The sequence below is a fragment of the Erpetoichthys calabaricus genome, chromosome 12 (genome assembly GCF_900747795.2).
Source record: "Erpetoichthys calabaricus chromosome 12, fErpCal1.3, whole genome shotgun sequence".
Classification (NCBI taxonomy): domain Eukaryota; kingdom Metazoa; phylum Chordata; class Cladistia; order Polypteriformes; family Polypteridae; genus Erpetoichthys; species Erpetoichthys calabaricus.
Genome location: NC_041405.2, coordinates 63,516,773 through 63,588,861, shown reverse-complemented (window position 1 = coordinate 63,588,861; position 72,089 = coordinate 63,516,773).

The following is a 72,089-nucleotide window of genomic DNA, read 5'->3' as shown; positions in this document are numbered from 1 at the left end:
GAGCAATGCATACTGTCTGTGTGGTTGTGAGAGCCCGACGTCGCCGAGTTTGACCTCGAATATAAGGTCGTAATACATTTTTGAGGTACAATATTCCCCCTCGGCTAAAGTGGTATCTTTCGAAAAGAATTTCCTCTGGGAGCAATAAAGGATCTTGCCGATTGCGCAAACCCCTCTCTATATGAAATTCTCTTCTTATAATTTGCGTACCGATATCAATTGGTCGCTCATTCATGAACGGTGAAGCCATGACTGAATGAATTCCATGCACGGACACTGATTAAGTGTGTGAGCTAATCCTTGTTTACATAGAACAAACCTGCTCCGAGCAGGTTTGAGGATTAGGATGTGTTGCTATGACAACACTTCCACCAAGAGTTTCCAGGATCATGCCAAATCGTCAACAATTACATCTGGCTAAACGAGTAATCCACATACAAAAAACACCCCCGAGGTTTAGATAGGGAACAACAACAACAATATTTATTTATATAGCACATTTTCATACAAATGATGTAGCTCAAAGTGCTTTACAGGATGAAGAAAGACAAAATATAAAAAATAAAATAAGGCAATGCTAATTAACATAGGATAAAAGTAAGGTCAGATGGCCAGGGAGGACAGAAAAAAAAAAAAAACTCCAGACGGCTGGAGAAAAAAAATTAAATCTACAGGGGTTCCAAGGCCACAAGACCACCCAGCCCCCTCTAGAATTTCTACTTAACATAAATGACTTCAATCAGTCATGGTATTCAGGCTTCACGTGGAAGAACTTGATGATGATAGTCATGTGGACTCCACCAATGTAGGAACATCACGGTGCTTTGATTGGGTGGTGGTGGCACAGATCTGTTACTCTTTTCATTATATATAAATAATCTTGATACGAATGTAATTACCAACTGGTTAAATTTGCTGGTGAACTAGGCAAAGTGGTGCATACTGTAGAATCAGACAAATCATTGCAGAAGGACATGGAGAGATTATAGGGTTGGGCAAAATTTGTGGAAGTTGAAATGTAACGTAAATGAATATAAAGTGTACAATTAACCAGAGAAAACCCAATGGTAGGTTTAAAACTTGAAAGTGCATCTCATGAAAAGGACCTAAGAGTTGAAGTGGTCATGTTCATATCAACATTCAGACAGTTCACAGAAGTGAATAAAGTAATAGTAGGAATCCATTGTACTAACTCCCCTCATAGTTTGAAACAATTCAATCATATCACCACTTAATCTTCTTTTGCCAAATTAAAAAGTTTCAGCTCCTTCCAGTTTTCTTCATACTTCATACTTTGTAGTCTTACAATCAGTCTAGACACACGTCTCTCTACTCCAGACCTCATTAGTTTATCATATTGACTGAGCTGTGTAACAAGCAAAAGTTTTCATTTTGTTTTATAAAGCATTTATAGCTACACCATTTATATGAATATGTCCTATAGATATTACATGGGATAAATGTTGGTATTGTTATTAAGTGCAGCCTTCCCTGATTTGAACTCCACATGTGGGTCTATTGAACGTAATATGCCATTGGTTTTCTTAAAATCAGTTCTTTAACAAAAACATAGAGACCCAGAAGAAACTTTGTTAAGAGTAGATTTTTAACCAGTTTTTCATCACACTGAGACCACAGGCACATGGAGTAAATGATCTAGTAGTGTGGCCTAGATTGTAGGACTTAAGGGCTTTCAAAATTTGACTTAATATCATTTTTAAGAAATTGGGTGAATAGGATTGATGACCTTATTGGGTTGAATGTCATTTTAATTGTGATTTGTGCATCCAGAAACTGTAGCATTAAAACAAATGAGCAAATAATAAACTGAAATGACAGTATAGTTTTATAATGTACTGAACTTTCAAAAAGTGGGTTCACTGTGTATAGTTGCACACTAAAGGAGTAAAATACAGAATGAAATAATAACAGAAAATCAAAGGACACTTTCAACACCAATAATTCACATTATTACTTTGGGATTATTTACGTATGTTGAAATATGTCTAGTTGGTCACCTAGCCATGTAACTTGTCTGATTGCACAGGATATACTAGTAAAACAGCACAGATGTGAGAGGAGCTTAATTTTCTAAACTCACTTACATGATTTCAAGGGTTGTGAAGCCAGACCCTCCCCAAAAACAATCAGGCATGAGGCAGGGAACAACCATGAATAGCATTCCAGCCCATTGAGGGGCATACTCAAACACACCTGCCCTCATTTATGCAGAACCAAGATTGAATTGTCGGTTAACTTGAATTGCACATGTTAGGAATTTGGGGTTAATATAGTATATCCAAAAAAAAAACTGCAACACAGGAAAATGTAAATTACTATGAGAAGAATGTGTAATACCAGCTGTTAAAATTGTACATATGACAGTACACAATCCAGACATTTTTAATTTATTATCTTCCATTGAACTAATTAACTGCTTTATGGATAATAGTAACAGGGGTAAATACTGCACAACTGCATGGCTTTGTGACACCAATTTAAAAAGATGCAATGATGTACAATAGAACAGCAAATAGCTGTACATCTAAAAATACTTTAATCCACAAATTGATATGGAGATACATAATAAGATGCTGCCATTTATCAGTAATGAAATGCTTGAAGGTATAATCAAGTAGTCTGATCATTTTATAAGAATGACATTGGAATTCTGTTTGATATCATTTATTTGAGTTGTGCTCCTGCCTTTTTTTGTCTCAACCAAACATTTTTGTAGACACATATACTACCTTGCACTCTAATGGACACCTAATCTTATAAGTTTAACATGGCTAGACCTGGTAAGATCTTGGATGGAGCACTCTGTTTAGACAGATGGCTGGGGAGGATGACTTTGAAAGCACTCTATGCTGTATAAAGGCTTTATTAGGAATATAATACATATTTATTAGGGATATAATATATGTATGTATATATATATAAATATATATATAAATATAAATATATATATATATATATCACACTCACACACACATGTTTGGGAGACAACTTCAGGCCTTCATGATTTGCAATTTCACCCCAAGTTGGTGTACTCTGTGAAACTGTATGTTATAGTAATTCAGCTTATATTAGTGTGGTCATGAAAGAAAATACAACTGGAATCTGTAAATGGCAAAAGCAGCCCGGAATCATTAGAATTAAGTGATTGTTGACAGTGCTCATATCTCAAAAACGTACAAGAAAATAAAGAATTAACCTGAGATATAATAAATAAATAAATATTTATTTATTTATTTAATTTATTTATTTATTGACCAGAGTAAGGGCACCAGCTATAGTTGCACTCCCAGGCACACATCTGCATGACTGATAACAAAACTCTTATTTTACTTACAGATATCTTCTAGATTCTTATCCTCTCTTTCTTCAAATGTTGCTTTCCAATAAAACACACGTGTCCTTCTCATTTTTCAAGTACTCACTTTCTTAATCAACTCCATTCTTATATTTGCTTCCATTTATATCAAACTATGTGACCCTGAAGCAATAGTGGGTATTAGGAAGTCACTGCACACCAGGAAAATTCCAAAAGACTGGAAAATGGCAATTATTATCCTACTGTTGAAAAAGGGTGAACGGGCAGATCCAAGCAACTATAGGCTGATAAGCTTAATGTGCATCACATGAAGCATTTGATAATGTGCCACGTGAGAGATTGGGCATCATACTAAAAGAAGTGGGAGTTCAGGGTGATGTTTTTAGATGGGTGTAAAACTAGTTCAGACACAGGAAGCAGAGGGTGATGGTACAAGGAACCTCATCAGAATAGCCGATGTTAAGAGTGGTGTTCCACAGGGGTCAGTGCTATTTTTAATACATATAAATGATTTAGATAGGAATACAAGTAACAAGCTGGTTAAGTTTGCAGATGATACCAAGATAGGTGGATTGGCAGATAATCTAGAGTCCGTTAAATCATTACAGAAAGACACAGACAACATTCAGCCTTGGGCAGATTTGTGACAGATGAAGTTTAATGTCAGTAAATGTAAAGTATTACACATAAGAAATAAAAATGTTAAGTTTGAATACACAATGGGTCTGAAAATCAAGAGTACACCTTTTGAGAAGGATTTAGGAGTCTTAGTGGACTCTAAGCTATCAGCTTCCAGACAGTACTCAGAAGCCTTTAAGTAGAAAAGCAGAATGTTAGGTTATATAGCATGATGTGTGGAGTACAAGTCCAAGGAGGTTATGCTCAAGCTTTATAATGTACTGGTGAGGCCTCATCTGGAGTGCTGTGTTTAGTTTTGGTCTCCAAGCTACAAAAAGGACATAGCAGTGCTAGAAAAGGTCCAAGGAAGAGCAACTAGGCTGATTCCAGGGCTACAGGGGTTGAAGTAAGTTTACACAGGGAATACTTGGAATAAGCTACCAAGTAGTGTGGTAGACAGTAAGACTTTAGCGATTTTCAAAGCTAGACTTGATAATTTTTTAAAAGAATTTATTGGATAGGAAGGGCAAACTTTGTTGGGCCGAATGGTGTCTTCTAGCTTGTTCTAATGTTCTAATGTAATATGCATAAGGCAGGAACCACAGCATGAATGAGGCACAAGATCACAACAAAGTGCATTAAAAGACAGGCACATAATTTGGATATATGACTAGAACTAGGTACACATTTTCAGATTACAGGAGAAAGCAATTGCTGTATGGTGACAATATGATAACTTGATATACTGTTCCACTCCTTTGCATGCCCATCAGGTTTTAATTATCTGTTTTTTATAATAAACAGTGGCACAACACTTCTGAGAAATACATAACAGAGAAAACACAGAAAGATCAGATAATACTCTGATTTTCAATTCAAGAAAGCATTATTATTTGTTTAATAAAATTTAGCTTTTGGTTATAATCAATGCAACCTGTTATGTCACATCCTGAACCATTTCCATCTTCATCTTTTATGTTCTTGTTTGCAAACATTCCATTTTTTAAACATTTTATTAATTTTATTAAAATCAAATAACATTCCATACAAGCAAGTCAAGTTTAACAAAACTAGGTTCGAAACAAATCAACTCCAACCCATGAGAAGAAGAGCTAGGCGATTTTTTAACAATTTATACTGGAAAAAAGAACAAACAAAGCATCAAAAACAGAAGAGGTGCCTTGGGCTACTCTGTTTAATGACGACTTTAAAAAATTCTGTTTGTAAGAGACAGAACTCAGGTAGTGTCAATACACATGTGTATAGTCCCTCTACCTGACTGATAATGATAGATATAACAGGTAATGATCTGTTATTTAGCTGTTTATATAGCAGAAGAGTTGGGAGGTGAGGGTGATATTTGACAATGATTGGTTGGCATCTTCCAACTGGTTGGGGTCTTCTCATTTGAGGGCTTAAGCAAAAAACAGTTAAGTTGCAGTGCAACCCTCCAATTCTTACCAAAATTCCCTTTTACATTACATTCTGAACAAAACAAATGCACATGCATGTGGGTACCCATTTTATTTAATTACTATTGATCTTATGACCTGCAATTATGAATTATAGTAAAATTGTTATCTTTGAAAAACACAGCGTGGATGAATTATTGTCTGAGTGTGGTACTTTTGCCAGTCTAAAACAGAACCAAGAATAAATATTCAAGCAAGTGGAGAACCACAAAATTCTATTATATTCAAAAAATTTTCAACTGAAGAGGGGAGAAGTTAACCACTATGTGCCAGCAAATAGATAGATAGATAGATAGATAGATAGATAGATAGATAGATAGATAGATAGATAGATAGATAGATAGATAGATAGATAGATAGATAGATAGATAGATAGATAGATAGATAGATAGATAGATAGATAGATAGATAGATAGATAGATAGATAGATAGATACTTTATTAATCCCAAGGGGAAATTCACAGAATACATAATTAGTGTGAGCACAGCACTGAAAGTTTAAGCAAATATGCATTTAAAGCTGCAATAACTTTACAAGGCTTAACAGTTGAGACCCCCACACACTAGAGACCAACTCTTGAAAATTTCTTTAACAATTATCTTGCCTCTGTGGATTCTGGACTCCTTCCTGTATGTTGTAGCATATGGTACTCTGTACACATGTGGAACATTTGCCACTTCATTCAATGAAACATGTCCTTCATCTTCTTATAATTAATCAAATACATTTTTTCCTTAAATTTGCTTTTCTTCACACCAATTTTACTTACACCTGGGTCCTTGGCTTTTAAGTTTTGACTGTATACCAAGGCCTATACTTGAAAACAAAATAAAATTTTGGCAACTAGGTTACCCTGATCAGTTGCACTCAACTAGGTAGCCTGTGGATGACTTAGATGTTAATATCCATAAATACTTAAACCTTGACTCATCACAACTAATTCTTAAAAATTTAATTCATGTGCCTTTGAGGGCTAATATTCCAAATTTAAAGATATTTTTTGCATGTATTGAGATTCTAATTAGACTGTCTTCTATTATGAAGTCCATCTAAATCACCATACATATTCAAGGTGAAAAGCAGACTGCTGTGTAGGGCCTGAAAATCCTAGATATGTACTTTCTCACATCTTGCTTCTCGTATTCTTGCTGGAGACAATAAGCCCACAATCTTTGAAAAGGGAGGAATTAAATGGTTAAACTGGAAATTTATCAAACCTTTTGTAAACTGAAAAATCTCAAACTACTGTATTTGAGTCAAGGAAGAATATAAAATATTAGCCAAGGTTGTCTGTTTTCATGCTTTGTAAGTATTGAGAACACTTATCAAGGTTACTTGCTCATAATTTTTAACTTAGTTGGATAAAAGATTCTTAAATTCAGCTCTAAATGACGAGTGTGTCACTGAACATCATCAGATAAGGAATACAATTGTGCTTGATTCTGCTTTAGCATCTAACATTAGAATCTCACAATTCTAAATAACTTAGAATTTTTTTAATTATTTGCAATTCACCACAAAGCTTGACACCTTGACTGTTACAAATGATTGGTGATAGAAAGAGTCCATATTACTAGACTGAGATTCTGTAAATAAAGATACCACACAGTAAGATATCAGCATGGTATGCTTTATCCAGTGGAGGACTAGAGGCTAGCCCAGCAGTATTCAGCACTATGCGCAAACCACCCCTGGATCGCTGAGGAAACCATTGCAGGCCCTAGTCACACATGGTCAGTTTAGCATTGATAATTAACCTTACATGCATGTTATTGGGATGTGGGTAAATAAAAATAAACAGATTAAATGGGTTCATTGATTAAAATTTCAGTATTTACATAATATAAATATTTTAGCAAACCACATTTTCCATGTGTTTGATATAGTTTATGCCTAATAAATTAATAAAAAAGGAAAATTACTAAAACTGCTTTTCATATCTATGGGTTGTCTACAATTTGCATTTATAAACTTTCAGTTTTATAAATGCATCTTTTCAGTGATTTGGGATAACAGTTAAAAGAAAACAATCAATGGAATTTTATACAACTTTATGCACAAGTTAATACCACAGTACTGTTCTTTAGGGAGTGTGCAATATCGTCTGAAGAACCTGGAATCCTAAAATATACCATTACAACATTTAAACTCAGTTTTAATTATTTATTTTAATGTGGAATGCGAAGAAGTCACAAACATTTCAAGCTACATGGTCCTGGTATGTTCACTTTATGTTCTAGCAACATGTGCTGCTTCCTTGAAGCTCTAGCCATAAAATTCTCTAAATAGGGTTAGGAAAATTCTGTGAGACTGCTCCGATGGTGTATGCTGTTGAATGTCGGTCAGATACTGCACTGCAAGTGGGCTAATTAGACCTATGTACCTAAACTAGATATCGACTTAACAGCCCTCAATGCTTCATCAATTGCATGAAACATGTAATGGAGGTTGATTTGAGTATTCAGAAAGTAATACTAGAGCCATGACAAAAAACAATTGTCCATATTTCAAAAGAAAGGTTAAGAGCATTCAGAGGATTAACGCCACAATAAGGATATTCAAAAAGTAAGCAAAGATATGTAAACAAGAAAAACCCAGGCACATTTCTTTAAACTATTACACAAAAAAGAAGTGAAAACTTTGCTCAGTAATCAGTAACAGAGTTCTGTTCTAAAGCACAAGCTGAAGCCCTGATTAAAATTTCTCAAAGATTTTATGATGCTGTTTGCCCAGGCTTAATGTTTACTCCAATCATCTTAAAACAATTAAATGACAATTTCCATTATACCTGGTCTGTATGTTTGTTGAGTCACTAATTTCAAGCTTAAATAATAAAATGCGAAAAAAAAAATACCTTTGAAACTGAGATGCTGTCCTGATGTGCCAGATCTGCAATTTTTTAAATAATAGGTGCCTATATTTTCATTGTTTTGCTCAAACAAAAAAGAGGACCTGAAATACAAGACACTTGTATGGGTAATTGACAAAGCATCTTCTTTTCCTGAGTTGTACCAGTAATCAATCACCTTAAAACACCTGTGTAAATGAAGCAGAAGACCAGAAAATACTTTATAACCTGCAAACAGATGGACGCCATAGGAGCTGTAATAACCAAATTAGTTTAGAGCTTGAGAACAGAAAGAGTTCTGAGGTATTTAAAAGATCAAAAACCATGAGCAGAGACATCCATGATACAGACAGCCAGCCAATCAAATTCGTGTAATATCACATGTCACAAAGCCTCATTCCCTCCTTTAACCGCCACCTTATCGTGGTGGAGGGGTTTGCATGTCCCAATGATCCTAGGAGCTCTGTTGTCCGGGGCTTTATGCCCCTGGTAGGGCCACCCAAGGCAAACTGGTCCTAGATGAGGGATGAGATAAAGAGTGGTTAAACAAACCTCTTATGATGAATGAAAACTTTGGACGGTGTTTTCCCTTGCCCGGACGCGGGTCACCGGGCCCCCCCCTCTGGAGCCAGGCCTGGAGGCGGAGCTCGATGGCGAGCGCCTGGTGGCCGGGCCTGCACCCATGGGGCTTGGCCGGGCACAGCCCGAAGAGGCAACATGGGTACCCCTTCCCATGGGCTCACCACCTATGGGAGGGGCTAAGGAGGTCGGGTGCAGTGTGAGTTGGGTGGTGGCCGAAGGCCGGGACCTTGGCGGTCCGATCCTCGGCTACAGAAGCTGGCTCTTGGGATGTGGAATGTCACCTCTCTGAAGGGGAAGGAGCCTGAGCTAGTGCGCGAGGTTGAGAGGTTCCGGCTAGATATAGTCGGACTCACCTCGACGCACAGCTTGGACTCTGGAACCACTCTCCTTGAGAGGGGCTGGACTCTCTACCACTCTGGAGTTGCCCCCGGTGAGAAGTGCCGAGCAGGTGTGGGTATACTTATTGCCCCCCGACTTGGAGCCTGTTCATTGGGGTTTACCCCGATGGACGAGAGGGTAGCCTCCCTCTGCCTTCGGGTGGGGGGACGGATCCTAACTGTTGCTTGTGCGTATGCACCGAACAGCAGTTCAGAGTACCCACCCTTTTTAAAGTCCCTGGAGAGGGTGCTAAAGGGCATACCTTCTGGGGACTCCCTCATTCTGCTGGGAGACTTCAATGCTCACGTGGGCAATGACAGTGAGACCTGGAAGTTCGTGATTGGGAGGAATGGCCCCCCCGATCTGAACCCGAGCGGTATTTTGTTATTGGACTTCTGTGCTCGTCACGGATTGTCCATAACGAACACCATGTTCAAGCATAGGGGTATTCATATGTGCACTTGGCACCAGGACACCCTAGGCCTCAGTTCGATGATCGACTTTGTGGTCGTGTCATCGGACTTGCGGCCACATGTCTTGGACACTCGGGTGAAGAGGGGGCGGAGCTGTCAACTGATCACCACATGGTGGTGAGTTGGCTTCGATGGTGGGGGAGGATGCCGGTCAGGCCTGGTAGGCCCAAACGTGTTGTGAGGGTCTGCTGGGAACGTCTGGCAGAGCATCCTGTCAGAAGTAGCATCAACTCCCACATCCGGCAGAACTGGGGTCACTGGGGTGGGGGACATTGAGTCCGAATGGGCCATGTTCCGTGCCTCTATTGTTGAGGCAGCTGACCGGAGCTGTGGCCGTAAGGTGGTCGGTGCCTGTCGTGGCGGCAATCCCCGAACCCGTTGGTGGACACCGGCAGTGAGGGATGCCGTCAAGCTGAAGAAGGAGTCCTACAGGACCCTTTTGTCCTGTGGGACTCTGGAGGCAGCTGATAGGTACCGGCAGGCCAAGCGGAATGCGGCTTTGGTGGTTGCTGAGGCAAAAACTCGGGCATGGGAGGTGTTTGGGGAGGCCATGGAGAATGACTTTCGGACGGCTTCAAGGAGATTCTGGTCCACCATCCGGCGTCTCAGGAAGGGGAAGCAGTGCAGTGTCAACACTGTATATGGTGGGGATGGTGCGCTGCTGACCTCGACTCGGGACGTTGTGGGTCGGTGGGGGGAGTACTTCGAAGACCTCCTCAATCCCACTAAAATGCCTTCCAATGAGGAAGCAGAGCCTGGGGACTCAGAGGTGGGCTCCCCCATCTCTGGGACTGAGGTCACCGAGGTGGTCAAAAAACTCCTTGGTGGCAGGGCCCCGGGGATGGATGAGATACGCCCAGAGTTCCTCAAGGCTCTGGATGTTGTAGGACTGTCTTGGTTAACACACCTCTGCAACATCGCATGGACATCAGGGACAGTGCCTCTGGATTGGCAGACCGGGGTGGTGGTCCCCCTCTTTAAGAAAAGGGACCGAAGGGTGTGTTCCAGCTACAGAGGGATCACACTCCTCAGCCTCCCTGGAAAAGTCTATTCGGGGGTCCTGGAGAGGAGGGTCCGTCAGATAGTCGAGCCTCGGATTCAGGAGGAACAGTGTGGTTTTCGTCCTGGTCGCGGAACAGTGGACCAGCTCTACACCCTTAGCAGGGTCCTGGAGGGTGCATGGGAGTTTGCCCAACCAGTCTACATGTGTTTTGTGGACTTGGAAAAGGCATTCGACCGTGTCCCTCGGGGAATCCTGTGGGGGATACTCTGAGAGTATGGGGTACCGGACCCCCTGATAAGGGCTGTTTGGTCCCTGTGCGATCGGTGCCAGAGCTTGGTCCGCATTGCTGGCAGTAAGTCGAACCCGTTTCCAGTGAGAGTTGGACTCCGCCAGGGCTGCCCTTTGTCACCGATTCTGTTCATAACTTTTATGGACAAAATTTCTAGGCGCAGCCAGGGCGTTGAGGGGGTCCAGTTTGGTGGACTCAGGATTGGGTCACTGCTTTTTGCAGATGATGCTGTCCTGTTTGCTTCATCAGGCTGTGATCTTCAGCTCTGTCTGGATCGGTTTGCAGCTGAGTGTGAAGCGGCTGGGATGGGAATCAGCACCTCCAAATCCGAGACCATGGTCCTCAGCCGGAAAAGGGTGGAGTGCCCTTTCAGGGTTGGTAGCGAGATTCTGCCCCAAGTGGAGGAGTTCAAGTATCTCGGGGTCTTGTTCACGAGTGAGAGAAGAATGGAGCGTGAGATCGACAGGCGCATCGGTGCGACATCCGCAGTAATGCGGGCTCTGCATCGGACTATCGTGGTGAAAAAGGAGCTGAGCCACAAGGCGAAGCTCTCAATTTACCAGTCGATCTATGTTCCTACCCTCACCTATGGTCATGAGCTATGGGTAGTGACCGAAAGAACGAGATCGCGAATACAAACGGCTGAAATGAGTTTCCTCCGCAGGGTGTCTGGGCTTTCCCTTAAAGATAGGGTGAGAAGCTCAGTCATCCGGGAGGGGCTCAGAGTAGAGCCGGTGTTCCTCCGCATCGAGAGGAATCAGATGAGGTGGCTCGGGCATCTGATCAGGATGCCTCCTGGACGCCTCCCTGGTGAGGTGTTCCGGGCATGTCTAAACAGGAGGAGGCCCCGTGGAAGACCCAGGACATGCTGGAGGGACTATGTCTCTCGGCTGGCCTGGGAACACCTTGGGATTCTCCCGGAAAAGCTAGAAGAAGTGGCCGGGGAGAGGGAAGTCTGGGCATCTCTGCTCAAGCTGCTGCCCCTGCGACCCGACCTCGGATAAGCGGAAGAGGATGGATGGATGGATGGATGGATGGATGGATGGATGGATGGATGGATGGATGGACAAAGCCTCATGAGGAATCTTAAAATAAATATGGCTTGACTGATGGACCAAAATGGAAGGGAAGAAGAAACAGCAACAACTAAAAAGGACGTCAGAAGAGGGCAAAGGCGAAATCAGAAAAGGAGACTGAGAAACATGTGACTGTTTCATCTGATTGTCTCAGAAGCATTTTATGAATAACATTGATTGCTAGATCAAGAGCTGCCCTGGGACAAAGTTCAAATTCTTGACATTCTTGGTAAGCCTTTTCTAAAGACTATATATATCAAGGCTTTGCTATCTATATTTTCTTTTATACTTTGTTCTACTGGTATTATTTTTCTTTAATAAATACCATGTTACTTTTAAATTTCTATACTTTGTCTTTATATCCACAGTGACTGAAGTAATAAAGGTAATATTAGAGCTCCTGGAGCAGCTGGAAGTTGCCATACACTCCAAAGGTTTATCAGGCTGAGGAGAGGAGCTCCTTCCAACAGAAGGGACAATACAGGAAAGTAAGAGATAATAGGTTGATAAATGGCCTATAGCTAAGGATGTTAAGCCTTTGTATGTTTAAATATCTTCTTAGAGACCAAAGTAATATTTAGGTCTGAGATATATCTTAGATATTGTATGTTGTTTGTGCTAATGATAAGCAAGTCTCTTGAAGTGCTAGGGAGTGACCAGTCAGTGCATGTGTCATTCATATACCACTTATGTGGTTAAAGTGCTAGAGAGAGACAGCAGTGCATGCATCATTCATATGGCACTTATGCGGTTAGTATCTGTTTGTATGTGTATATCTATGTATGTTTGTGTTAATCGTAAAGTGTAAGAGTAGACCAATCCAGTAACAAGCTTTGGTAGTTCAAGGATAATAGTTCGATCACACACATGCAAATTGTTAATCAAAATTAAAAAAAAAACAACTTTAAAATGAATCTCAATGAAACTAACACATGTTATTTTACTAAACTAACATCTTTTGTATTTCAGTGATCGTTGACAACAATTTTAGATATCAAAGTTGAAACAATCTGACTGGGTTACAAAAAATCAATCAAATGATGAAGCTCTTCAGAATAGGTAGTGTGTGCAAAAAATTATGTTACAATTTATCTTTGAGAAATAATTTGATCATGAGGAGATGGGGGTTCAATTGAGCTATTCAAATTGTGCACAGATGTAATCTGACTTTGTACTTTTGGAATCTGTCCAAAATGACAAGCCAAAATAAAACCATTAAGAAGGAGAACTCATCATATTTAGTACAAATTCAATATTTTTCTGTTATTAAGAATGATGATGGTTTTTCGGTTATTAACTTCAATGGCAGAGAGGAAAAGTGCCTTGCAAACAGAATGTCCTTTAAGAAAAGTTTTGACATCACCAATTCTTAATTTCCTGTGTGGTATTTTACATTACCAGGATAAAGCTTTTAATAGAAATGATCTCACAAGTTAATCTTCTATGCATCACACGACGTCGTGATGGAAACCACAAACACACAAGCATGGTCTCAGGTTCAAATAAATGTTGGTTTAGTAACCAGAATACCTCAAATATGTCACAACAAGCACAAAACACAGATCTTCTCTCCTACTATACTTCTTTCAAAAACCGCACTGCCCTCCTCCAGTCAAGTGGTTGCCTTGGCTCATGGCCCCCAGTGACTCCAACAGGTCTGTTCTGCCAGATTACATCTCCCAGCATGCCTTGCTGGTTTCTTACCGGGCACCGACATCCAGGGTTGCTGTCATTTAGCTTGCTGAGGAAATAAAAAGCCTCCAGCAATGTCTTTCTTTCACGGTGGGCTGTCCATCCATCCCTTTTGGTCCTCCCTTCCATGTCTGATCCCTTCTTCTTCCCCAGGCAGGATGCTTATCTGCTTATTAGGAGTCTCCCGTCTGGGTAAGGAACCTTCCCTTCTCCTGGCCGAGATGTCCATCCAGCCCATGCAGCATCTACAACGTACACATTAAAAATGCATAACTCCCAATATTTGAGGCATCAACCTAAGCTTTCACAGGATGTTTAAGTTGCCAAAAGAGCAAAAATGAAGTTAGCATTAAAAATATCAAAATTATCTTAACCTGCAAGTTTCCTTTCAGAATAATGCAGCGACATTTAAGTAAAAGTAGAAATAAGGTACTAATGTTTCTAAAAATCTTAATAAACTTTTATACTTGTTGGATAACATTTACACCTATTTCATTGATATGGGAATAGGACTGTGTTTTTAACCATGCATTTTTTGCTGGAATTCATTGTTACGCCATTGTAATACTGATCTGATTGTGAAGTGAAACATAAGTTATCCGTCTCTCTTTCCCAGGCTAAGGGATATAGGGCAATGGTGACTGTAGGGCCCCTGAGATTCTTCCTACACTTTGAAATCTCTGGTACTAGCACCTGGTGTTGAGATTTTAATAGGTTTGGTTACCAGATGCAGGCCATTGTCTCACAGACCTGTATGCAACAGCCCTAACCCTGTTTAACCTTTCAATGAAACCCCTAGGTTGACCACCCCAACCAAACATCTAAGACTAGAAAAATATAAGAATCTACACCAAAGTAATATTAAAAGAATTTAGCTTATTTATTAACGCACAAAAAATTTAATCGTCTCTATTTTCTAGATGATCTAGATGTCTTTCAGATTTCATTGGGCTCATATCAGAAATTGTTTTCCAAAAATGTCCAGTAACTCCTACTTCTGGCTCTCCCAGGACTGACATTAAATTTACATTTATTTGCTTAGTAGACACTTTTATCCAAAGCAACTTACAAAAGAGGTAAACAATGAAGTAACATTAGGCTAGGGCCTGTTTGTTGGGCAAGTATAATAGGGGTTAGTTTGCTCTAGCACAGCGTAGCTGGTTGACCACCCTCAATAGAGCCGTCTTAGTCAAGTGGTTCCTCATTAAGCTGGACTGGTTGGTATCACGCAATTCATTCTGTACAAGTAAATGGATGAGATCTGGTTAGAAACAGCATATTAAAGTGTTTTGAAAAGAAAGGAAGGAGAGTGACAGACCTGTAGCTGTTAACTTGGGATCGAGCTTTGGTTTTTTGATAAGTAGTGTTATCAGAGAGTGTCTGAAGATGTTAGGGAATGATCCCGAGCTAAGTAAGGTGTTAATGATTTGTGTAATTGCGATGTGAGTGAATAGGATCAAGTGGACAGGTAGTAGAGTGATTGGAGAGGAGATCGGAAACATCAGTGGCAGACAGTGGAGAATGTTGGGTGTTGCTTGGAAGGAGGCATAATGGGTGACAGTGAGGGTGAGAACTGACTGCTGATTGCAGCCTCCCTATCCTGGAAAAACGTAGCAAAGTCATCAGCAGACAAGGAGGGTATGGGAGGAAGTGGAAGAGAGATAAGAAAGGAAGTGAAAGTGCAGAACAGCGTGTGTCAATGGTGCTGTTAATTCTGGTGTGGAAGAACCTTACCTTAGCATTGATGGTGGAAGAAGAAAACTGTAGAGGGAGAAATATGAAAATCTCTTACTGTTTTTGTACCAAATCATGACATCACCTGTTTGAAATCACATCATTATTTCATTATTTTACATCATTACTGGCCCTAATTTGGCCCCATCCCAACTTTTTGGAATATGTTGTAGGGCTGAAATGCAGGAGTGGCTGTATATTAACAAAGCAGACCAGACAAAACATGAACTATCTTGGGTTCATACTCTATGCAATAAAGTAAAAGTCAAAGTAAATTAAAGAATCACTGCATTTTTTTTTAATTCTGATTTGGGGTTATAGATTTTGACACAAAAATCCCCTTCATTTAAAAGCTCAGACCATTGAAAAGATCTTGTCAGGAAAACTGAAAAAAACCTTTTATTTCAAAAGTTCAGACTTTCAAGAAGACCTTCACAGAAAAAAATGTTTTAACTGAATTTTACATGCCTGTTCAGCTTAATCCTTAATTTTAACATTTTTCAAGCTAACAGCCACATTTTCAAAAGCCAATTTCAATAGTTTTGCACCTGAGTCTCTCCAGTCCGTTTCAGGCCCAATTCAGTTCTTATACCAAGCCTTTACTAATATGCCTGGAAAGTCTATTTTCTTAACACCATATTAGGGCATTTGACATCACAGACACAAAACTATGTAATAACAATACAAAAACAATCAATAATTGGTATGTCATTGTCAATTAATGTGTAAGATGGTTGAGTAGATATATACATGATTTTTTTTTTAATTTCTATATTTTATGCATAGATTTTGCCTACATAGATACACAAAGCTATATATAAGTATTTTACCTTGTATTTGAAATATAATACTCTGTATGAGTTGCAGAACAAGGTCCCTTTGATATGCAAGCCTCGAGTGAATGCTAGAAAAAAAACAAAGAGCTGAAGGCCAGATGCAAATTACTAGAACTCTTGGTTGCAAAGGGAATGGTAGAAGCATTTATGGAATTGTATAATTTATTGGGTAGCTGTTTGGAAGTAAAATTTGAATGAGATGATGAAAAAGGGGGCAGTTATGGAACCATGCTGGTTAAATGTAACAATGGTTTAACATCTAGGTGCTGCCTTGTTGAAGGTTATCAAGCTTTCCCAGCTCAGAACCTTTTTCCCAAATCAAGTAGCCTAGTCATAGTTGAAGAGTCAACCTCACATAAAAAACTTGCCCCCGATCATGTTGTTCCAACTCATGTTTGATTACAAAAACAGAGACAAAGCCAGAATCATAGTCAAAGGAGAAGATCAGGAGGTTCTGATCTTTATGGATGTGCCTTTTAGCTTTGACTAACACTGAAAAAGAAAGTTAAAGGGTTTTCCTTCCCCAAAGAGAGAAATGCATGGATGCCAGGAGCTGTGTGCCACCATCTTTTATTGGTGGAGCATGAAGCCGCCTTGTGACCTCCACGTCATTGCCAGACAATGGGTATAGTGACAGTAATCAATATGACTATACTCATGCAGAAATACTCGCAAAATGGCAGCAACCGTCTTGCAAACAGAACACATGATCTTCTGATGACGGCAGATACTGGTTCACCTTCACTACTTATCCTCCTTGACCTGACAGCTGCTTTTGACACAATAGACCATAACATCCTTCTTCACCGCCTGCAATACACTATTGGACTCTCACGAATTGTTCTAAATTGGTTTACATCATACCTGACTGGCAGAACTGAGCATGTCGCCCTTGGCAGCGCAAAGTCCCACACCCACAACGTCACCTGTGGTGTTCCACAGGGCTCTGTGCTGGGCCCTATCCTTTTTACTATCTACATGCTCCCCCTTGGAACTGTCATTGGCAGACATGGTTTATCGTTCCATCAGCTTTGCCTCAGGACTACTCCCACCTCCTCTACTGCTCCTCTGCCAACATCTACATTGTCTACCTGCCTGGAGGAGATAGAGGCATGGATGAGGCTCAATTTTCTTCAGTTGAACAGATCCAAAACAGAAGCCATCTTAGTTGGTACATCACATCATCTTCGCTCTTCTACCATCACCAGTATTACTTTCTCTGGCTAAAATATTCCTCTTTCCACATCTGTTACTAATTTGGGTGTTAGAATGGACTCCCAACTTACTTTTGACACCCACATCAAATATCTCTGTAAGTCATCTTTTTTCCATCTCAAGAACATCGCCAAACTCCGCCCATTACTCACCCTGGCAGATGCAGAGAAACTCGTCCATGCCTTTGTCTCTTCCAGGCTGGATTACTGTAATGCACTCCTCATTGGGATTCCTGGCAAGAGTATCCAGAGACTCCAGTATATTCAGAACAGCGCTGCCAGGATCCTGATGAGGGTGCGAAAGTATGATCACATCACCCCAATCCTGAAAACCCTTCACTGGCTCCCTGTTTCATTCAGAATAGAGTACAAGGTCTCCCTTCTTACCCATCAGTGCATTTATGGACATGCCCATCTTTATCTACAGGAACTCCTTACCCCTCATAACTCCTTACGTTCCCTCCGCTCTGTACACACTAACACTCTTCAAGTCCCCAGAACTAAGCTCAGCAGCATGGGTGACAGGGCGTTTTGCATCGGGGGCGCCGAGGCTGTGGAATGCCCTCCCTGATTACCTGAGAGCCCCACAGTCGACTGAGGCCTTTAAGCAAAACCTAAAAACTCATCTTTTTAGAAAGTCATTTTGTTAAAGTATTTTATAGACTCTGTTTTTTTTATTTTATTATTCTATTTTTACTCTGTAACACTTTGGGATTGCTAAAATATAAAGTGTAATATAAATAAAATTTATTATTATTATTATTATTATTACATAAACCATTGTTAGAATAAAGATAAAAAATAAAATAAAAGTGTACATAAAACCAAACAGCAGTTGAAGTGCTTTTTTAACAGTTTTTTTACCAGTAAATAAAGCATTATAAGCCAAGTTCAGCATTATTTTTCTCTGATATTTGAGTGTTTTATCCTCTAACTCCTGTTTTGTGGTGATTGTGAGTGTGTTTCTTTAGGTAACTCTTTAAGAATTGAACCAAATTTTTTTACAGCTCAATTTATTTTTAGATATGACTGAAGTTTGTGTATACTGTATATCTCATCAACGTGGCTTAATATTTTTTTGTTGCAAACAATAATGTGATTAATATAAATTACAGCAAACACCAATAATGTTCTACTATTACTGGCAACTGTCTGAAAAGTTGCAAATGTATTGGCTAAATTGAATGAATGTATACTCTCTTTGAGCTGTAATAAATGCAGTAGTAAAAATTTTCCCCTTAATTTAACTGAAATTAAATTGCATACTCTTCTTAAGAATAAATTAGTAGGAAAAAGACTTGCCTGTATTTCTTACTCCCATGAGGAAGTAATTGAAAGTGTTGATTATTTTTTCCTTTTTGTGGTTTAATTTCAGGCCCTGTAATCAATACATGGTCTCAAAGAGTCAACTTTTTTGTCCACAAAGAAAAATTTTGCTTGCTTAGGAAAATTAAAAACTCTTATGAAACCATTTTCTAGATTTCATACAATGTACTTTTACATTGCCTTACTCTCACGAACAAATAGCTCATTCACACTCCCTTTAGGCATTTGACTACCAGGCAGCAGATCAATAAGACAGTCAAATCTTCTACCTGGAGGTAAAGAAGGTTTCTACTTAATAATACATCTGAAAAATAGAATAGCAAGCAGACAGACCTTCTGAGATAAGCTGTACATTACCAATTAGTGGTATTTTTTTTTTAAATCCCCCTAAGAAACAGTTTCCTTACATTCCCAGTAAAATGCAGTATTGTGCTTAATGTAACCAAGGAAATGCTAATATGATTGAATGTACTGAGGATTCAGCTGTATAACAACTAACAAAATGTAAAATGCCCAAATGTAATAGAGTAGACTCATTCTGTGACACTTAAACACAGTGATTTACCGTACGTGGAATGATATCAGGCACTTTTTACGCAAAACAGAGTTGTTGTTTACTGCAAAAATACTTTTGTGTGATTTGAATGATTTCTTGCCCATTTTAAATTCTATGTAAATAATTAATATTAATTATATCGAGCAATTACTGATATGTCTCGAGATCCATTGATGCGTGTTGTTTTTTTGCTCTTCACATTCTTTGAAAACTGAAGCTGGGTGCTCCTGATTTTCATTGGTGCCTCCTAACTAGCTGTGTAAGTCTTGAAAATAACAAGGTGAAGGTGATAATGGGCTCTTTCTACAACCACATTTTACGTAGAAAGACCAATTTGTTTTCTTCATGCACAATTTGGTTTTTGGTACCCTCCTGTGCAAGTTAAAGGTCAAGAAAAAAAATAAATCAAAGTAAGTGAAAACAATCATGCAAAATAAAGGTATGCAAATTTTTTTATGACCACAAAAATATTTTACTATGCAAGGCTCAAGTGAATACAACCCCTCAGTCTCACAAATATCCTTTTATATTGTAAAAGACAACTCTTAAAAAGGCAGGAAAACAGATAAAATAAAATGATACAAAAATGAAAACAATAAACAAATCCAGCTAGAAAAGAAAAAATAAATGCAAGTCTTTGGTTATATAATGAATATATAATCTCCTTTGGCAGAGCAGACTTCGTCACATAGCGCTTTATTCATGAACCACAGTTCCCGACTCTGTGATTAATTTTTGACACTAAATACATTAATAAGAAAGTTGAGCTAAACAACTACACTCTTGCTAGAGCAAAACTTTGAATGCCTTCTCTATGCTAACATATTTTGAATGGGTGCCCAGCTAGCAAGAGTTTCCTTGCAAGGGTCAACTGCACCACCAAGATGTCACATAACAGGAAACAGTTGAGAAGAAAATCACAACAAAAGAGAAAAAAACTCACTAGTAGTGGAAAGAGGGCATCCTTTGTAACATATACTTAGCCTTATGTTGATGTGTGCACTCACTCAGCCTCTTAAAATCTAAGTGGACCAGTGCAGGCCCGACATGGGTTCAAAAAATGTTTTAAAACACCATTTGCTGCATCATTCAGATGAACTACGCCACACACAGACTCAAACAATACCTTGTTTGAAAGCCATGGGTGTCTACTACACACTCCTAGTGATCACATAATTACAGCATGTACAGTTTACATTTAATCTGGCATGAAATCATACATCATCACCAACAAAAATTTAAACTAGCCTAGTAATTTTCCTAAACAAGGAATACACGCAATGCTAATACATCAATCAAAAGGTCTCAACCATCAGATTTCAAACAATGCCTTCAGCAGTCACTTCAACTGAACACACAGCTGCCGCAGGCCAAAAAACTGGAAAAATGTCACACCATTCTCCTGCTTTTCACATGTTTGTGTATATAAATCCACAAAACAGTGCAAAAATATAAAATAAAAACATATAGGTACTTACAGTAGGTTCTGTAGAATAAAACAAGCCCTTGCACATGTGTCTGTGTTGAAGGACTGCCAAGTAATCAGACATAAAGCCACGACAAGGTGGAAGTGGTTGGACCTACCATCTGGCGTTTCTGGTGGAGCAGGCAAATTTTGCTCAGTCAGTCGTTCTATTTCAGACTTCACACCTTTGGATAGCTGAGACTGTGACATTTCCAATGACACCTAATATGGCCATGTTTGAACAAAAGTTGCCGCCCTGACATACAAATCATCTTCTCATGCCCATGTGGGAGACACAATTTTTGTGTGTTGTTGCATATAATTTCACAAAGCAACAGAGAATATAGACATGTTATATATCAAAATTTACAGCATTTTTTGCTGAATAAAACTGGAGCAATCACTTCACCATGTGACAAAGCATTAGTGAGATATTCAACATATAATTTCCGATCGGATCGCTCTGGCTCAGTGGGTCGTGCCATCACAAGCTTTATACCATTTTATAGCTGTTATTGAGACGTTTCCAATAATATATAACATACCAATGTTAAAAAAAAAAAGAATGTGCTAAAGGTTAACAAAATAAACGAAAATGTGAATTATTGTTTTGTTTGGGTGTGGGGTGTTTGTGTGTCTGTGCCCATACGACAGATATATGTGTGTGTATATATATATATGCATATGAGGAATTATTTATATTTTATATAAATATATTATTTTATATAAATTTTATATTATTTATATTTTGGGTATCCCTACCTGTAAATGTTGTGGAGGTGGGTGGGGTGCCCATGGTGCTAAATGCTGAAACTATGTATTTCTTTGTATTATCAACATGAAACTTTTCACAGGAACATTTGACATGTCTAGGATCACCTCAGTGGTGAAAAGACTCACCTGGCATTGCTTGAATTACAAATATACTATATATTGTAACAACATTTTGGAAAAATCACAATGTCCACCTATGATGTTCTGCTATTTTGGCATCATTTTTTGAGTAAAGGAAGGTTTAAATATGACACAAACACTATACTTGTATCACATTTAAAAAGTTATATGTCAAGTTTTAGCAAAACAATAATTGTCCTTCCTTTACTGCATAATAAGACTTTATTTTGGTGTTTCACCCCTCAGGTGGAAATTGCCTGAAAAATGCCCTCAGGGTGTAACGAGGGGAGTGTGAATATCAGAATAATTTTATGGAAAAATTCCTGTCTATATATTTTTAAAGACATCTTAATATATACCGTATCTTCCTTTTATGTGATTGAATATAAAAATATCTTATCTGAAAGTAATTTAAATTTAAGATATGTAAAAAAGTATATCAAATTCGAAAAATGTAAGTAAATTTCAAGATGTGTTTCAAGAAATATTAATAAAATCATTAATTGCATTTCAAGATATTTAAAAAGGGAGTTGGGAGACCTGGGGATCTGGGTTCGCTTCCCGGGTCCTCCATGTGTGGAGTTTGCATGTTCTCCCCGTGTCTGCGTGGGTTTCCTCCGGGCGCTCCGGTTTCCTCCCACAGTCCAAAGACATGCAGGTTAGGTGGATTGGCGATTCTAAATTGGCCCTAGTGTGTGCTTGGTGTGTGGGTGTGTTTGTGTGTGTCCTGCGGTGGGTTGGCACCCTGCCCGGGATTGGTTCCTGCCTTGTGCCCTGTGTTGGCTGGGATTGGCTCCAGCAGACCCCCGTGACCCTGTGTTCGGATTCAGCGGGTTGGATAATGGATGGATGGATGGATATTTAACAATTAAAATCTATTTTGGAAATTTCCTAATTAAGAGTTCAGAAGTTGATTTCTGCCTCGGACCCACTGTTGCCTGGAACAAGGTTAATTGGTAAGATATCTTTACATAAACCCTTAATTTCTTCTCCATCTCAAGATATTTCAACTGCATCTTAAAATTTCAGAAATAAAAAAGCAACAGGGAGGGTTTTTTCAGAAAATCCCACAAGTCATTCATAATATCTTAAAAGAAACTGAATTTTATTTTGGGATACCTTAAGATGTACATGCTATAACATACATTACTTTTTGAGATATCCTCCAATAAAGAGGCATGGTGGCACTATGTAATGGCAGATGGATTAATGTTTGGCTTCACATGAGTATGAGAGTGCCCTGGAGTAGATTGGCACCATCTATGTTGGTATGCTAAATGAATCGTAGATTTACACATGTTTCCAGTGACTGACTAATAGAAGTTCAGGTAGTGGATGTATAAATGGATGCCTGAATTATCTACTAAATATCAAAATATGCAAAGCATTCCAAGTCTTCTCTGCCTACAGAATATTATACAATCTATAAATTTCATGTCCATTTAAAATGATCCATTGTAATAAATGTTGGTAGGATAAGAAATATGAGATAAAAATAAAAAAAATGTTTATATTCACAGAGAAGCATTTAATGCCTTTTAGTATTTTACCTTGGATAATCAACATTTTCAAATCTGATGAAAACCGATGATCCAATCAAGGCCATTGGAGAAAATATATTAGGAATTTATTATCAGAGACATAAATAGATAACAAATAGGTCTAAGAATCTCAGGTGTAATATATGTTTCCTGCATTTTAAGTGGAAGTGAATATTGCAACTAAGGACAAAGTGTTAAAAGCGTAAAACAACAAGTGTAATTGCAGTAAGTAAAGATCTCAATTAAAAGCACAGAAGGGTCTCTGATTATGAAAGCAGTTGCAGTGAAAACCTCGGCCAGTGTGGCCTTGCGGCTTCAGGGTTGCCTACTGCTCATTTAGCATGCATACCTTTTTTCATTTTGGTCATTTGTTTAAGTTTAATTTTGCTTTCAGTGAAACACAAAATATCTAATTGCTTTTACTTTGTCAGGCTACAATTAACCCCTTTCTTTTATCTTTCCTGCCTTGAAAATTAGTACTAGATGGGTTTTAGCATGGAGAAGAATTTGGTGCATCAGCTTCTGATTTTTTAAAGTGGATTTCATTATACTGCACATGTCATTTATACACAAACAGAGACTGGTCATCTAATGGCTGCCATGACAAAACGGTCTTCATGAGGTGATAGGGAAACACTGATTCAGAAGACTGCATTGAAAGCCAGTGGGTAATTATAAGCAGGTGGGCATCACAAGGGTCTGATAGGGTCAAGAGCACACTGTGAGCAAGAAGTAGATGCAACGAGTGATACAGAGGAAAGAAACGGGAAACAATATTGTCTGTGTCCAAAAATGAGCAGTGTGGAAAGTAAAAATGTGAGAAAGAGATATTGTATTGGTTTTTCGTGTCTTAGTGATCATTTTTTCTGTTTATGAGAGCTTGGAAACACAGGAGAAACTGTCAGCTTTTTTTGATTCATTTTAAGTAACATGACACTGCCTTTTTAATGTTTTTCCCAATGCTTAGTGTTTTGTTTCACTTGTTTCTGGGTGCTAGTTATTTTTTATGCACTTTTAAACTGTATACATGATCTCTTATAAAAATGTTCCAAGAGGCAAATGGTATTGCATATACCTATAACTAGACCAGTTGCTGCAGGGCAATTGACCCCTCAGGTACCCTTCAGATGCACGATTCTCCACAGATGAAAAGAGATCTCAGAGGACTGGCAGAAGGCTGGAACACCTCCAAGTAAGCATACAGAAGTGCATACTCTCAGGCTGAAAAAATGGAATGTTCTTGTTCATTCAAAAGTTAAGTCAAGTAGGTTGGCAGTGTGTGGTTGCTCAACCAAAACAACAATAAACTTATTGCCATTTTAAGTAAGTCAGCTTAAAGGCTGCCTATAATAATTGGTCATTTAAGGTTTATGGAAAGCTCAGGGGTGCAGTGATCTTTGAGACTTCATGTACACACCGTTTCCTGGTAGACCAAAACTTTTATAGACCCATCCCTTACCCCATAGCTTAGCCAAAAGTGAGTCTGGGAAGATACCATGATTCAAGAACTAAATTACAAAGAAAGGAGCTAAATTCCTAAAAACTCCAATAAAAGGTGTCATTTTGCTTGGCTCTTCTATAAAAACTCCTCAAAAGTCTAATGCATGATAATTCCAAAAAGGCCTAAAAGTTAAAGACCAAAAGAGGTAAGGGGAACCATTAAAAACATTTGCCATAAAAAACAAAACTAGTGTTTAAAAATACTTTCATTTACTGCAAGAGTATAATACTGTCCCTGGTAAGTAAAGCCTGTTATTGACCTGAGCTCCTAATGCTACATTTTCTTAGCCTCCACTCCATCAAGACAATCCTGCTTTACAAATCAGCTGTTAGGCTTAAACATCTGTCTTGTTAGAAAATGAATCTGTCTCCATATATAGCTGATTAGAGTCAATTAACAGCTGTTACTCAGTGAGGGCCTGGTGACAGGCGGTAAGCCTTAGGTGAAGAAATGGAAGCACAAGCAGGAGAAGCAGACACTGGAGCTGACTGAATATAAAATGTTCTTTTGAGTCAGAGCTCGAAAGAGATGGATCATAAGGAAGAAAGAGAGCAGAAGAGCTGTTAGAAGGCTGTACTTAGGAATAAAGACAAAATAAAAAATTGGAAGAAAACCCACTGCGGTGGGTTGGCACCCTGCCCTGGATTGTTCCTGCCTTGTGCCCTGTGTTTGCTGGGATTGGCTACAGCAGACCCCCGTGACCCTGTGTTCGGATTCAGGGAGTTGGAAAATGGATGGATGGATGGAAGAAAACCCAAAATGTGAGCAAACACTCAGATTATGCTTTTTTTACTCATACCCATTTGAATGCCATTTTTTTTCATACAATTTTAAAGTGTGCCTGTTTCAACTCCAACACTTAGTAAACAATTTTCTGTACTTACCCTGTTCGTTTTGTTTATTCACATTGCTATAATAATCCATTCTGTTGTTTTGAAGTTTATAAGTCTCAAGGAAAAAAACAGAAAGATAAAGGAGTGCAGACAACCATATGGTATACAAACAAGACATCGGAATTTCAAATTCTTCCCCTTTAGTTCAATTTAAATTGAAGTCAATTTTGATAATGTGTTCAAAATGTATATCTGTATCTTTTATTTTTCTTTTTATTGTATATTGTAATTTATGTACTTTATGTAATTAATACATAGCATTTGTAGCAGGAAAACTACTTGAAAACACCATTTTTGCCTGAGTTACTCTTGTTCCTAACTTCTTATTGTTACGCGTTCAAATTCTACTCAGCATGGTGATGTGCAGTACTAGATATGTCAAAAGGTATTTTAACTGAATTACCATACATTTTGCTGGTTGTTTGTGAAATGTCCTTGAGTACTTTCAGTCAAAGTGCTTTGAACACGACTTTAAATTAATGAGCTTTCTGCTAAATTTTGTAGTGGGACCTGGTCATAGAAAATAGGTTGTTGTCTTTCACTTTCACATTTGGCCTATTCATCCTAATCACACTGTTGAAATTTATTGATCCAAAAATCAAACTGTTTCTGCCAAAGTCACACAGAGTAAAATAAATAGATCTTTGGTCTTTCTATTAATTTTTTTTCAATAAGTGTCAGATTTTTTATTCCTAATACACCCAAACACATTTCCTCTTGCTATCCCAATGATTGTATTTATTTCCCTAAATATATTTTCATAATGCAATATTTTTCTCTTAAATTATCTTTACATTTTCAAAACAAAATACAGCATATTGTGATTTTTACAATTGTAGTCTATTAAGACCTGACATATGCAAAGAAAGTGTATAAAATGAATAAAGTGTTTTAACTGTATATCAATATACGGTTGTCAGGACTATTTCAGTACATTTTTATAAAATCGGTCTCTTTGGTCCAGACCCTAGTTCATTTCTACAGTACTTTAGATTGATTTTGCATAAACTGAAAACATGCAATTTTTCTTCCAATTTTAAATCTGTCTATTATAAGGCTTCTCAATTGCTTTAAACCTCTGTCCTTCTTTGATTTTATTTTATGGTTTTTCATTTATTACTCAGTTATGATGTCAATCAAAGCTTGATATTTTACATTTCTCTTTAATTTACGAAAGCCTATTTTTCTTCACCAAAGTGTAGTCAATTCATACATATCTGAGTAAATTGTTATCCTCAACAGTTGTGTAACTCTTGTCAAATGAAACAAGCTTGCGAATGTTCAACCATATAGCATAACTAAATATTCAAACTGAAATCAGGACAGAAACTCCTTGCACAGTTTTCATACAGTTCACTACCTTAACACTCATTCATGCCAAACTTTCCACATACTTTTTATGGTTATGATATGCAAACTCAACTATATTATAATTTAACATTCTCTCTGTGCTCTTTAGACAAACTTTATCACTGGTTTACTATTTCTAGTCAATGTCACCCAACTGGATTAGTTGTCGGCTCTAGTTGTTTGAGAATATGATGTAGCGCTCTCTTTGCAACATGTTAGGTCTCAATAATCCTGTCTTATAGCTGGATTTGCACAGTACAATGTCATAGCCATCACTTTGGACAAGCCATTAAACTTTCAATTTCCATCTGTTTTCTTTTCCCCTCTAAGCTAAAACTGAGATAACAATTATATCCCTTGGACATTATGGCCCAACATGAATGAAACAGGTTATAGAGAAAAAGGTGCAATGTGAGTAAAAGACCTATTTACTGTATTGTCCAGAATAGAGCATCATGCATATGTCATTACTATCAGTCAAAACTCCAATGGCTAGCAAAACAAGAGTTTGTTCTTCCTGGCATTGAGTGTTATGTGCTGGATGGTGAACTGTTGTTTAGGAGACTGTAGCTAGCATTGTGTTTCATAAAAGAAGGAAGTGCGCAAATGTGATACAGACATTCCTGATACATTATAGCTGTGCATAGTTGGATCATTATACATGGAAAGCCATATCACCATATCGTGAGACTGTCAAGCTGCCCCAAAATAGCAGTGGGGTCTGTTCTGAAAACATGCCTTTTGAAAGTACTCTACAGAAGTTTACTTCATTGGCAAATACATTGTTTGTGTGTCATGAGAACCCAATAATAATCTTGCATGTTTCTTTACTCCCCAATGTCAAAATCGTATGTATGGTTGGTTCCTGCCTTGTTCCCAGTTCATATGAGATACCCTCCAGCTTTTGTGACCCTGGGTTCGATTAAGTATGTTTATGAATTTTATATTCCTTCCAGGAGCCCTATAAAAAGGAGCCGCCTCACTCCATAAGTGGCCAGAGTCGGAAGGAGAGGACAAAGCCTGAGGAGGTGTGGAGGGAGAAGGACTGGCAGCAAGAAGGGACTGAAGCGTATTGGAGTGTTGTGTTGAGTGGTATTTTGGGCACGTCAAAGCTGTAAATAAACATGTGTAGTGTGGCAAAACCTTTCTCCTGCCTGTCTGTGTCTGGGTTAGTGTGGCAGTATGCCCCCTAGTTGCTCACACTTCTTTAAAATAAAAATAATTGTGGCTAAGGCATTAAACCTTCTCTCTCTGCATATGTCCTGCAAGACCCAACTCCTTCACTTTATTCATGTCAACTATAAAATATATCCTGATTTCTTCTTTGCAGTGGCAAGAGGTCTTCCTTGCCTTGCTTTGCTATTTTTTGCTTCTTCTCCTGTTTTGTTTCTCCATTATTGATACACACAAGTCTGTGAGGTTTTTTTTCTCTTATTTTTTAAGGCCAGTTCTCAGTTCTCTGTAATTCTGCTTATACTCTTTGAAGGCTAAGGACAGTTTTTGTGCTGTATGAACTATGTAGGTTGTTATCATTGCTTTATCTTCACTAGATCTGCTTCTAAAGGGTAGACTCTGTGCTTTTCTTATTAAAAGTTGTTTATTGGCTGCTGCCCCTCTGGTCAGCAATTTGAAAATTACACGTAAGAAGACTCTGTACTTTTCATTTTGCTTAAATTGTCTAAAACAATTTAGTTGGATTGTCTGACTGTTTAAAACCATTGTCCCAGGCTGTTACTTTTTTAACATTTTTATTAATTTCAATTATAAACAGATAACATTCCATAAAGTCAAGATAAATTTAACAAATCAAAGCAGAGAAAAGCCAAGCAAAATGACACCTTTTATTGGCTAACTAAAAAGATTACAATATGCAAGCTTTGAAGGCAACTCAGGCCCCTTCTTCAGGCAAGATGTGATTACATCTTGCCTGAAGAAGGGGCCTGAGTTGCCTCGAAAGCTTGCATATTGTAATCTTTTTAGTTAGCCAATAAAAGGTGTCATTTTGCTTGGCTTTTCTCTACATTCATAATGGCTAACGTGGTACAACACCCTAGTACTACAAATCAAAGCAAAATTTCATCCCCACCCAAGAGAAAAGATCAAGAAAAGAAGGATACCCTTTTCTCCAAAATGCAAGCTTATTCTAAAATGTTATTGATTATGTCCTGCCAAATTTTTAAAAAGTTTTAAACAGATCCTCTAAGTGAGAATTTGATTTTTTCCAATTTGAAGTGGTATAGGACATTGCTTACCCACTGACTTAAGACTGGTGGGGTGGGATTCTTCCAGTTAAGGAAGATAAGTCTACATGCTATTAGTGTAGTAAAGGATATTAAAGTTTGTCTGTCCCTGTGGCACCCCGTGTAGTGGGAATTGGGAAATACCAGCCTACACTCTAGGTGTCTAGTATGTGGGACCGAGCGTGACCAGGATGATGGTATAAGACAGGGAGACACAAACACAATAGGGTTGGGTTTTTGAAAAAATAAAGTGAGATTTTATTTAGAGGTGCACTTAAAGAAAAACAAAAATAATGTCCTGCAGAAAATATATAGATCAATACACAGTCCAATACCACAAATGACACACAAAACAGAAATTAAATGGACCCCAAAAATGGTGACTATATAAAGTATTTACAGTGCTGACTGAAAGTCCCAAATGAAAAGAAAACTGCATACAAACTAATGAAACCCATATATACACAAAAATAAGCTGTCTTCCTCCACAGAAATCCAAGGCAGGAAGCTGCTCCTCCAAATAATGTATAATACAGGATTTACAAAGAAAAATACTCAAAAAGAAAAAGTGTATATACAAAAATAAACAGTGCACCATTAACCACAACCCAATAAATACCTCCACCAAAGTTACCAAAATATATATACAAGAAAAAAAGTATTTACAATAATAAAGGAACAAGCAGTAATGCTTGGTAAATTCAAGATGATATTCTACCAAGTACCTTTCTCTCAGCAAGATCTATCCAGAAGATCCCCTCTAGAGGCCATAATTCCCTTTTGTATTTGACCAATTAAACTGCTCTACGTCATCCCTCTGCGGGCACGCGATGACATGAATGCGTCTGCGAAAAGTGCCATCTCCTGCCCCGCTCAATTACTCTTAAAATTTGAGCAGCCAGTGCTCGTGCACATAGCTGTGCTGGCCTTTGAGATGTGGACTGTGGTTCTCCCAAAAGTGAAAGCAAGCACTTTTTTTTCCTTCCCTGAGCTACTGCCCAGACAACTGCTCATACTGGATCTCTTTTCTAAATCACGGCAAGCCAATGTTAATATGCTTTGCAGTTTCTTTTACTCTTTTAGCATTATGAAGTCACAGGAGGCACGCGTACGAGTGGAAGACAGACAATGCCATTGCAGCCGGTCAATGGCAGGGCCGCCTTTCCACTCTACGCGAGACCTGCCGTGATGCTCCCCAAAAGACACTCATATCGTCAGTGAAGAGGTCTCTCTGCACTATCTAAAAGAAAAGAAAAAGGCAAATTTCATTTCTTTATACTTTTTGTCCTTTTTTTTCCAAACAAATGCCTCTCTCATAACCATGCAGAGGACACAAAACTAACTTTTTTTAATTGCTGGTAATGCCAGTGAGGCACATTACCACAGTCCTACTCTGCTTTAAAGCCATCTGGGATTACACCAAACACAGATATTAATGGGTTAGGAGTGATTGTGACCCTAAGGCTGTCCAAAATGTTCATAATATGGTGCACGCCCAGAACATATGGCCCAGGAAGGCTGGAGCTAGATTGCAACACAGGTTTAATCTTGAACTGGAAACATTGTGGATAATTTTAAACAAGATAAATGTGCTTGATAATAGATTTTAAGTTGAATGAGTGAATGCTTTGCACATGCTTTGTTCAAGTGTATTCTGTGCATGGCTGCCTTGCACTCCTTTTCTGAAAAATTGAGTGACAGAACCTTTCCCCAATTTACTCTGGGGTCTTTGAAAGGAAGAGACTTTAAAATATTTTCATGAATTGTGGAGATGCTTTCTGAGTCTTCAAGACAGATCAAAATTTATTCTGGAATATAACAAGGAGGAAGGTGAGGAAGATTGGGCAGGATCTGTTTAGTAAAGTTTCTAGTTTGAAAGTAGTGGAGGAGTTGTGTTGATGAGAAGTTGTATTTGAAGCATAATTTTTCATAGGATGCAAAGACATTATCTATGTACAAGTCCAAATCTATACTAATAAAAGGCAAAGCCCTCACTCACTCACTCACTCACTCACTCACTCACTCACTCACTCACTCACTCACTCACTCACTCACTCACTCACTCACTGACTGACTCACTCATCACTAATTCTCCAACTTCCCGTGTAGGTGGAAGGCTGAAATTTGGCAGGCTCATTCCTTACAGCTTACTTACAAAAGTTAGGCAGGTTTCATTTCGAAATTCTACGCGTAATGGTCATAACTGGAACCTCTTTTTTGTCCATATACTGTAATAGACTGCAGCTCAATAGCCGTGGGAGGCGGAGTTGCGTATCGCGTCATCACGCCTCCCATGTAATCACGTGAACTGACTGTGAACGCAGTACGTAGAAAACAAGGAAGAGCCCCAAAGAGCACTGAAGAAAACATTCATTACACAATTGAGAAGGCAGCGAAACAATAAGAAGCGAGCGAGTGATGCATACAAGCATATTCATAAGTGCAGCTACTGCGGAAACAAAGCATGGTGTAAACTGTAAGTTTAAATTAAGTTTATAGAAACGCTCCCGCTGCCGTTTGCAATACCATATTCACGACATACAAGTTTAATGAGGTATAAACGAGACTTTGGATCACTTTGTAACAGAGTTAAAATTGCTGTAGCGAGAAACTTTTAAGTGCCGGGTCTTAGCTAGCATTAAATAAAGCCGTGGACATCGCAACATCACACAAGAGAGCGGCTCACGTGAACTGACTGAACGCAGCACGATGAATCAAACCTGTTCAAAAAACACATTACACAATTGATAATGTAGGAAAAGAATATGAAGCGACTGACGCATACAGACATATTTAAACGAACAATAAAACAATACAGAACCGCTAAGCAAGGAGAAAGGACGGCCTTATATGGCGTTCGTTTATAAAACAGCGGAGAGGCTATGTAAAGGCAGCTTCACAAAAAACAGATCCTTAACAAATTGTTATTGGTATATTTTCCCTCAATTTAAAAAGGTTTTCTTTTCTTTTTAATAAAAATTTAAAAGCAGTACTTCGCCGCTGCAAAGCGCGGGGATTTGGCTATATATATATATATATATATATATATATATATATATATATATATATATATATATGTAGATATGTATATATGTATATATATATATATATATATATATATATATATATATATATATATATATATATATATATATATATATATATATAAATATATGTGAATGTATGTATGTATATATGTATGTCTATATATATATATATATATATATATATATATGTAGACATGTATATATATGTATATATATATGTAAATATGTATATATATATATATATATATATGTGTATATATATGTAGATATGTATATATATATGTATATATATGTGTCTGTATGTGTATATAAATATATATATGTGTGTATGTATGTATGTATGTATGTGTGTATATATATATATATGTATGTGTATGTATGTATATGTGTATATGTATGTGTATATGATATGTGTATATATATATGTATATATATATGTGGATGTGTATATGTATATATATATATATATATATATATATATATATATATATATATATATATATATATATATATGTATATATGTATATATATGTATATGTAGTTATGTGTACACTACTTCTCCGCTGTGAAGCGCGGGTATTTTGCTAGTTCCTCATATTTGTAATTAGTAATAAAATTAACAGTTGGGTAGTGCCATGACCCCTTCTGCTTTAGGTCATTGTAGAGTTATGCTTTGGGTGTGTGGATGTTTTGGATTCCAAATAAATGAAGTTATGTTTGAGTCTAATGTCTTAGAAAATATAGAAAATATATTTGTTAATATATATGGGGATGTTTTGAAATAGGAAGAGCAGCTTGGGAAGGATGGTCATCTCAACAATGTTGATTCTCCCTGCTAATGTAAGGTGGAGGGTAGACCATCTAGTCATGTCTTGTTTAATTTTTTCCATATAGACAGCAAAATTTTGTAGACAAGGAGCGTTATATTTACTTAAAATATTTATCCCTAGATATTTAAATTGATCTGCTAAGATAAATGAAAAAGTGTCCAGTATAATATAATGTTCTAGAGAATTCACTGGAAAGAGCATGCTTTTATTCAAATTGATTTTAAGTCCAGATATTTTGAAAATCTGGTGGCAAAGACTTTTTTGGGTCCGATATATACAGTACCATATCATCTGCATATAGTGATATTTTCTGTTCAAGTCCTTCACTGAAAATCCCCTTTATCTCTGATGCGTTTTGAAAGTATGCAGACAACAGTTCAATGGCGATTGCAAACAGCAAAGGTGATAAGGGGCATCCTTGTTGAGGACCACGTTCTTATTTGAAGTTATCTGAAATAATGTTGTTAATATGAACTGAGGCTTCTGGACTAGTATAAAGTACCGTATGTTCTGTGGATGCTAGGGGGCGCTGTTGCCCCATGAAACCCAACAGACAGACGTTCAGGACATACGTATAAAAGTATAATTTTTTATTATTTTCTTGAATAAAGTGCACAAAACACCACAATCACCACAATTCACTAATACTAATACAAATAATCAATAATCCTCCACTCCCAGCAGCTCCGTCTCACACCCTCCCAACTCCGGCTCCCTTTGCTGAGTCTTGAACAGTCCTTTATATATTCCTTGATCTGGAAGTGCTCCTTCTCTTCTTCTGGGTCAAATGCCACATCATCAGTCCTCAAGCATCCCGGAAGTACTGTGGGCTTCCATCCTCGTGACTCCGAAGTACTTCTGGGTTGTAGGAAAAGTCCCCAGGTCCTTTATGAGCTCTGTAAAAGAAACCAGTAGTAGTTCTTCCATTTCTGGCACTTATGGATCTCCCACTGTAGGTAAAGGTTTTGTTAGTTGGATTTTTAGTTACTCATAGCAAATTTAGTGTTAAGGTAATTCTTTACAAGTCTTACCTTTTTATTTATTTTTTTTATTTCCCTTATTGGCAGTTTTCTGCTTTTGTAGTTATTGTATTCATAAGAATTACTGTTTGTGTGTGTGTGTGAATGCTTTGAAATCACTTTAGTGTTTTTGTCTGATGCCTCAAGACCTACTGGTATAAGAAAACCCCCTTATATAACATACTGTTTGACTTGCCTGAATGCCTAGTTATAAAATGGATCAAACTTTCTGCCCCCCTCAGCCCACTTTTGGCTCTTTATACCCTCAAAATCACACTTTTTAGGCCATTTTGGATCATGATTTGTGCAGGAAATTACACCCTTATGCAAAAGAGTAAGCCAATAGGTGTCTTCAACAGAAATGATGAGATGGACTTGAAATTATTCATGCCACATTAACCAACCCCAGGAATTCACCCCCTAATGGGATATAAGGAACTGAAGTTACTCATTTTCACAAAGCTTTGAAAAAGTGAGAGATGGGTGATATATACATGTGGAGTGTCATTTTTTGCTATTTTGAAATTGCTGATCCTACTTTTAACATATAAAGCCTTAAATGGCCAAGGTCCAGCTTACTTATCATTATCACTTATGAACCAGAATGCACATTAAGCTCTCAAGATGCTGGTCTGCTTATGATTCCAAGAATTAATAAAATAACAGTGGGACATCAAGCTTTTAGTTACAGGGCCCCAAAGCTGTGGAATGGTCTTCCTGCTACTGTAAGAGATGTCCCTTCAGTCTCAGTACTCACTACTTCAGTTTAGCATACCCAGACTAGAGCTGCTGTTTAACTGTGCAGACTGCATCTCTGTTGTTACTCATTAGCACTACAACATACAGTAAGTAATAAGCCTATTCTGTTTGTCTTCTCCATACTCAAATGTGATACTTGGTGCCACTGTCCTAATACCAAATGTTTTCATTGTCTAAGTAAAAGTCATCTCTTTTGAAGGAGCAGTGGAATCGTTGGGTAGAAGGGTCCTTTCATCAGATTGTCTGGCCCAACACTGACTCAGCTGAGCTGTGGAATGGCCGATAGTAAGAGGCAGCTTGATGGCCAAAGTCTCCAGGACTCTGAACAAATCGGAATCCTACTATGTGATATCATCTACTGCTAAATTTTGTTCTGTACTTGTAATATAACTATTGTATTGTATAGTGGATTATTTGTGTTTTGTTCTGTGTTTTGTATTGTATTGATCCCCTTCTTTTTGACACCCACTGCACACCTAGCCTACCTGGAAATTGGTCTTCTTTGAATTGCCTTTTCTACGTTTCTTCCTTTTTTTCCTTCAAGGGTTTTTTTCTGGGAATTTTTTCTTGTCTTCTTAGAGAGTCAATGCTGGGTGGGGTCTGTCAAAAGACAGGGCCTGTTAAAGCCCATTGTGGCACTCTTTGTATGATTTTGGGCTATTCGAAAATAAATTGTATAATATTTTTGATATTTGATTCTTTACTGATGGTGCTAGCCCTCTAAGAGCCACTCCCTTGAGATTAAAATTGACACATTTTGGAGTATTCTAAAATATAGAAGTATAGAGTATTTTAGACTATCATTTTAGATATCAGGGACTATGAATATGATATTTTTATTTTTTTTTACTATTACCATCACTAATATAATATTTTTGTAATATTCTTGTGTATTATGTACTTTTATCTCATGAACTAAATATTTTTCTAGTAATAGTAATTTTATAATAATAATAATAACTATACATTTTATTTAGTTGATGTCTTTCTTAGCACTCAAAGTCACCTTACAAAGAATTACACAACAGTAAAAAATATAATTATAATATCAAATAAAATAAATGCAAAAAGTAGTATTAAACATAAAAAGAACATACCTGGCTTCAACAGTCATAAGATCATAGTTGGTATGCAAGTTTGAAAAGATATGTTTTGAGAGTAGGTTTGAATTGCGTTATGGAGTCCAGTTGACAGATATGAAAGGGAAAAATATTCCAGAGTTGAGAAGCACTATGAGAGAATGCTGTGAATGAGTTTGATGTGTACAACAAGTAAAGCTGCAGATTAGAATCTGAGGAAGTATAACTCTGTAGGAAATCAGTAAGATAGGGAGGAGGAATACTGTGGAGAGCTTTAAATGTTAAGAGCAGTATTTTGTATTGTATTTGGTAGTAGAGAGGGAGCCAGTGGAGCTGAGAGAAAGTAGCTGTGATATGCTTAGTGGACTTACTGTAGAATAGGTAATTATTCTAGAAGCAGAGTTTTGTATAAGTTGTATATAATGGATAAGTTTATGGGGGATGCCAGATAGAATGGCATTACAATAATCTATACATGAAGTGACTAAGGCATTGACCAGTACTTCAGTACTATGTTTTGTAAAGGCAGGACATAGTCTAGAAATGTTTTGTAGATAAAAAAATATGGCCCAAGAAACATTGTTTATATGGGATAAAAAAGAGAGGGTACTGTCTTGAATGATGCCCAGGCTGTTAACCTGGGAAGAGACGTTTTTAATAGTATTGTCAATTAGACTGGAGGAACTGTTAGCCTTAGCAAATATAGATTTAGAACCAATGAGAAGCACCTCAATTTTATTGCTATTTAGTTGGAGAAAATTATGAGTCATCCATGATTTTCTGTCTTGGAGATATGAAGTGAAAATATTTGGGGAAAAACAGAGGTAGATTTAGTGTGTCATCAGCATAACATTGAAATTGGATGCCATGGTTCCAAAAGATATAACCTATTGGAAAGATTTAGATGAGAAAAAGAAGCAGCCCCAACACAGAGTCCTGCCTAACTCCCTGTGTAACTACTGTATTCTCTGACTTAAAGGTCTTCACTTGAACAAACTGTATTATATTGGTGAGGTAAGAAGAAAACCATTGGAGCATAAGGCCACAGACTTCAAAACTAGCCAGACGTTTCAAACATATCTGATGGGATATGGTGTCAAATGCAGAGCTGAGATCAAGAAATATAAGAATTGTTAAAAGTCCCATGTCAGCTGCCCAGAGAAGATCATTTGTAATTTTGATGAGAGCAGTTTCTATGCTGTGTTTTGGATGAAAGCCAGATTGAAGCTGTTCAAAAAGGTTCTTCGTCTTCTTCTTCTTTCGGCTGCTCCCGTTAGGGGTTGCCACAGCATATCATGTTTTTCCATATCATCCTGTCTTCTGCATTTTGCTCTGTCACACCCATCACCTGCATGTCCTCTCCCACCACATCCATAAATCTTCTCTTAGGCCTTCCTCTTTTCCTTTTGCCTGGCAGCTCTATTTTTAACATCCTTTTCCCAATATACCCAGCATCTCTCCTCTGCACGTGTCCAAACGAACGCAATCTTGCCTCTCTGACTTTGTCTCTCAACTGTCCAATGAGCCGACTCTCTAATGTACTAATTTCTAATCCAGTTCATCCTTGTCACACCCAATGCAAATCTTAGCATCTTTACCTCTGCCACCTCCAGCTGTGCCTCCTGCTTTCTGGTCAGTGCCACCATCTCCAACCCATATAACATAGCTGGTCTCACTAGCATCCTGTAGATCCTCCCATTCACTCTTGCTGATAACCATCTGTCACAAATTACTTCTGACACTCTTCTCCACCCATTCCACCCTGCCTGCACTCTCTTTTTCACCTCTTTTCCACAATCCCAATTAATCTGTACTGTGGATCCCAAGTATTTAAACTCGCCAACTCTACTCCTTGCATCCTCACCATTCCACTGACCTTCCTCTCATTCACACACGTATTCTGTCTTGTTCTTACTGACCTTCATTCCTGTCCTCTCTAGAGCATATCTCCACCTCTCCAGGGTCTCCTCAACCTGTTCCTTACTCTCACTACAGATTACAATGTCATCAGCAAACATCATAGTCCAAGGGGACTCCTGTTTAATCTCATCTGTCAACCTGTCCATCACCATTGCAAATAAGAAAGGGCTCAGAGCTGATCCCTGATGTAATCCCACCTCCACATTGAATGCATCCGTCACTACCGCAGACCTCACCATTGCCACACTTCCTTTGTACATATCCTGTACAACTCTTGCATACTTTTCTGCCACTCCCAACTTCCTCATACAATATCACAATTCCTCTCAAGGCACCCTGTCATGTGCTTTCTCCAGTCCACAAAGACACAATGCAACTCCTTCTGGCCTTCTCTATACTTCTCCAACAAAACCCTCAGTACAAAAATTGCATCTGTTGTGGTCTTTCTTGGCATAAAACTATACTGCTACTCACTAATCATCACCTCCCTTGTTAACCTAGCTTCCACTACTCTTTCCCATAACTTCATGCTGTGGCTCATCAAATTTTATCCCCCTGTAGTTACTACAGCTCTGCACATCCCCCTTATTCTTAAAAATCGGTACCAGTACACTTCTTCTCCTTCCTCAGGCATCTTCTCATTTTCCAAGATTTCATTAAACAATCTGGTTAAAACACCACTGCCATCTCTTCTAAATTCCTCCATGCTTCCACAGGTATGTCATCTGGACCAACAGCCTTTCCATTCTTCACACTTTTCACAGTTGTCCTTACTTCCTCCTTGCTAATCCTTTGCACTTCCTGATTTACTATCTCCACATCATCCAACCTTCTCTCTCTCTCATTCTTTTCATTCATCAGCCTCTCAAAGTACTCTTTCCATCTTCTCAACACACCCTGCTCGCTTGTGAGTATGTTTCCATCTTTATCCTTTATCACCCTAAGCTACTGCTCATCTTTCCCAGCTCGGTCCCTCTGTCTAGCCAATCGGTACACGTACTTTTCTCCCTCCTTAGTGTTCAACCTCTCATACAACTCATCATACACCTTTTCTTTAGCTTTTGCCACCTTCTCTCCACCTTGCGCCTTATCTCCTTGTACTCTTGTCTACCTTCTGCATCTCTTTGACTATCCCACTTCTTCACCATCCTCTTCCTCTGTATAAGCTCCTGTACTTCCCCATTTCACCACCAGGTTTCCTTTTCCTCCTTCCTCTGTCCAGATGTCATGCCAAGCACACCTTCTTGCTGTCACCCTTACTACTTCTGCTGTAGTTGCCCAGCTGTCTGGTAACTCTTCACTGCCACCCAGTACCTGTCTTCCTCTTCCCTAAACTGAACCTTGCAGTCTTCCTTTTTCAACTTCCACCATTTGCTCCTTGGCTCTGCCTTCACTCTCCTCCTTTTCTTGATCTCCAACATCATCCTACAGACCACCATCCTATGCTTTCTAACTACACTTTCCCCTGCCATCACTTTGCAGTCTTTAATCTACTTCAGATTAACTCTTCTACATATGAGATAATCTACCTGTGTGCATTCTCTCCCACTCTTGTACGTCACCCTATGTTCCTCCCTCTTCTTAACTTACGTATTCACCACAGCCATGCCGATCCTTTTTGCAAAATCCACTATCATTTGACCTTCTTCATTCCTCTCCTTGACACCATACCTACCCATCACCTCCTCATCTCCTTTGTTCTTTTCACCAAAATGTCCATTGAAATCCAATCCAATCACCACTTTCTGTCCCTTGGGTACACTATCCATCACTTCATTCAACTCACCCCAGAAATCTTCTTTCTCATCCATCGCACACCCAACTTGTGGGGCATATGCATTTACAACATTCATTATCACATCTCAAATTTCCAGCTTCATAATCATTACTCTGCCTGACACTCTTTTCACTTCCAAAACACTCTTGACATATTGTTCCTTCAGAATAACCCCTACCCTATTTCTGCTCCCATTCTCACCATGATAGAACAATTTGAATCCACCTCCGATCCACCTGGCCTTACTCCCCTTCCATTTAGTCTCTTGCACACACAATATATCAACCTTCCTTCTCTCCATCATATCTGCTAATTCTCTCCCCTTACAAGTTATACTGCCAACATTCAAAGTTCCTAACCTCAGTTCTGCTCTCTTTACCTTCCTCCTATCCTCTTTCCTCCGGACACGTCTCCTCCCCCTTCTTCTCCTTCTTCAGCTAACAGTAGCCCAATTTCTGCAAGCACTCTGTTGGCTAACAGTACTGGTGGCGGTCGTTGTTAACCCGGGACTCAACCTACCCAGTATGGAAATCTGTATTGTTGTCCGCAAGTTGATCTGGCAAATTTTTGCACTGGATGCCATTTCTGACTTAACCATCCACATTTATCAGGGTTTTGGATTGGCATGAAGAAACATATTGGTTTGTGCATCCCCTGTGGCTGGGTTAAGCTTTTCAAAGAAGTTATTTTTTGAAAAATGGGACAGAAGTTGAGAAGCAACTATCTTTTCAAGAACTTTTATGTAAATGGGAGATTTGAAATAGTTATTGAGGAAATCAGGGTCTAAGTCAGGTTTTTTTTCATAATTGGTGTAATTGAGGCTGTTTTTAATGAGAGGGGCACCATGACATTGGTAAGGGAAGAGTTAATTATAGTATTTACAGTATCATGGGGGAAATATGTGGCAACCAGTACTTAACAAGGTTTGTAGGCATTTGATCCAACTGACAGGTGGAAGAATTGGATTTTGTTATAAGTTCAGAGATGCAATTTTCAGTTGGTAAACTGAATTCTGAGGATAAGGTGGTTGGTAAGGGAATAGGGGTGTTAGTGGAAAGTATGTCATTTTCTGCAGAGACAGAAGCAAGGTGCTGGTGGATTTTTCCAGTTTTGGAGTTGAAAAAAAAAAAAAACACAGCAGTGCTTAACAGCAAAATTACGATGTGTGACAATGTCTGTGTGATTTGCCTTAAATTTGCCTTAAATTGTAATAACTGATACAAGCAGGAATTAAGTAAAAGTCAAGTTTAAAAAATGGGTTTTTAAAAGCTTTTTTGAAAGGTTCTTCAGTTGTATCTGGCATATCTCTTATTTGCAAAGCATTCCACATTTTGGCACAGATGTGCAGAAAGCTGCTTCACCAGTTCTTTCAGAAGCAAATTAGGTCACAGGCAGAAATATTCAAGAATAAAAAGCAATTGGTTCAAATCCTCCTTCATCCCAACTGCTATTAATCTACTAAAAAAGTTCAACTTTACATCCACAGACTTAAATTTTGAAGGTGAACTGTTATCATTTGAATCAATCATTAGTCAATTCTAAATGATGATTTAGATTTTATGGAATATATTTAATCTAATGTTTTACAGTAAGTGCTTGCATTACATTCATTTGTAATAAGTTTATGTTCTTTGTGATGTGTTTTTATTTTTTTATTTTTATTTTTTCTTTATTTTATTGATTTTATTAAAATCAAATAACATTCCATAAAAATAAATCAAGTTTTACAAAAATAGGTTTGAAACAAATCAACCCGCGTGATGTGTTTTTAATTTTGTGCTGTGGTGTCTCTGCTGAGAAACCCAACTTAACTACTGAAACAAAATGTAACAGAATTTTTAAATTGTAAAAAGAAATTATTCTTTAGTAACAGACCAGAATTAAAACAGCATCATCAAAAACTTCAGTTTATGATTAACAGAACATGAACACAGTGCAATGAAATTCTTACTTACATGTCTAATCACTTCAGCAGTGTCATTTGTGTTCACACTCCTCATCTAATGTGAATATTTTTATCCCCCCCCCCCCCCATATTGATACAGTGCCAATTAATTTTTACAACTTTAGAAAAAGGAAATACACTTTTTCATACATTTTTATTGAATAAATAAATGGTATGTGTAAGAATAACAAAAGTGAAAGATGTGGGAACAATGTTTCTCACAAAATAGATAACATTGGGAATCAAATGATTAGACAAATCATTACGCATGAAGATATATAAATGGTAAATGCATTTAACTAGCACACTGATACATTGAAAATAGCCAACAATGGGGCTATGTTAAAAAATTATTAGGGAAAGGAAAAAAAAGAAATTTACAGACTTTTTCCTTAGTATTTTGAAACATGTTAGCCTAGGTTTTGAACATAATAAAAGTGAATTATTAAATTTGTCAAAAAAGGGGTGATACCACTTTAGCTTTATGAACAATAAAATTATGTCTTTAAAAAGATACTACACAGAGTCAAAGAGTTATTATCCAGCAATATGTCATACACATCTTGTTATATTTAAATTGATATTTTTCCTAATTAATCCCTTAACATCTGTTCAGAAATAATATTTCCATATCACCTTTTCTTACAAGTGTAGCTCAAATTGCTCTACAAAAAACAGTTACAAAGAAAACTGAAGGCATTATAAATGTAATTAAGGTCTTTGTCCTTTTTAATAAATACATTGCATAGTCAAATGGACAGGGAGAAAGACAAACTTGCAGTTGTCAAGAATGCTGGAGATAACAGACCTCTAAGGCCAAAGCCCACACCGCCCCCTCTGCACATCTCACATATACATAAATGTGGCCATCTCAGTCCAATCACAATTCCATTTCCGGATATCTTGTGAACTTTTCTCCTCTCCAGCATCACAGGCAATTGGAATTGACTTAACTGATGGTAGTGATGTAGAGCACCACTGCAATAAACTGGAAAAATAAAACAGAGAAACCAGCAGAAGTTACTACATAGTGTAAATCTTACAAACTGCATACAGTGCCTTTAATACTCTATTGCAACCGGTGCAAAAAATTAAGAAAAAGCCGAATTAGAAAAGTGGGCTTATTTAAGTTTTTTGAAATGCTTGACATTTGTAGCCTGGCTCTTCTCTACTGGCAAAGCATCCCAGATTTTTGTTGCACGAGTACAGAAAGCTGCCATGGCAGAGCACAACATTTTCTCACACATTAACTTTTCGTATGGTGGGGAATAATACATTTTGAGTCAAAGGGCAGACATGCAGTAAAAAGAACTTCTAGGTAAGAAATGGAAATATGAAATATATAGCAATATCACTATATTTAGCAGAAGTAAGGTGAAAAATAATAAGAAAAAGCATGATCAATGAATGAAATTTCTGCTATCCTGTAGTATATCATTTATTTGAAAGAGTTTACAATATGTGACACTGAAGAGTTCACAATATATGACACTGAATCAAGATTTTAATATTGTTTCATGTGTTAAGTTCAAGCACAATAGTTGGTGAACTTTAAAAAATACAGACAGAATTTAATTACCGCATTTGTTAAGGACTGTCTTTTTATTGAGGCCCTAATCTCTCTCTACCAGAGAGTAAGCATGCAAGGCAGTCAAGCCATAAATCTTTAGTCTCTTTTACACAAAATACAAAGTCTGTCAGAGAAAATTTAGAGGGCAAAAAGTAAAAATGAATTTAATCAGGACAAAGCACAAAGCCAGATGGATTTTAGATATGTTTGATTAGAGATTTGTAAAATAGATGTATAGGGTAAGAGTACAGGAGGATTGAGTTAGGAGAAATACGGTAGGCTTTCACAGGGAGTTTTGAAGCAGTTCTTTCACACAGTCAAATTATATTTTATTAAACTGAGTGGTAATAGTAAACCCTGACTAGAGGAAAAAATGTGATATTAAAAAAATTAAGAGATGAAAGGAAAGAGTAAAAAACACCCAGAGGTACAGTCAAAACATGTAAGTTATGATTCACCTGAAGACAAGAAATATAAGAGAAATAGAGGGTGAGATAGACTGTTCAAACAAAATGTGCCTTTCTCATAGTCTTTGCACCAGTTGCTTTAGTTATATGCAATATGTACTTAATGTGCATCTGGTATAATCTCAAATGTCTCCTTGAACTGTTTGATCACATTACCTTTCTTCTATAAAGTGATTCATGTCCTCTTTTTTCTTCAGCCTTCTTCCTAGTTATCAGACCTTCTTGTTTATCATTATTATCACATTGCTACTTAAAGATTTGTAATCAAGCATTGACACACAACTTGATGTCAAAACCTAAATGGAGAAAAACAGAGACTGAGACAGAGTAAGCCTAGGGCTTGTCATCAAATTTATATCCTGTACAATTCACTGGCATATTTTAACACCATTATGGTCTTTTCTCAGTGTAGCTGCATTTTCCAAAGTTACCAAAGTTCAGCAGCTCTAACTTAAAAAATGGAATTTAACAAAAGCCTGACGCGCAGAAATGATTCCACGGACAAAATATCTTCATTTTTAAAAGTTTAGTTCACACAAAAATGAAAATTAAATAGCAAAAAAAAAGAAAATTCTTATTAAGAAAAGTTCTGTTCAAAGCTTAAATCTTGTTACATCTCAAATCGTTACTATTTGCTTAACATTTCTGAACCATTTCAAAAAGTTTCTGAACCATTTCTAGACGTTCAGAAAACTGTATGCTTATCCCATTTCTAACTTGAAAATGGGTCTTTCAAGTCCCTGTTTACTGGGACCTGTTCTAAACACAACTGAATCTAATATCACACTGTTTCTCAGGTATAGCAGGAAGGTTCTATCTCTTACTAACTTATAGGGGGAAAAGACTATACCATTGTCTATGACTATGGAAGAAATTATATTCTATTCAAATTAAGCAAACATTAATATGAGTTTAACTCAAAACTTTAACTTTCTAATATTGGCTCTTACACTCAGTATGTATGTTAGTGCCAAAACTTCCAGTAGGGTGTAGAGAGGAGGACTCGCTCTCTATGTGAATACAAGATGGTGCAACTCTGGACATGTAAACGTAAAAATCTTCTTTTGCTGCAGGGACATCGAACTGTTGGCCGTAAGTTTGAGTCCCTATTACTTGCCGAGAGAGTTTGGACGCATCATTGTTGTTATTGTTTACATCCCTCCTCAGGTGGACATGGAGATAGCGGATGACATCATCCATTCTGCTGTTACTAAGCAGCAAACACAGCACCCAGAGGCGCTTGTGCTAATCGCTGGAGACTTTAACCATGTGACACTGGATAAAACATTACCTGCCTTCTCCCAGTATGTGGATTGTAACACCTGGGGAAATAGGACTATTGACCTACTGTATGCAAACGTTAAAGACGCATACAGCGCCACCCTGCTGCCTGCGCTTGGGAAAGCAGATCATAACCTGATTCTGCTTCAGCCTCACTACAAATCAAGAGTGAGGGAGCTACCTACAACCACACGCTCATTCAGGAAGTGGTCCCCTGAAGCAGAGCAGGCTCTGAGAGATTACTTTGGAACTATAGACTGGGATATCCTGCAGGGATCATATAGTGAGAACATTGAGGAGGTTGTTGACTGCACTACTGACTATATCAACTTCTGTATGGACATTGTATTTCCAGTAGGAACAGTACGCTGCTATGCTAACAACAAGCCATGAATTACAAGTGACATCAAGGGCCTTTTGAACCAGAAGAAAAGGGTTTTTAAAGGCAGTGATCAGCATGAGCGCAAGCGCATGCAGAAAGAACTCTTGAGTCCAGCTCAGGGCGGCGAAGGAGCAGTACAGGAGAAAGCTGGAACAGAAGTTGCATAATAACAGCATGAAGTAAGTGTGGGATGGGATGAAGATCATCACTGGCTGCAGCTCGAAGCGGGGTGCCACCATCGAGAGAGAAGTGGAGAGAGCAAACCAGATGAACAACTTCTTTAACAGATTTGACCACCTCTGAGTACTGCACCCTCCACCCATCCTTCTACTGATACCAGCATAGGAGAGAGTTTCCCCCCACCCACAATTACAGCAGCCCAGGTAAGCAGAGAATTGAGGAGACTTCGTGCCAGCAAAGCAGTGGGTCCAGATGGAGTATCGCAACGACTGCTGAAGGCCTGTACGTTGGAGCTGGGGAATCCTCTACAGCGCATCTTCAACCTGTGCCTGGAACAGGGGAGAGCCCAGAGGCTTTAGAAAACATCTTGCATCACCCCAGTCCCAAAGGTATCACGTCCTAGTGACCTGAATGACTTCTGGCCTGTCGCTCTGATGTCACATGTGATGAAGACCATGGAGCGGCTGCTGCTTCACCACCTGAGGCCACAGGTCAGCCATGCCCTCGACCCTCTGCAGTTCGCATACCAGGAGAAGGTGGGAGTGGAGGATGCCATCATCTACAGTACATGCTACACCGATCCCTCTCCCACTTGGACAGAGGCAGTGGTGCTGTAATAAGTATGTTTCTGGACTTGTCTAGCGCCTTCAACGCCATCCAACCTCTGCTCCTTAGGGACAAGCTGACAGAGATGGGAGTAGATTCATACCTGGTGGACTGGATCATGGACTATCTTACAGACAGACCTCAGTATGTGCGTCTTGGGAACTGCAGGTCTGACATTGTGGTCAGCAACACAGGAGCGCCGCAGGGGACTGTACTTTCTCCGGTCCTGTTCAGCCTATATACATCGGACTTCTAATACAACTCGGAGTCCTGCCACATGCAAAAGTTCGCTGACGACACTGCTATCGTGGGCTGCATCAGGAGTGGGCAGGAGGAGGAGTATAGGAACCTAATCAAGGACTTTGTTAAATGGTGTGACTCAAACCACCTGAACACCAGCAAAACCAAGGAGCTGGTGGTGGATTTTAGGAGACCCAGGCCCCTCCTGGACCCCGTGATCATCAGAGGTGACTGTGTGCAGAGGGTGCAGACCTATAAATACCTGGGAGTGCAGCTGGATGATAAATTGGACTGGGCTGTCAATACTGATGCTCTGTGCAAGAGAGGGCAGAGCCGACTATACTTCCTTAGAAGGCTGGCATCCTTCAACATCTGCAGTAAGATGCTGCAGAGGTTCTATCAGACGGTTGTGGTGAATGCCCTCTTCTACGCAGTGGTGTGCTGGGGAGGCAGCATAAAGAAGAAGGACGCCTCATACTTGGACAAACTGGTGAGGAAGGCAGGCTCTATTGTAGGCACAGAGCTGGAGAGTTTGACATCTGTGGCAGAGCGACGAGCACTGAGCAGGCTCCTGTCAATCATGGAGAATCCACTGCATCCACTAAACAGTATCATCTCCAGACAGAGGAGCAGCTTCAGTGACAGACTGCTGTCGTTAACATTATACAAAGCTATTGTCTGTTTTACCTGCATTTTTATCACTCTTTAATTTAATATTGTTTTTTATCAATATGCTGCTGCTGGAGTATGTGAATTTCCCCTTGGGAAATCTATCTATTGAAAAAATAATTATAAAAATTCTGTCAATTGTTCTTTCTTTACTGTATGAAAATACTAAACAATATGTGCCATTATCGGAGATTTCTGCCAGGCCTTTCTTGTTATCCAGAAATATTAAACAACATCTTCAAACTCGCCTAATGCAATTTAAGTTTCCAGCAACATTGGCCATAATCTGGAAAACAGCATTGGTCAGGGCACCACTGCATCTCATTACCCACTCACATCTACACCAACACACACATACACAGCAGTTAATTTAAAATGACCAATTAAATAAATCTGCACAATCAAGGGATATGGAATGAACATTGAAGCACCAGGGGAAAACCCATGCAAACATGGACAGAATGTATAAACTCAATGTGGACAACAACCAGACACAAGATTCAAACCTAGGATATTGGATCTATGAACTAAAATGTGGCATGAGACAAAGCTAGGGCATTAAAAGCAGGAGTAGTGACAGAGAGAGAGAGAGAGAGAGAGAAACAAGCATAGGCATTGTTAATGCATGTCACTGTGCCGGTGTGTGGGTTGACTGGCAGCTGTTCTCTACTTTTAAAAGGAACATGTGGAGCCCTGCAGTCTGTTACAAGATAGCATGTGGGCCCTTTTAATAATAAAATGAGTTACTGGATAGGAGTGGTGCTCAAGGCCACCAGAGGGATTCCTGGAAAGCACCAATATTTGAAGAGGGCATTTATAATCAGTGAAGGCTTCCTCTTCTTTTGGCACAGGAAGTGTGAGTTCTGGAGTTGTGCAGATGTGTATCTATATTTACCCCTCTGTAAATACTATTGTCCACTAAATTGAGTCTATTCTACTACTTATGAATTTATTATCTGTGTGATTTAGGGTGATATCATCTGGAGATCTCCACATTGCTTTGTAAGTGTTCTTGTGAGGGAAAACTGTACTTCCTACTGCCACACCATAGGTAGCTGCACAATTTTTGCGCCTCTGACCATTTTCTTTATTCTTCTCATGAAAGCTGTGTAGGCCATTCACTGGGTAATGTATTCTTCTCTATTTTACAATTAAAAACACCAACAATTATCTTGATATCAGTCCTTGACAGTTATCAAAAGCTCCATGTAGTATCTCATAAAATGCATCCTTCTGCCGAGAAATTAGTTCACACTTTTGTTTTCAGTCAACTAGATTACTGTAATGCAGTCCTCTCAGGACTACCCAAAAAAGACATAAATCGTTTGCAACTAGTGCAGAATGCAGCTGCTAGAATCTTAACTAGGAAAAGAAAATCTGAGCACATTTCTCCAGTTTTGATGTCACTACACTGGTTACCTGTGTCATTCAGAATTGACTTTAAAATACTGCTTATGGTTTATAAAGCCTTAAATAATGTTGCTCCATCTTAGATATCAGAATGTCTGACACCCTATATTCCAAATTGTAACCTTAGATCCTCAAATGAGTGTCTGCTTAGAATTCCAAGAGCAAAACTTAAAAGAAGTAGTGAAGCGGCCTTCTGCTGTTATGCACCTAAAATCTGGAATAGCCTGCCAATAGGAATTCGCCAGACTAATACAGTGGAGCACTTTAAAAAACTGCTGAAAACACATTACTTTAACATGACCTTCTCATAACTTCACTTTAATTTAATCCTGATACTCTGTATATTCAATTCATTATAATAACTATTCATGGTGGCTCTAAAATCCGTACTAACCCCTACTCTCTCTTCTGTTTCTTTTCCCGGTTTTTTGTGGTGGCGACCTGCGCCACCACCACCTAATCAAAGCATCATGACGTTCCTACATTGACGGATTAAAAGCCAGAAGTCTGCATGACCATCATCATCAAGTCCTTCCAGTGGGAACCCTAAATACAAAGAGGACTGTTCATTTATGTTAGGTAGAATGCCCAGAGGGGGCTGGGTGGTCTCATGGTGTGGAACCCCTACAGATTCTATTTTTTTCTCTCCAGCTGTCTGGAGTTTTTTTTGTTTTTTCTGTCCCCCCTGGCCATCGGACCTTACTCTTACTCTATGTAAATTAGCGTTGTCTTATTTTAATTCTTATTTTGTCTTTTATTTTTCTTTTCTTCATCATGTAAAGCACTTTGAGCTACATTATTTTTATGAAAATGTGCTATATAAATAAATGTTGCTGTTGTTGTTGTTCTCATCTTCAGATCCCACTGTTGGAGCATGGTGTGACGATGCGGGTTCGTGCATGCTCCCATCTTCTGTACAGGAGCCCTTGAACCCGTCACCATCGGTAATGCTACCGATGAGCTAAGCAGTGAGGCAACAACATAGCAAGGGGATGGTACAAAAGTGTCAAGTGCTTTTATTAAAACAATCAACAAAACAAGGTGTTCAAATTAAAGTGCAGTGCCTTCCAAACAGTCTTCATTCTTAAATAAATAATCCAGTAAAACCAGAAGTGAAAAGTGGAGGTTAAAAACAGTAGGAAAAAGTCTTCTAAAAACAACGAGGTTAAAATAGCACAGGAAGCAATCCTTTAAAAATGCAAAGCCTGGTGTCTTCTTTTTACCATGGCGGCTCCCCTGCTACTCCCATCTGGGCTACTCAACAGGAGAGTCGCCTACCTGCAGGAACAGCTGCCTTTCACTCTGGTCCGGTAGCCCTCCGATCCCTGGCTACGTTGAGCTCCAAACCGGAACGAGACTTGGCTTATTTCCCCAGCGGTCAAGGCACTCACGCTGGGGCTAAATCAGCCCAAAGCCTCCTCGACTCCCGTTCCTTTCGACGGTCACACGCCTCCTCTACTGGTCACTCCAGCTCCTAAATCGCTCAGCTGGAGCGACCGCTTCCTTCAGCCCCACCGAGTGTCAGCCAAACACTCTCCTCATGGGGTCACCTCCCAGCTGCCTGCTTTCTCACATTCGAGCCTGCTGTTGCTCGCTCGCTCGATCTCCTTCTCCCTCACACCGGCTCTCTCCACCTGCTTCCTGCCTTCTCTTACTACCTCCCATTCTCTTCTTTCTTTCCTTTTCTTCTCCTTTTTTTTTCTTTTCCTCTTCCTAGCCGACTTGTGCTTCTATATATCGACAGGGCATAGCAGCTGTGGCAAATTAGCAGCACCAGGAACAATCACGGATGCGGGCAGTCTCTCACCTGTGCACTTATGTGAGAAACGCCCACATCGCAAATCGCCCTGAGAACTGCTTCAGCCACACAACCACCATGCCCCCTCACTAAGCCGCAAGCGTGGAGATTATTTATTTAAAACTGGTCTTTGCTGAGAGCTGTGGACCCACTATACCACACATGGGCAATTATAATGGTATAATTATAGAAATTTCCTTTAATGCAAATTAGGAAAGTCCATGAGATGAACACTTTCAAATAAATGACCATTGAATGGAATCTATTATTCACTGTGAATCTTGCCCCAATTGCGTAGGTCTTAACTATACTAAATATTATAGCGCCTTTTTTTGTGGTTGCTCTGACCATTCCAGTGAATACTCTGGAATACAGCTATATGCAGATTGTAATGATCCAGATCATCTAGAGGCACACAAAGTGCTCCAGGGCAGGGCTATAAATGGTTAAAATATCGCTGTATCTAATGAACAAGTCTTCCAAAAGTTGCTGGATTGTTCCATTTTGCTAGTTTGGTTTCATAGCAACTCCCAGCCTTCATCCTGGGTGGGCCAAGATATCTCTTAATTTTGGGGTGCATGGCACCCCTAGGACATTGCCTTCTCTTCAGCTAAAGAGTTGATCTTTTCTTTTGCAGTATGTCTCCTAACTGGACCTGTGGGTGCTGCCATTGATATGTTATAAAATATAACTCTTCTGTCATCAACCATATTGTGTGCCCTGCTGCTGAAACACACCATCCTGAAAAGCTAGTCTCACATTATCTGTAAGCATCCCTACCAAGACACACTTCTCCTGTGTGTTCTCCCACCCCACTGAACAGATTAGTTACCACAACTTGGGGTGGATTGCTTGACTTTACGCGGCCTACCACAAGTAGGTGAGTGGAGTTGTGATGGAGAGGCTCAGTAGCTCCTCTAGGGCCCTGATACTAGTTTTGAAAAAGCAGCTCTTTAAAACAAAGAGTATTAAAGTATAAAGAGGTTTTGCATAGTTTAACACTAGAATTACCAGTCTACGAAAAAACTCGTAGATCCGGCCCACCTTAAAACCGTTCTAACCTCTCCGCCAGCGTCTTTTGTCTTCTAAATGTGACGATTAAGACGAGCAGCAAGCAGCCAGCTATTCCATCCCCCACCGTCGCAGAACGTTCACTAAGTTTTCCCAGCTCATGTCTTGTTTGATTATCTGGGAGTGACTGAACTGCTGGAGTTTTAGAGTGGAAATAATAGATCGTTATTTGGAACACATGCATTTCATGTGTGTTCTGTTTCTACAGTAATCTGTGTAAACACATTGTTAAATGAGAAACTTTTTCATATTTTAGTAATAAATGTTACAAAATGTAGGCATAAACTATAGAATGTGTGAAGCCTGATTTCCAAAGATCAAATAAACACTTTCACAAAAGGTTCAAGAACACTAAAACAGCTTCGTGGTGTAGCGCTATGATTTGCTGTCTAATATCGCAGTAGGCTTGCCGTTCCTCAGAGACCTGAGTTTGATTCCCCGCTGGGGAGAGAGTGTTATTTTTTTTTCTTTTAAACCTTCGCCGCCCTGCCTGCCTGCAAGCGACTGCTTTCTGCGTGCTGCTGCGTTTTTCTTAAAAAGTAAAAGTAAAAAAGTAAATAGTTAAGTTTAAAATGTCGATCACGGTTATTTCTGTTGATTAATTCATGCTTTCATTGATTATAGCTAATACTGTTATGAAGTGGTCACTATTTTTGCCTGTTGTATTCAATCTATCTAGCGTCTTTCACATTTTTCTCCACTCTCACTGCCCGCTTGCCTGTGTGCAGCGTGTGTCGATTGATATATGATTTAATGTATTTCTTTTTGACAATTTTCCAAGTTGTAAAATACATATACATTATATATAAAACGAAACTACTATATAGCTAATACTGTTATGTATCTGTCTAGTGCCTTCTCTGTCTGCCTGTTATATAAGTGTCTTCCCTATCTATCCATTTATCTAGTGCCTTTCACATGTCAATGTACTCTCACTGCATGCTTGCCTTTCTGCAGCACCTGTTATATAGTGCCTTTCACATCTATCTATCTATCTATCTATCTATCTATCTATCTATCTATCTATCTATCTATCTATCTATCTATCTATCTATCTATCTATCTATCTGTGCATTATTCAGTGATCTGTCTGACAGTGTGTGTCTTACAGAACTTAAAAATAAGAACAGTTATTAGGACACTTGTTCATGTTAATTGCAGTCTCAATTGTTATAAAATATTTTAAAAGGAGCATCCCACATGAAAATATAATGACCTCATTAACTGACAGTGCGTACCAATTTATAAATTTTTACTTAAGAAAAAAAAAGAAAAATGCCACAGCATGCAGAAAGCAGACACTTGCAGGCAGGCAGGCAGAGCGGCGAAGGTTATAAAGAAAAAAAATAACACTCTCTCCCAATTGAACTCTGGTCTCTGAGGCTCAGCAAACCTGCTGCACTCTGAGACAGCAAATCTTAGCGCTACGCCATAGAAGCTGTTGTATCATTCTTGAACCTTTTGTGAAAGTGTTTATTTGATCTTTGGAAATCAGGCTTCACACATTCCATAGTTTATGCCTACATTTTGTAACATTTATTACTAAAATATGAAAAAGTTTCTCTTTTAACAATGTGTTTACACAGATTACTGTAGAAACGGAACACACATGACATGCATGTGTTCCAAATAACAATCTATTATTTCCACTCTAAAACTCCAGCAGTTCAGTCTCTCCCAGATAATCAAACAAGGCATGAGCTGGGAAAACTTAGTGAACGTTCTGCAACAGTTGGGGATGGAATAGCCGGCTGCTTGCTGCTCGTCTTAATTGGCACATTTAGAAGACAAAAGACGCTGGCAGAGAGGTGAGAACGGTTTTAAGGTGGGCCGGATCTACGAGTTTTTTCGTAGACTCTAGTAATTCTAGTGTTAATTATTTTGCATACTGACTTAAATTACAATAACAAAAATAAAGAACAATGAAATTACACTATCAAAGATAGGGAGCACTCTCAAGCCATCACTTAACCTAGTATAAATACCAAGCAGGCCAAAACAACAAATCACTAAGGTGCTGAGAATCCCTCTTTTCTCTCAGATTCCATATTATCTCAAACCTGTGGCTGCTCTTCCTTCTGTTAGTTGACCACTTCACCTTCTCCCAACTGCAATGTCACTGGTGTATTGACCAAACAGTGATTTTAAACCCCACACTAAGGTTATTTTTTTTAGACTATTCCAGTTACTTCCAGGAAAAGGAACACCTTCCAGAATTTCTGGAGACATAGTTTTAGACCTTCCTCTAACGACTCCAGATATTCCTTCAGCTTTGAGCCCCAGTTCATGCTTAAAAGTACAGATAACCTTTTGAAATTTGTCCATTATAGCTAAGAGTATGGGAACAGATGTAGTGCCCTGTGTCTCCTTGCTGCCACTCATTGGACTGTGGACTGTTAACCCATTAACTAAAATCTCCATTTGCTCTTTTCTTATTTTCATGCCCCTGAAGTAATTAGTTCTGCTCCAATCTATTTCTAGGATAATATAGGATACTTTACTTTCTAACACCTAATGGTATATTGAGGTTTTAAGACTAGCAGCACCTTTTTCTTGTTTGAAATACATGGAGGAAAGACAAAAATTAACCTTTAAATTCCTCGTTGATTAACAGATTTGCAGATTTAGATATGTGGTACCCTGTGGAACTCAGATTCATTAATTTATTATATGGGAGGGGTTAATTTTAGAACAGTTCACTTTGAATGTAGCAGTGTACTGTGAGCTTCTGCATACAGAAATTGGTTTTCATTTTTGAAAAAAAAGAGAGTGAAAGAAGGACCGTCAGGCTGCAATATTACTGCAAACCTCAGAGATCTTTTATGAACCCATTTCTCTATTCAACATAGTATGAATGCAGAAAGTTCTGAAAGCCACAACAAAGACAACATCGTTCCTGATCACAGAGATCGTCCATATTGTTGGATAATGGAGCAGACAGAATATTCCAAAAAGCTACTAGCTCATAACAGTGAAGTCTACAAGTTACTAAATTCACTTGGTCAATCTACAAGCCATGCAGACTGGCTTGTTCAAATGACTAAAGTGAGTAGACTGTCTCTTATAGTTGTCAGAAAGTGCTGGTGAGCAAACCTCTGTAAAAAAAAAGACAATACATATTCACAAATATGCAAAGGCACCCAAAAAGTCTTAATAATTCTCAATGATAGAATAATAGAAAAAATGCACCTTTTATGAATCTGCTTATATCCTGTATGCTTTTGCATACTTTCGAAATCTATATATATAAAGGAGAGTTGGGATCCGAGAGACTGTGTTTGTGTGTTTGTGGAGGGATGGAGAGTTAAGGCGGGTGTTGGAGTCACGTGATCATCTCCCCTCCCATTCACCTCCTTTCATTCACTTCATTTCGCTCCGAGATGGGCTCCGCAGCTGACACGGTCTTGCCGTTCTTTTCCCATAGTGTTTAGTCCTTTCTCCTTTACTGATTTACTGTTTAGTAGACGTGGTGCTTACTGAATAGTGTTTTTTCCTTTAGTGTTTCTACTTAGTGTTTCTTAGTGTTTAGTAGACGCAGTGTGCGAAAGGAGAGTTGGGATCCGAGAGACTGTGTTTGTGGAGGGATGGAGAGTGAAGGCAGGTGGGGGAGTCACATGATCATCTCCTCCCATTCACCTGATTTCATTCACTTCATTTCGCTCCGAGCTGAGCTCCGCAGGTGACGCGGTCTTGCCGTTCTTTTTCCATAGTGTTTAGTCGTTTCTCCTTTACTGATTTACTGTTTAGTAGATGCGCTACTTACTGAATAGTATTTTTTCCTTTAGTGTTTCTACTTAGTGTTTCTTAGTGTTTAGTAAGCGCGGTGTGCCGGTGTTCCCAGCGGTGTTGCGGTTTACTGTTACTTTCTGCTTCGTTTTTGTACTTTAGTGTTTAGTAGACTTTTACTTTATCTCATTTAGTGTTGTTCCCGGCGGTGTTGCCATTTTTTACTGTTAGTGTCTACTTAGTGTTTGTGTTTAGTGTTATGGAAGGAGTGATCTTACCACTGTCAGATTTTGCAATGAATGAGTTGGTAAATAATGATTATTTATCAACAGATCACATGAGCAAATTCAACAAAATTTTAGCTGCGCATACAATTTTCCAACCTCAAGAGGTTTTGCTAATGTGGACTTCTGACATACCTATAATGCCCATTCCACAAAATGCAAATATTACCTTCTGCAGCTACTGAACGAGTGACTCACTGGGTGTGTACCTATTATGATGGTGCTGTAATTCATGTCTATGACAGTTTAAACGCTGATAAAAAATTCAACCTCACCAAAGAGCAGCTTCGTTTCCTTCATAGATAGATAGATAGATAGATAGATAGATAGATAGATAGATAGATAGATAGATAGATAGATAGATAGATAGATAGATAGATAGATACTTTATTAATCCCAATGGGAAATTCACATACTCCAGCATGCTTTGTTTCCTTACAAACCTCCCATAGTTTATGAAGATGCACAGCAAAAATTAAATCATACAGATTCTGGTGTATTCTCAATTGCATTTGCTGTGTGTATTTCTTTAGGTATTGACCCAAGTGATCAAGTTTTTACTATTTCTTCAATGCGAAATCACTTACAAATAATTTTTGTTACTCGACAATTGCTTCCATTCCCTGTTGAAAGTAGCCGACAGGCGACACCAGTTACAAGTATTCAGTGCATTCAAAGACCTGTACGAAGTACAGCCACTAACACAGTCATTCATAAAATGGGAGATGACACGGTGCAGGAAATGGGTATTGACACTACCTTGGAAGACATGCAATCAACGAGGCGATTAAACGGATCTCAAGAGACATCTTCTAGGTTGGAAAAAAAGCGCCTGGCTGCCAAAACCATATATATATATATATATATATATATATATATATACATACACACACACACACACACACACACACACATATATACATAGACATATACAGTGCATCCGGAAAGTATTCACAGCGCATCACTTTTTCCACATTTTGTTATGTTACAGCCTTATTCCAGAATGGATTAAATTCATTTTTTTTCCTCAGAATTCTACACACAACAACCCATAATGACAATGTGAAAAAAGTTTACTTGAGATTTTTGCAAATTTATTAAAAATAAAAAAATTGAGAAAGCACATGTACATAAGTATTCACAGCCTTTGCCATGAAGCTCAAAATTGAGCTCAGGTGCATCCTGTTTCCCCTGATCATCCTTGAGATGTTTCTGCAGCTTAATTGGAGTCCACTGGTGGTAAATTCAGTTGATTGGACATGATTTGGAAAGGCACACACCTGTCTATATAAGGTCCCACAGTTGACAGTTCACGTCAGAGCACAAACCAAGCATGAAGTCAAAGGAATTGTCTGTAGACCTCCGAGACAGGATTGTCTCGAGGTACAAATCTGGGAAAGGTTACAGAAAAATTTCTGCTGCTTTGAAGGTCCCAATGAGCACAGTGGCCTCCACCATCCATAAGTGGAAGAAGTTCGAAACCACCAGGACTCTTCCGAGAGCTGGCCAGCCATCTAAACTGAGTAATCGGGGGAGAAGGGCCTTAGTCAGGGAAGTGACCAAGAACCTGATGGTCACTCTGTCAGAGCTCCAGAGGTCCTCTGTGGAGAGAGGAGAACCTTCCAGAAAGACAACCATCTCTGCAGCAATCCACAAATCAGGCCTGTATGGTAGAGTGGCCAGACGGAAGCCACTCCTTAGTAAAAGGCACATGGCAGCCCACCTGGAGTTTGCCAAAAGGCACCTGAAGGACTCTCAGACCATGAGAAAGAAAATTCTCTGGTCTGATGAGACAAAGATTGAACTCTGGTGGGAATGCCAGGCGTCACGTTTGGAGGAAACCAGGCACCGCTCATCACCAGGCCAATACCATCTCTACAGTGAAGCATGGTGGTGGCAGCATCATGCTGTGGGGATGTTTTTCAGCGGCAGGGACTGGGAGACTAGTCAGGATAAAGGGAAAGATGACTGCAGCAATGTACAGAGACATCCTGGATGAAAACCTGCTCCAGAGCGCTGTTGACCTCAGACTGAGGCGACGGTTCATCTTTCAGCAGGACAACGACCCTAAGCACACAGCCAAGATATCAAAGGAGTGGCTTCAGGACACCTCTGTGAATGTCCTTGAGTGGCCCAGCCAGAGCCCAGACTTGAATCCGATTGAACATCTTTGGAGAGATCTTAAAATGGCTGTGCACCGACACTTCCCATCCAACCTGATGGAGCTTGAGAGGTGCTGCAAAGAGGAATGAGCGAAACTGGCCAAGGATAGGTGTGCCAAGCTTGTGGCATCATATTCAAAAAGACCTGAGGCTGTAATTGCTGCCAAAGGTGCATCAACAAAGTACTGAGCAAAGGCTGTGAATACTTATGTACATGTGAGTTCTCAGTTTTTTTATCTATACTAATAAAAGGCAAAGCCCTCACTCACTCACTCACTCACTCACTCACTCACTCACTCACTCACTCACTCACTCACTCACTCACTCACTCACTCATCACTAATTCTCCAACTTCCCGTGTAGGTGGAAGGCTGAAATTTGGCAGGCTCATTCCTTACAGCGTACTTACAAAAGTTAGGCAGGTTTCATTTCGAAATTCAAAGCGTACCGGTCATAACTGGAACCTCTTTTTTGTCCATATACAGTAATGGACTGCAGCTCGCTGGCCGTGGGAGGCGGTGTTGCGGGGGTTGCGTATCGCGTCATCACGCCTCCCATGTAATCACGTGAACTGACTGTGAAGGAGAAAGGACGGCCTTATATGGCGTTCGTTTATAAAACAGCGGACAGGCTGCGTAAAGGCAGCTTCACAAAAAAACAGATCCTTAAGAAATTGTTATTGGTATATTTTCCCTCAATTTAAAAAGGTTTTCTTTTCTTCTTAATTAAAATTTAAAAGCAATACTTCACCGCTGCGAAGCCCCTCTAGCGCTGACGTCCGAGGTTCGATTCCCGTAAGGGAGTGCAGTGAGTGTGTACGCCTGATGAGCCAAGAATTAGGGCGAAACACGTAGCGTACTCTTTGCATTATTTAACAGTAAACTATTTTCAACCATTCTATGATCTGCTTCTCACAACTGAAGGCATCGTGGCTGATGTTAGCTGACTTACTGGCCAACCATAAGCGTTACCTGGTAGGTAACCACCCATACAATCAGATTGTGATTCAGACTACGAATGCCGTGAATGTAATTACCCCAATCTACATGTTAGAGAAAACCTCAATGAAGAAGAAACAGTGTGTAAGCATACATATTAACACATGTGCAATTAAACGTGTGCATTTACGGGGTGATTTCTCAGGCTTAAAAGCTCGCCTTTTATTAAAAAGGTAAATGCAAACTGTTTTCATTCTGAAGGGCACAAACCACGTTGGATTTCAGCTGTTAAACATTTACATTTACATTTACATCATTTAGCAGACGCTCTTATCCAGGGCGACTTACAACAGTGTTTGCTAGTTTTTTTTTTCGTATACCCCTTGGGGTCAGAGCGCAGGGTCAGCCATTGTACAGCGCCCCCTGGAGCAATTACAGGTTAAGGGCCTTGCTCAAGGGCCCAGCAGAGTAGGATCTCTTTTGGCAGTGACAGGGATTTGAACCGGCAACCTTCGGGATACCAGCGCAGATCCTTAGCCTCAGAGCCACCACTCCGCGCAAAAATGTCGGTACACCAGATAAATAAGCGCAACATATTATCAGTTGTATTGTATGCTTACAATACATATAGAAATGTGTTAATCGTTAACTAATAGTATGGGATGGTGTTTTTCGACTCAGCTACAGATGCCGATGGAGACCAGAACTGCTTTGATAAAATATGAACGCCTTGGGGCCGATCTTGAAGAAGGTAGCGCAGCGCCTTGATTTAAACGGATCCATGTCTTGGTGGGTTTGTGTAGCTTATTGTCAATATCTTTACACCTGTTTTTAAGACTTATTGACTAAAACGGGCTTTCACGAAAAAAGTTAGGGCTTTGCTACAGGATACACCCTCCACAAGTTAAGGAAGTAAAAATAAAGGTATATATTTCTGTTTTATTTAAACCTTTTAAGTTCGTATGCATAGCCCCATTTGGCTGTTTTAGTTTTTTTTTTTTCTTTCTTCAGTAATATTTAATCTCCTTAAAGAAAAACAACATATGCATTTTACTTTTTTTGTATCTCTTTAGTAATATTTTAGTTTAAAAGGATAACCAGTATTTAAACCTTTTATGTTACTTTATAAAGTTATTTTACACAATGTTGAAAAATTAATAAGAAATCTACATATTTTGGCAGCTGCTGCTTTAATTTTCAATGAAATGAAAAAAGCTCTCCAAGAGAAAACCTCAATGAAGAAGAAACAGTTTGCACTATCTAAAAAGGAGAAACCCTCATTTATAAAAGTTTGCTGCAGATGACTTAACTGAAAATAAATGAATAGTTCCTATGTGTATAATATATATTTATCTATTTGACTTATGCCTTTATTCCAGCAACTTGCAACATCTGAGGTACAATTTGTTACATTACTTTTGTTTTCTGCAGCACAGGCAGGTGAAGTGACATCCTCAGGGTCACACAGTGGTGTCAGTACCAGGATTTGAACTGACAAGCTCCGGGTTTGCTGAAATATTATTGAAGAAAGAAAAAAACGAAAACGGGCAAATGGGGCTATGCATACAAATGTCCATCCATCCATTATCCAACCCGCTATATCCTAAATACAGGAGCCAATCCCTGCCAACACAGGGCACAAGGCAGGAAACAAACCCCGGGCAAGGTGCCAGCCCACCGTAGGGCGCACACACCCACACACCAGGGACAATTTAGAATCACCAATACACCTAACCTGCATGTCTTTGGACGGTGGGAGGAAACCGGAGTACCCGGAGGAAACCCAGACAGACACGGGGAGAACCTTCAAACTCCACGCAGGGAAGCGAACCCGGGTCTCCTAACCGGCACCTTTCACTGCGCCACCATGCCGCCCGCATACAAATTTAAAAGGTTTAAATAAAACAGAAATATATACCTTTATTTTTACTTCCTTAATTTGTGGAGGGTGTATCCTGTAGCAAAGCCCTAACTTTTTTCATGAAAGCCCCTTTCAGTCAATAAGCCTTAAAAACAGGTGTAAAGCTAAACTTGCAGTACCGCTATTCAATTACACTTGTCTAATGCCTCTCCTAAGGGGAGATACTGTGGGATCTGGGCATCAGTCAAAGCACCAATCACAGGCCCGATTAGAAAGCGGGAAGCTGTGATTTGTCGTCTCCCTCCCATGTAACAATCACAGCCCATGTTACAACACACTATGTATGTATGTGTATATGTATATATGTATATGTGTGTGTGTATGTATGTATGTATATGTGATGATATGTGTATATATATATGTATATATATGTGGATGTGTATATATATATATATATATATATATATATATATATATATATACACATCCACATATATATACATATATATATACACGTATATATATGTATATGTAGATATGTGTATATGTAGATATGTATATATATGTATATATGTAAATGTATATATATGTTTACATAACCTCTTTAACACACTACTTCTCCACTGCGAAGCACGGGTATTTTGCTAGTTTTTAATAAATTTGCAAAAACCTCAAGTAAACTTTTTTCATGTTGTCATTATGGGGTGTTGTGTGTAGAATTCTGAGGAAAAAATGAATTTAATCCATTTTGGAATAAGGCTGTAACATAACAAAATATGGAAAAAGTGATGCGCTGTGAATACTTTCCGGATGCACTGTACATCTATACTAATAAAAGGCAAAGCCCTCACTGACTCACTCATCACTAACTCTCCAACTTCCCGTGTAGGTAGAAGGCTGAAATTTGGCAGGCTCATTCCTTACAGCTTACTTACAAAAGTTAAGCAGGTTTCATTTAGAAATTCTACACATAACGGTCATAATGGTCGACAATGTCCGCCATGTTAAACTTTCTTATTTATGGCCCCATCTTCACGAAATTTGGTAGGCGGCTTCCCTGCGCTAACTGAAACCGATGTATTTACTTATTTCGGTGGTATGACACCACTGTCGGCCGCCATATTGAACTTTCCAACGGTCTTTGTTACTTAATGGACCCATCTTCAAGAAATTTGGTACGTGGGTTCCCAACGCTAACTGAATCCTACTTACGTACATATATACGTTCATAGCCTGCAGCTCGGTCCACACTCTGAATCCTCCAGGCATTCCTGAGTATAATCTAATTTTGAAGGTTGGGGCCCCAATAATGTTACTGAGAAACTTACAGCCACCGAAACTTTGTAACGGCACGAGACTTCAGGTCACATGCCTGCAAAAGAACCTAATTGAGGCAACTATTTTTACTGGCGGTGGCTCAGAGTTTTTTATTCCTCGCATTCCCGTTATACCCTCTGATCTCCCATTTCAATTCAAACGCCTACAATTTCCAGTAAGGCTCTGCTTCGCAATGACAATTAATAAGTCTCAGAGACAGACCCTACAAAAGGTTGCCATTGATTTGAGGCAAGATTGCTTTTCACATGGCCAACTATACGTTGCATGCTCAAGAGTAAGCTCAGCGCACAGCTTGGTCATATTACAACCAGAGGGGCGAACTGACAACATGGTATACAAAGAGATCCTTAACAAATAATTATTGGTATATTTTCCCTCAGTTTATTATTTAAAATTTTAAAGCAGTACTTTGCCGCTGTGAAGCGTGGGTATTTTGCTAGTAACCTATATGATTGGTTCTGGGAGGTTTTAAGGTTTCAGTTGCCCAAAAACGGCTTCTGTAAATCGTCCCATGATTGCTTTTTTCCACTTCAATTCTGTTTTAAAGCAACCACCATCAAGCTTCTTTAGAAGGAAATCAGGCATAGATATGGATGTCATGAGAGTTACAGATTATTTTTGTATTTTCATTTCTCTGTTACAAAGTTTTAAGCACTTGCCTTTCTCTTCCTACTTCATTATGTTCAATATGTAACTTCTGGTACCAGCACCCCCTTATTTGTGTCCGCAGTTAGATATCATGCAGAGACGATTTCTATCATCTTTCTCTATGCTACCATTAGGAGAGGTTTTTCTGAAACAATTATTAGTCACTTTCATTTCTTGATAACATTTAACCATATTTTTCAATAATACAAAGTAACATTTCTTCCATTATGCCTTATGCCATTAATTACCTGTTTTAGTGATGGGAAATAGAGTATAAAAATTACTTACCTTTGAAGTTGTGTTCTTTCAGTATAATTTGGTTTAATCACTAAAACTCGTTTAACAGTTTTTGTCAGGATTTGGGATTACCTGAACACTGCATGCCAGTTTTGTTTGATTTTGGGAGTTTCTAATATTTTATTAGGTAACTTTGCTTTAATCTTCGCCAGGCTAATACAGTGGAGCACTTTAAAAAACTGCTGAAAACACATAATTTTAACATGGCTTTCTCATAACTTCACTGTAATTTAATCCTGATACTCTGTATATCCAATTCATTATAATAACTATTCATTCAAAATCTGTACTAACCCCTGCTCTCTCTTCTGTTTTCTTTTCCGGTGTCCATCTACCCAAAGCTCCATGATGTTCCAACAATGATGGATGGATTAAAAGCCAGAAGTCTGTATGACCATCAGCATCAAGTGACTCCGTGAGAACCCTAACTACAAACAGGACTATTTTCATTTATGTTAGGTAGAATGCCCAGGGGGGACTGGGCGGTCTCGTGGCCTGGAACCCCTGAAGATTTTATTTTTTTCTCCAGCCATCTGGAGTTTTTTTTTTGTTTTTTCTGTCCACCCTGGCCATCGGACCTTACTCGTTTCTATGTTAACTAATGTTATCTTATTTTAATTTTGTATTTTGTCTTTTATTTTTCTTTTCTTCATTATGTAAAGCACTTTGAGCCACTTTTTGTATGAAAATGTGCTATATAAATAAATGTTGTTGTTGTTGTTGTTAATCTGATTGTTTCTAGTGATTATTCCAATATGTGGCAAAACATGGGCACCATTTTCTATAAAACCAGGTGGAATGTGACTCTGACAGTTTTTGGCAAAATAAATAACATGAAAATAAAAAAAATAGTTTTCCTTCTTTTTCATTTGAGGGGAAAATTTAGAAGCATTTACAAGTATATTTGGTCCCTCATTTATTGTGGATATTGAGGTTTAGTTTTAGTTTATAGTAGTGTTTGTCTGTGTTGGCACACTTTTTGTAACCAAACACCTCCTAAGGCACACCAATATTTTGTTAACCACATATAGTTCATACTTATGCTCAACTGCCTGACGGGGAAGGACTATCGGAGAAGCTGGTAAAAAAGCAGCTCTGAGATCAGCGTTTGCAGACACGACACGTAGTGTTCACTTTGGTGGCATCTCAGAGCTGCTACATCCCTTTTCCTGCCCCTCTCTACTTTAGAGGTAACTTGTATGCCCACTATATATCAGTGTTGTGATGCTCACTGGCAACCACACACCCAGAAAGATGAACTCTAGCAGCCAGGAGACACTTCTGACATGCTCTTAGTGCCATGTCTGCAACATATCAATCACAGAGCTGATTTTATGCCAGCTTCTTCATGTAGTCCTGCCCTCCTAAAACAGGTCTCAACCACCAGCGGAGCTAGACCATCTCTGGTTCGGACCCGGGTGAGCTGCACCATTATTTCCATAGCACACGTGGGTAGCTCTCACGTCACACCACTATACCGCAGTACACTGGTTGAAAAACACTGGTTTATGGTTTTAAATGTTTGTTTTTGATAATGGCATGCTCAAGCAAACCTTGAGTTTGGTGTGCTTTTGTATAGATGCTCATTGGTCGCAATGATTTTTATGTTTAGTTTGGTTTGAAATTTGTCAAAAAAATTTGCTCATCAGAAAGCGTCCTTGACTGTAATATTATTTGACAATTATGCAGGCAAAAACAAAAAAAAAGCATTCCTTCTAATATTTTTGTTTCTTTTCCTCAATCAGCTAAGCTAGACTAATATTTCCCTTTTCCACCTTTATAAATGCGGCAAAATTAAGGAAAATGCAAGCAAGTTTGTTAATTTATATCACACTGAGGTAATCAGTCCCCGGAAAGGGCTTGGAGAACTGTTGGACTGAGCCTTTACCCAGGCCATCAAGACTTTCATATGGCTAACATTCCTCTGCTGGCATTACCATCTTCCTATATAATACGCTACCGTGGCGTGTCTGTTTGTCTGTCCGGGATTTTAAATCACCTGTAGCTTGCAAACTGTTTGACCTATTGACCTGAAATTTGGTGCACATATACTTTGTGATGTCTACTATCCGCTTTTGGGGTGATGATTGACCTCCAAGGTCAAAGGTCAACCCAGGAAGGTGAAGGTCAAAAATCAAATAACCTGTAGCCTGAAATTTGGTACACATATACTACGCTCAAACTCTGCACTACAGCTTTATATTAAAAAAAAATTACTCTTTTCATTTTTTTAAAAATTTTTTGGTAGAATCAACTCGGCAGCAGGGCAGCCGTGCGGCGCATGCGTACGGACGCCATTCTCATCCCTACCACCTTTGCCGTCACTTCCCTTAACTCTTCATATGTTAAATCATTCTTGAGGCAGATTGAAGACTTAAGTGCCAGCTTAAGTGAAAAATTAAGGAAAGCGCACTAAGTAATTGCAACACAAAAACTGACTTAATTAGTTTTAACACATAAAGATGCCGACTAAAGAAGAGAAGAATCGGTTTGCTTGGGCGGAGAAACGAAGAGCTGCTCAGGAAGCAGCAAGCTTATCAACCTCTGAGCAAACGAATCCTAAATTTACAGAGAAAGAGGATGAAAACTATAAGTCAAGTGTATTCACTGCACGTTATCGTGCAGTGCGCTGTTACTGGTAAAGTAATAATATCATTACCATGAGGCTTAAGAAGCTATTTAATTAAATGTTAAAATATGTATACACTATAGATAAAAAACAAAATGATTCAGTTTGTCACAAGGTTGGGATGTTGATGCAGCAAGTACCACTGCTACCTTGTGGATCCAGTGCAGTAGGCCGGATCCCATTCCCGCACGTTTGTGTGGAGTTTGCATAATCTCCAATAAAGAAATGCAAATTACATAACCAGCAATTCCAAGCTGACTTAGATGTTTGTAAGGGGGGCCCAGCGATGGCCTAGCACCCTATCCAGGGCTATTTTCTGCATTGTTCCCAGAGCTGCTAAGATAAGCTTCAGCTTCCCTCTGTTGGAGCCAGTTTATGAATGTTACATTTTTCATTGTAAAGTAAGCCAAATTGTTTATTGTAAGGGGCCAGATCTCTCAAATCTCTAAGCCTTGCTTCTAGTTTGTGTCTATAGCCAAGTACCAGTGACAAGACACACTTATTTTTACAAAAACACAGTTTTTCAGTTATTATACATTTTTCATGACTTTTAATGACCCTATAATACAAGTGAATGAGCCAGGTCCACAGGAGACCAAACATGCCATGAGCAACAAGACTATTTCACAAATTGGCACGTTTTATTATTTACAACACACTCCTTTCTTCACATTTTTACCTTTGCTTATCTTTGGTAGAGCATTAGCTTTGTCTCATTGGTCGGTAATACTTTGTTGCAAAACTCTGTTGATTCATCTGTTCACTTATTAGCAAGTTCAAATCTGGAATTTTTATTTTTGGCACTGAAACAAGGTTTGTCTTGAAGTGTGGACTTTATAGTTCTCCTGTTTAAGTATTCTGTGAATAGTAGACTGATATAAATTAACCCCTGCATTTTGGCGGTTACTATGACTTTATCTAGCAGCTGTTTCAGAATTTTTTTACAGCTCTGATTTTTTGCACCATCAAATACAGTTGATTTTCTCTTTTTTTGCTTTCAACATGAAATTTGTTTGCTTTATTTACAATGACAATGACAGTTTACAAGTCATGATGGAAGCTCAGACCTAATGACAGGAAAGTCAGAGCAAAGGCTAAATGTTCAAGCACACATTCACTGTTCTCTTACAAAGAGCACACAATCAATGCAATAACACACTGTCCTGCTACCTGAGGATAGTGCTGAAGCACAACTAATGATATTGGTCTAAAATATTAGAATATACTATATGCACAAAGAAGAACCTAGTTATGACATTATGACATAAATAAATACATATATAAGAAAAAATAAATCAAAACAAGGCCAGAGAGAGCTAATAGGTATACAAACACTAGAGTTCTGCAAAAAATCTTAATTGTTCAAAAAAGAATAGAAGTAGAATATTTCAGTCATTATCAAAAGCATAAATAATAAGTCTAATTAATACAGCAATATGTTGTTCTTTGTGAGTACAATTTGATAATTTACTGAACATGTTTGGTTTTTTTTTCAATTTGTAAATTATCATTAGCATCATTTTTACTGGGCTCAACAAACCTTCCTTTCCAACTTCTTCCAACCCTTCCTGTGGAATTTCTGAATGCTCCCAGGCAAGCTGACAGGTGTTATCCTCCAGTGTGTCCTGGGTCTTCTCCCAGTGGCCCATGTAATGTACACCTCCTCCTGGTGGAGCCAAAGGGGCAATCTACCTTTGTGCCAACAACCACCTTTTAAAATTTAATTCTGGTAACCCTATTTGTGAAAACGTTTTGAGTGTGAAGGTCAGAAAACACTGCACAACAAAGTTTTTGCTTCTTGAACACTGCTGGGTGTTTCTTATAGATTTTTGGGTGCTGATCACGAATATCACATCAAAATTTACCCATCACGTACCGTTTTGTCATGATTTTTTCTTATATTTGTATTCAAACATTTTTGCTCCTGTAAGTGACTTATCAACAACGGTTTGTGCAGCTTGGGCATGTCCAGGCATGGAATCAGGCCAGGTTGGAAGCTGTTTTGTGGAAGTTGACATCCTGGCCATGCCTGGGCAGGTCTGAACTAGCTGGACACTGTCTCAGCATGCTATAAAGCCGAGCTGCTTGGTTCGAGACTGCAGGAATGGTGTTTGCTGTCACCAGGTACGAAAATTTCTGTGTTTCATGGGAGACATCATGATATAACCAAAATTTTTGCACAAGTCGACAGTCCTCCATTTCTGTTGTGACATTGAAGGATTGTTCTCGGCCTAGGGTTGTGATCACAACCCGGAAGAGTGGCGTCTCTTCATTGATTCGTCAATGTTAAGCCTGAAAGCTGTTCTGCTACACAATGGCAATGTTTATCCTTTAGTACCTGTTGGCTATGCAGCACACATGAAAGAAACATATGAACTGTTGCTGAAGCACGTCCAGTATAGCAGGTACAACTGGAATATCTGTGAAAATCTTAAAGTCGTTGCTCTGTTACTAGGACTGCAGCTTGGCTATACATAGTACTGTTGTTTCATCTGTGAATGGGACAGCTGTGCCAAAGAGTCACGCTATTTTCAACAGAACTGGACACTCCGTAAAAAGTTAGTTCTAGGACAGAAAAATGTGGCACATGAATCGCTTGTCGACCCGGCAAAGATATTTTTGCCTCCTCTTCACCTAAAACTGGGACTCATCAAGAATTTCGTGAAAGCACTGAACAAGGAAGGCAAAGGTTCTTGTTTGTTTTATTTATGACAGATGTTCCCAAGAATAATTGACGCCAAGATCGAGGAGGGCATTTTTGTTGGCCCCCAGATCAGACATGTTATGAGTGACAAGCGGTTTGAAGATCTGTCAGTTGGGCCGGAAAAAATTGCCTGGAAAGCCTTCAAAGATGTTGTTGACAATTTTCTGGGCAATTACAGAGCCACAAACTACATTCAGCTGGTAGACAAACTTCTCAAAGCATACAAGACAATGAAGTGCAACATGTCACTCAAGATTCATTTCCTCCACTCACACTTGGACTTCTTACCCGCAAATCTCGGTGCTGTCAGTGACGAACACAGTGGAAGGTTTCACCAGGACATTGCTACGATGGAGAAACAATACCAGGGCAACTGGAATCCGTCAATGCTTGCTGACTACTGTTGGACACTGCAACATGATGCACCACACATTGAATACAAAAGAAAATCAGGAGCAAAACACTTTTTTAATTCTGTTGAATTTAATAGCTTATGCGAAACATAAACGTGACTACGTTATTGTCAGTAAACATATAAATGTTGTGGACGCTAGAGACGCTGTTTCCCTGCTAAACCCACCAGACAGACATCCAGGACACATGTGTAAAAGCACCAAGAAGATTTCTTTAATATTTTTCTTCAGAACTAGTGCACAAAGCACCGCACACTCCACAATTCACAAATCACAAATCAATAATCAATAACAATAACAATAATCCTCATGTCCTCCCAGCAGCTCCATAACTCTACCACCCAACTCCGGCTGTCCCTGCTGGGTTTTGACCAGTCCTTTAAATAGTCCATGACCTGGAAGCATTCCTTCTCCGGGTCAAACGCCACATCATTCTTCAAGTAGCCCGGAAGTACTGCGGGCTTCTGTCCTCGTGACTCCAACGTACTTCCGGGTTGTCGTAATAGTAGGAGTCCCCAGGTTTTTTGTGAGCTCCACCTGGCGGCACCCACGGCACCAAACAGGGCTGAGGAAATGGACTCCACGTCCCAGGATGCTTTGAGAGAATCCGGGGAACCGTTGCTGTCCAGGGGAGATTGCCACCTAGCGTCCTGGGGGATGCCGTGCCCTGAAAAACCTGCTTTTCCTCCTTCTTTCTGTTTAGGGACGTCCTGGCCAGACTGAAACGCCAGCCATCCATCACAATGTCTATTTCTCAGAGTTCCTACGTGAAGCAGTAAAACCAAAACTATATTTGTGTATACCCAAGTATCGACTCTCAGGTGTCACTTCCGGTTGAGAGTACACTGTGCGCGTTTGGCTGCCGCTTCTCACCGGTGTTGTTGCATTTGTTTTGTTTTGTCCCATCGGACTTGACTGCTCTTTTCGAATTTTTTTTTACGAATGCCACTGGCGATTGCCTAGATCACACCTGCTTCAGTCCTGTGTGAGCTCTCTTCCTTCTCTCCTGTTACTGCCTTCGTGGAGAGTATGAATCTACTCTTGCTTATTTTGCAGTCGCCAGTCTGAACTGCGAATGTGTAGCCTGCCCGCTGTGCTTTTCCTTTTCTAGCTGGTTATGCAGTGAGATTTGGGTTGGCTAACGTGTGTAGCTGGAGTTATCATGGTGTTGTGTGGCATTCTGTTCGCTCTTGGCGGTGTCCACCGCTGTCTGGATATTCTTAGCCTGTTCTGTCTCTGGTTTGGAGTTATGCTGTGTGTTGTCGTTTCTACTTTTTTGGCAATGCAGCTCATATATTCTCCGTATGAACTTAAAAATCTTGACTGTCATCCACAATTGGTCTCCCTGACTTATAGTTTCTGCCAGTCACTTGGAAGTACTCAGCGTCCTCGCTATATTCCCCGGTCTAAAAGAGACCCCTCGCGGATCTATGGCTTAGACGTGTCGATTCCAAGTATATTGACATCTGACTGTGTTCACTGGTGTAACGCTACGGCTGTCCGAGGAATAAACATGGGCCATCTTCGTCCTCTTCAGGATGTGTCTGCGCCCTACTCTTCCAGCTGTTCCTTTAGGCTCGGCCTTTTGAACACTTGCTCCATCACTAACAAGACCTCGCTGATTAATGACCTCATCTCCCAGAAGCAATTGGACATGTTTCTTCTTACAGAAATTTGGCAACAACCTGGTGACTATTTACATTTAAACTTGCTGTCTCCCCCAGGCTATAGCCACATATCTAAACCCAGGTTAACAGGAAAAGGGGGGTGGCCTGGCTGTGGTTTATAGATCTACCTTGACAATGAAGGAACTCTCCTTTTTTGAAGTCACATCTTTTGAATATATTGCTGTTAAAATGGTTTCCTCCCCTCCTGTACTGCTGTTGTTAGTTTATCGCCCTCCCAAATCTGTGGCGAACTTTCTGTCTGAATTTAATGAACTTCTCATTCTAATCTCATCTCTTTGCCCTGCTGTAATTTTACTTAGTTTGTTTAATATTCATGTTGATATCAACTGCTCTCTTAAAGCTGAATTTATCTCAACTTTGGATTGTTTTGACTTGACACAGCATGTGGATTTCCCCACTCATACTCAGGGTCATATTTTTGACTTGCTTTGTTCAAATGGCTTGAATAATGTCTCTGTCTCAGGTTCACTCTCTGGTATTTCTGATCATAAGATTATTGAATGTAACTTTAGCATTATTATCACTACATTTGTCAAGAAAAAGTCTGTCTCCTATTGCAACATTAGGTCTGTTAATTCTGATTTGTTTGCTGCTTTCCTTCTGTCTTGGTCTCTTTCTGAATTGCATAGTCTTCCCTCTCCTGAAAAAATGGTTTCCTTTTATAACAGCTGTGTTTCCCAACTGTTAGATAACTTTGCTCCCTTAAGGACTAGGCATTTTCCAGCCTCCCGCTCTTGTCCCTGGTACACCAGTGAGCTCAGAGCTATGAAAGCCACTAGCCGGCATCTTGAACAGCTTTATAAGAAAACGGGCCTCATAGTTCATTCACAGCTTTACACTGAGCACATACTTAAATATAGGGATGTCCTTAACACTACTCGCTCCAACTATTATTCCTCTGTCATAAATGGTGCTAAGTCTAGGCCTAGAACTCTTTCTAGAACTGTTAATAAACTCCTCCAACCCCCTCCTCTAGCATGCCCCAATACAGCTGAACAGTGTCAGGCTTTCTTACATTTCTTTAATACCAAAATTGATCAAATCTATCACAGTTTCCCCTCCACACCACAGTCACTCATTCATTCTGATCTGCCATCTCCATCATCAAGACTCGCTTGTTTCCCATCTGTTGACTCTCTTGCCATCTCTAAACTTATTAATAGGTGTAATGCCTCCTCCTGTCTGCTTGATCCTGCCCCCACTTCTCTGTTTAAGACATTCTCATCCATAATTAGTATTCCTATTGCCTCATTGGTAAATGCATATTTCAGTTCAGGTTCTGTCCCTACTGCCCTCAAAACTGCTGCAGTTACCCCAATCCTTAAAAAACCTGACCTGGATCCTTCTTCTCTCTCCAGTTACAGACCTATCTCTAATCTCCCTTTTTTGGTGATGGAACACGTGGTTGCTACACAACTCCATACTTTTCTTGTAGATAATACACTCTATGAGCCTTTTCAGTCTGGCTTTCGTACACACCACAGTACTGAGACAGCTCTTCTCCGTGTAGTCAATGATCTTCTCCGGTCTGCAGATTGCGGTTCCCTTAATATTCTCCTCCTTCTTGACACTGTTAACCATGAAATCTTCCTGTCACGTCTCTCTGCTGTAGGCATCTCTGGCTTAGCCTTTCAATGGCTCACATCTTATCTTTCTAACAGGCAACAGTGTGTTGCACTCGGCGGTGATAAATCCTCCACCTCACCTGTGTCTCATGGTGTTCCTCAGGGTTCAGTACTTGGGCCATTACTTTTTCTACTTTATATCCTTCCTCTGGGTCAGATTATTTGCAGACATAGCCTTAACTTCCACTGTTATGCAGACGATATACAGTTATATCTTAGTACAGACTCCCCTACAGATTCACCTCCCAGCACACTCACGGAATGCATCACTGATCTTAAGGTATGGATGGAAAATAACTTTCTCAAACTTAATGCCAATAAAACTGAAGTGTTACTGGTAGGTCCAAAATCCCAACTTTCTAAGGCATTCAATTTCTCTATTTCTGTTGATGGTACACTTGTCAAAC